Raw genomic sequence first — 70,759 nt, forward strand, 5'->3', positions numbered from 1 at the left:
TGAGGACTTACTAATTGCAGCTGACATCCTGTGACGGTGTCCAGTGAGTCAAGCCATGTACTCGAACCCGACGTGAAGTTGCCCGGTATTATCTCCACTTTGCACTGAGAAGTCAGACCAAGTCTCAAGGCTCACACGCGGCAGAGCCCAGATGGGAACGCAGTCAGCCTGGATGCAGAGTGCGCACCCCTAACCATCATTAACAAGGAATTTAAAAATGTTTTTCCTGAGTGTTTGTTATGAGGAAAGCCCTCTCGGAGGTCCTGAGGGCATTTCCACTGAGTGGATGAAACACGCTTCCTCCTGCAGCTGCTCCCGGGGGCAGAGGATGACAAAGGTCATCTGGAAAGGCGAGTGAGACAAGTCCAGATGTGACGTGCTGCAGGTGAAGGCGGAGTACATGTCCCTGGGGACACTCAGGGGGCCTGTGGTACAAGGGCGGAGAAGCCACATCCGCTGGGGAGACTCAGGAGGTCAGAAGGTGTTTCAGGGAGGCTGCTGGGATTGGGGATGGTTTAGAAAGACAGATGGGGATTGTGGCATGGTCCTGGGGGTGATGGAGGACCAGAGTGGAGCAGAGATGGGATGTCTCGATGCCTGAAAACTGCAGAAGGAAGGGTAAGAAAACCAGAGCTCCTGATTGCAAGACATGCTGAGAAGTGAGCATGGTAGATAGAGGAGTGGATAAAGAAGATGTATGTAGTACATATATACAATGGAATATTACTCAGCCACGAAAAAGACAACCGAATGCCATTTACAGCAGCATGGGTGGATATAGAGACGCTCAAACTAAGTGAAGTAAGCCAGAAAGAAAAAGACAAATACCATACGATATCACTTATTTGTGGAATCTAAAATACGGAACAGGAGTTCCACTGTGGCTCTGCAGAAACAAATCTGACTAGCATCCTTGAGCACACAGGTTCGATCTCTGGCCTCGCTGAGTGGGTAAAGGATCTGGCGTTGCCGTGAGCTGTGGTGTAGGGCACAGACATGGCTCAGATTCGGCATTGCTGTGGCTGTGACATAGGCTGGCGGCTACAGCTCTGATTCTACTCCTAGCCTGCGAACATCCATGTGCCTCCAGTGCAGCCCTAAAAAGATGATAGGTAGATAGATAGATAGATAGATAAAAAGTATGGAACACATGATCCCATCTGAAAAAACAAAGCAAAAAACAGAAACAGATCATGAGCAAGAAGAGCAGACTTGGGGTTCCCAGGATAGAGGGAGGGAGTGGGATAGATGGCCATTTGGGGGGTTTGGAGATGCAAACTATTATATTTGTAATGGATGGACACTGGGATCCTACAGCACAGGGAACTCTGTGCGATTGGGTCATTTTGTTGTACAACAGAACTTGACGAGACATTGCAAATCAACTATACTTGAATGATAATAAAAAGAAGTGAGCGTGGTAAAGACAGGGCACTGCATGGGTTCCTACTTCAGCTCTAGCACTTACTTCCCAGCTCTGCTGTCAAGGCAAATAACACGTGGAGTTCCCTGGTGGCCTAGCAGTTAAGGATCCGGCATTGTCACTGCTATGGCTCTGGTCGCTGCTATGTTGCAGGTTCGATCCCTGGCCTGGGAACTTACACATGCCATGGGCATGGCAAAAAAAAAAGAAAAAAAAGGACAAATAACATAGCCCCTCCCCCGTGTACCAGTTTCCTCATCTGAAAAGTGGGTATAATTCAGGCCCAGGGCCAAGGTGGGGTGGGTGAGACACTTGCCTTGAGAATAAATTTTAAGGCATTTCTCCTACCCTTCCCCTGCCAAAAGCTTGGAGATCAAGACAAATAATAATTTCATGCAACATTTTTAAAGAGTGAAAATTTAATGCAGGGAGTTGCCTTGTGGCACACTGGGTTAAGGACTTGGTGTTATTGCTGTGCCTCAGGTTGCTGCTGTGTCAGGTTCAATCCCTGGCCTGGGAACCTCCACATGCCATGGGCATGGCCAAAAAAAAAGTAATTAATTTTTAAAAATTAATGCAAAAAGTCCATGATGAACAAATTGTCAAAAATATAAGGAAGAGCCATACAGAACCATATTGGAGCCTAAGGCAAAAGGGAAAATCAGTAACACTGATCCTGGTTTCAGTAAAGATAAAGGCACTCAGTTTACCGGGTCCTGGCCCTGATAACAGCGCTAGGTGGCTGCAAGCATTTCAATAAGACAGTGCCTGTTGACTGGCATGGCCTCTGGCCAGGGAGTACCTCATAGGATCTGGGGGTCCTAGGCCGGTGGTTGGGGTGAGATGGAGCTATTCGAATACTTAATCTGTAACTTCACAACTGCGTGCCCCAGGCAAGAGCCATTTCTTCATCCCCAGGCTGTTGGGTGGCCTAGGATGAAGGATGCCCACTGCTTCCTGCAGTACCTGCATGCAAGGAGCAAGGATCCTTTGTGTTACTCAGCAAGCAGACACCAGCTGGGCTTTCTGGATGTTTCTGATGAATTCCTGTTGGTTGGCTTTTTCTTTTCTTTCTTTCTTTCTTTTTTTTTTTTTTTTTTTTTTTTTTTGCCTTTTAGGGCCTCACCTGCGGCATATGGAGGTTCCCAGGCTAGGGCTTGAATCAGAGCTACAGCTGCCAACCTACACCACAGCCATGGCAACACAGGATCCAAGCTGAGTCTGCGACCTACACCACAGCTCACGGCAATGCCAGATCCTCAACCCACTGAGCAAGGCCAGGGATTAAACCCATGTCCTCATGGATACGGTTGGATTTGTTTCTGCTGCACCATAACAGAAACTCCCTGTTGGTTGGCTTTTTTAAAAACCAGTTTTCATGTTATTAGACATTGGAATGAGAGATTTAGCTTTAGTCCATGGTCCCACGTGCCAAGTTCATGCCTTGCTTGTGTTCGCTGTGGCATTTGCTTCTACCACCCTCTGTGCTGCAACTCCTGACCTGACTGTGAGGGGTTCTGTGCCCCCACCCCACCCCACCCCCTGACTCCCGGAGTCCTGCTGCTCTGCCTGAAGTCCTGCTCGCTCCTGCCCCTTCTCTGACCCACCAGGATGGGTTCTGGGATGGGTTATCTGGAGCTGTTATCACTTGGATGCCAGGGCACCCTGACCTGGCCCTTCCTGCCTCTCCTGCTCCCCTTCTTCTCTGCTGCCTTCCCTGCCACCCAGTCTGCCCCTCCAGCAGAAACACTGCCTCGTGGGCACTGACAGCCCACCTTTGACCTCCTGTGGCACCTACCTGTGTGGTACAGGTGATGATGCTTTTCTCTGGTGCTTACAAAGAACCACTGTCATTCGGTGATCGTTGTCCTTAAGGTGCCCCCTTAAAAAAAAAAAACCCATCCCTCTCACTGCCACAGTCGGGAAATATCTGAGCCTTTTCTCATTGTGTGACCCGCAAGGGCATCTCAGAAAAGCGGTCTCCCTCCTGTGGAGAGAGCGAACATGGGCCCTCTCCTCCGTGACACCCGCTCCCAAAGGTAGACCGGTCTGGGCTAAAATCTGGGCTGCACTTGGTAGTGGTTGTGTAACCCTGAGCAAGTCATTGCCTGTCTCTAGCCTCTTGTTTCCCCACTGGCACAATGATGCAGACCTCGATGGTTTGCTGTGAGGATTAGACGGGAACTCAAGGGCTGCTTCCATGTTAATTATTGATATTAACGCCTTTGGTTAGACCGCACGTTGAGTGAATTTCACTCCCTGGGCAGGTACTATGTCTGCAGTCACGGTCTAGATTATACGAGGAGATACAAAGATAGTGCGTTATCCCTGCATGTGCCAGAGGTCGCATGGGGTGGGGGGAGGAGAAACATGAGCCGAAGAGTGTATTTCAGGAGAGAACTGTGAAGGTTCTGCCACAGGAGGTGTTCAAGCAAGAATTTGTTGAACGCATCAAAACAAGAGAAAAGGATGATATTCTAATTTAGGAGATGTTTCCATGGGGCAATCAGATGGGCTTCATGGAAGAGGCTGAATTTAAGCTGTCAATATGTCCACAAAGGTATTTACAAAATAATTTTTTTTTAGTAGGTGCCAGAGCATGGCAATATGTATGACAGGCAATAACCATACCTTCAAGGAGCTGACATTTTCACAGGGACGACAAATCATAGGAAATCCTTAGGAATAACTTATTATCACACGTGTGAAAAGTGGAGTTCCCGTCGTGGCACAGGGGTTAACGAATCTGACTAGGAACCATGAGGTTGTGGGTTCAATCCCTGGCCTCGCTCAGTGGGTTAAGGATCTGGCATTGCCGTGAGTGGTGGTGTAGGTCGCAGACTGGATCTGGTGTTGCTGTGGCTCTGGTGTAAGCCGGCGGCCACAGCTCCGATTCGACCCCTTGCCTGGGAACCTCCATACACCGCAAATTTGGCCCTCCAAAAGACACACACACACACACAAAAACAAGTGTGGAAAGTGTTAGGCAGAGATGCTGAGGGACCATCAACTCCTGGGAGACCGAAACAGTGCACTGGAGTCTTCTTTCTTTTCCATTCTGCTTACATAAGCCAGACTCAAGGACTGAAAGTTTTTAAATTTACAGAAAATTTTCATATTGATGTCTTTTTTGGATAGATGTCACTTGCAAGTAGTAGAACTGCCAAAAGGGGTAGAGTCAAAAGTCCCACCCCACTCTGCCATCGGAGGTGAGCGATGCCACATTGTCTCAGGTACCATCCCAGACACCCAGCTGTGGTCCAGCCACGCGGAATCCCAAAAGTGGGCTCCCACCACCTTCACTGATCCGCACGTAGCTTTCTTTATCTTAGGATTGTTCTAAACTCGTACACCATTTTTTGGCTGTGTGGTTCTACCGCAATTGGTTGACGTGTTGTTGTTTTTTTTCACTTAATAATGGTCTTTATTTTTTAAAGCAGTTTTAAGTGCACAGAAAAATGAGCAGACACTACCTCCCCAACTTCCTCCTCCAGTTTTTCCTATTATTAGCATTGATATTAAGATGGTACCTTTGTTACCATTGATGAGCCAATATTGATACATTATTATTAGCTGAAGTCCATAGTTGACATCGGGTTCACTCTGTATTTGTCATCCATTCTGTGGGTTTGGACAGATGTATAATGACGTGGAGCCACTATTACAATATCATGTAGGATAGAGTCACTTCCCTCAAAGCCCCCTGTGTTCTAATTCTTCATCCCTTCCTTCCTCCCTGAAAACATCTGGTGAAATGTAGTTTTATTCCAATCGGAGTTTTTGTAGCTCAGCTTTCAGAGTCTTTGTAACGTCCTTGCAACCGTCCTTTCCAGCCTTGCCTTCTGTGCCTGTACTCAGGCTGTCCTGCAGCCCTCCTGCTCTCTGAAACATACCAGGCGCCAAAACATACCCGGGTCCCCTGGCCCTCGCTCTGGGACTTCTCCTGCCGCAGGGTACATTTTTATGCCTTCTTATTGGAGCCTTTCACTGGCCAGTCTTGCCCCCTCGCTCCCCACCCCGGCTCCCCAGAATCGAGGTCCCCTCCTCTGTGTGGTTCTTAATGTGACTTTTTCATTCATGCTACAGATGTTTAGGGAGTGCCGTTCACCTGCCAAGCAGGGTGCTGCTGTTAAAGATCAGGCAGGGACTTGGCCATAAAGCCCAGCTCTCAGATGGTCAAAACTTCATTGAAGAAAATAAACCCCACGAATGCAATAAAAGATGCCAGCCTAGTGGCTCAGTGTTAAGAACCCGACTAGAGCCCATGAGGATGCAGGTTTGATCCCTGGCCTTGCTCAGTGGGTTAAGGATCCGGCATGGCTGTGAGCTGAGGTGTAGGTTGCAGATGCGTGGCGCAGAGCCTGCATTGCTGTAGCTGTGGTGTAGACCGGCAGCTGTAGCTCTGATTCGACCCCTGGCCTGGGAACGTGCATATGCCGCGAGTGCGGCCCTAAAAAGCAAAAAAAAAAAAAAAAAAAAAAATGCCAGCATGGTCATCAGGGAAGGGCTCTCAGAGGCGGAGACGGTTCAGAAGGGGTCAGGGGTGAGAATATTCAAGGCTGCAGAAAGAGCGTGTGATGCAAACCTGCAGAAACACGTACCACGGCTCACCTGGATGCCTCGCACTGATGGAAGCCAACAGTCCCTAGAGGGGCACGAGAACCTTTTTGTGCTCAGGGACCAGCCAGAGGTCAGGGACGCGGGGAGAACCAGGGGACCCGCCAGGCCTGTCTCACACACTCTCCGCCTCACTATCTCAGCTGGGTGCTGCTGGCTTTGTTTGCTGAAGCTTTTGAGCTCCCAATTACCTGAGAGAAGGCTATTGCCTCTTTAAAGAGTTCAATAGCCCCAGCTCTTTTTTTTTTCTTTTTCTTTTTTTTATAAATAGCTCGCATCCTTTCACCAGCTCTTAAGACTGGATTTTATAGCCCACTTCCCCAGAGGCAGACAGACCAAAAGACGCGTTACTTCCCTTGCAGTCGGCTTCCTACAATGGTGGGATATTCCCACTTCCTCTTTGCATTTTATGACCTCCTGGCTGGCTGATCCTGACGCGGTTACACGGGAAGGAGGTGAATTGTGCGGGGCTGCAGCTGCCTCGGAAGCCAGAGACGCAGGAAGGGGCTGCCAGGGCCGGGGAGGCTCAGGCCCCTCGGCCCCTCGGCCACACTGGCTCCTCTGGTTTCGGGGCTTTTCCCCAGCAGAACCCCCAGCACGGAGGCCTCAGCGGGATTGGTCCAGCGTGGGGTCTGCCACGGAGGGACAGAGAAGGGGGAGATAACCTTAGTTCATAGTCTCATAATTTAGTGGGGTGACGTGGCAAAATTAACCAGGAGTCACTTGTCACAAAGAAAGATTGCTCTCTCACTTTTAGGGCACATGCCTAGGTCTTGTTGCCTTTAATTTAGTTCTTAGAGAAGAATTCCACAGAAGGACGGCTGCGACGTCCTTGGAACAGATGGGGAAACTGAGGCAGAGACTAGCCAAGGTTGCACAGTCAATGGGGGATGGGTCCAGATTCTCCTCTAGCGTCAGGGACCAAGGGCAGGGGGTGGGCGGGAGAGGGAGTGGACCTTGGCGGGGATGGGTGGTGAGCTTTCCAGAGACTGTGAGAAGGCGCGGGCATCCTGGCAGGGGTTGTGGCATGAGAAAATGGAAAGCCCGTCATGGGACAGGGACCCTGGGCGGGACCAGGGCTTGGGGAGGCACAGACAGCCAGAGATGTCTCTGCAGGTCTCCTCCATTGACCGCCAGCCTCTCCTTCCCCACTGCCTCTGCTCTAGCTCCTGGCCTCTCACCCGGAAGAAGAGCGAGGCCGTGGTCAGGAGCTTGGGCTGTGGGTTCGAATCCCTCTTCTCTGCTGTGGGACTTTGGGCAGATGGCCAAACGTCTCTGATCTTCCTCCTCTCACATAGCATGATAACAGTAGGGCTCGGCTGAGCCTGGGGCTCGGCAATAAGAGCTGATATCACCCATGTGCGGAGTCCACAACAGGACAAAATGGAACCTATCTATGAAACAGAAACCAACTCAAAGACGTAGAGCATAGACTTGTGGTTGCCAAGAGGAGGGCGGAGGGAGCAGGATGGACGGGGAGTTTGGGGTTAGTAGATGCAAATGATTACACTTAGAATGGATAAGCAGTGAGGTCCTGCGTCTATAGCACAGGGAACGACCTTCAATATCCTGTGATAAACTGTAACGAAAAAGAATATATATGTATAACTGAGTCCATTTGTTGTACGGTAGAAATGAACACAACATTGTAAATCAATACCTCAATTATTGTTTTATTTTACTTTTTGCTTTTTAGGGCCACACGCTAAAAAGGTTCCCAGGCTAGGGGTTGAATCAGAGCTGCACCTGCCAGCCTGCACCACAGCCACAGCAGTGTTGGATCGGAGCCACATCTGCAGCCTACACCACGGCTCACGGCCACCCCAGCTCCTTAACCCACGGAGTGGGGCAGGGATCGAACCCGCGTCTTCATGGATCCTAGTCATGTGTGCGGGTCCGCTGATCTAGGAAGGGACCTTGGATAAATTTTTTTTATGAAGAGCTGATATAGTCCTTCCGGGATGGTCCCCCTCAGTCCGTGTTTATCTTTCTCGAATGCAGTTCTTCACTGGGCGTTTCCTTGCTCCGAAAACCCAGACTGGACACGCTCTTTTGGCTCTCAGGCCCCCCCAAGGTCTGATCCGAAACCCCCCCCACAGCCAGAGCATCTTCAGATGGTCCGACATGCTCAGGGGCTGGGGACAGAGAGTGTGAATTCCCTGGGTCACAGCGGAAAGGACGCTTGCGTGGGAGTCAAGAAAAGCCGGTGTTCAAATCCTGGCTCTTCCAGCCGTTCCGTGTGAGGGGCACCGGGTCTCCCAGAGTCTCAGCAGCCTTGCCTGGATGGAGGGTTCTGAGGGTCCAGGACCATGATGTGCTTCCATGACGTGGAGCATCCCGAGGGCTCCTTCAGCGTCTTTCCTTTACTTCGTTTCAACGAATAGTCTGTTCCCTTCACACCGTCTCCGGCATCCCCAGCAGAAATCACACCACACTCCCCTCCACCTCGACCATGCTGTGTCCCCACCCAGACTTCCTGAGGGTGGGTGGGCCCCAGGCCCTTCTGGCTCATCCCACATCCTGGCCTGACAAGCAGTCAATGCTCGGTAAGTATTGAATGAATTAATTATTGAAGAGAAGCCTTGAGCGCCGTGGTCAGGGTCCAGGAGGCAGATTGGACACATGTGCGATGAAGCTCAAAGGCCTCGGAAGGCAGGTCCACACAGGCCCCTAAGAGTGTGCTGGTGCATTAGAACCAGCGGGTGCGTCCCAGCCTCGGGTCCCCAGACAGTGTGTTTGCAAAGCGGAAGGGGGTCCCTTGTGTGGGTGGCTCTCCTTAGCTCCACCCTGGCCCTCCCGACTCAGGGGTCCTTCTTCCCCTTGGGAGATGAACCAGCATGTGACAGTGCACCTGCTGTGTCCTCTGTCCATGTCATTTTACAGCCATCGTCCCGCGCAATCTCAACGACAGTGTAAAGTGAGAACTGTGATCCCTGGTTTACAGACGGGAAAACCGAGGCAACGAAAAGACAACTAACGCGTCCAGATGTCCCAGTCAGTGGGTGGTGGAGCTGTGATCTGAACCCAAGGGCAGCCCCAAACCCGTGTTCTTTGAACTAACTGCCCCATCTTTGCTGTGTTGGCCAGGTTCGCCTGCTGGGGCTTTCAGACTGTACATCTGTCATTCTTTTCTTGGCACCCGCTTCCCAAGCTAGCAGGACCTCTTTGGAAAAGAGCAGACCAGCCCATCAGAGTTTGTTTCCAGCCTCAGACAAGCCCAAACCGCTCTACGTGCTGGGTGCTGGCAGCTCTTGGCTGCATGCTTCCGAGAGTCCCCGAAGGGGGTTGGAACTCAGGGCAAGTGGAAACTTCCCCCAATGTGGTGTTCAGAAATGGAATTTTTTTTTTTTTTTTTTTTCCGCTCTCTCTCTTTCCCAATTTTGAAACAGGAGGATCGGGGCTGCAGCATGGGCTCCAGATCCTCTGGGCTGCGTGATTTATTCGTCAGGTGGCTTCCGTAGGGACATTCCTCTGCAGAAATGTGCAGTGAGGGGAGTGGAGATGGAAGGAAACCCGGGGGCCTCGCGCCCCCCTCTGCCCCTCGTGCCTCGCCCAGGGGTGAACAATGCCCATTCTCCAGCTCTGCACCCCCACCCCACGCTGGGCGCTCACTTGCCAACCAGATAGCATCTGGGCAGCAGGAAACAATTAGCTGCCATTGTATTATGTAGGCTGGAGCCTGAGCAAGGGTTACCGACGGGGTGGGAGATTTGTAAGTTTATTAGCTCTCTCCTTCCCTTTTACACACAAGTGTACACTAGTCCCCTAGAGCCCTGCCTTGACTAAGCCAAGGGTAAGGTCAAGTCAATTTCCTTCCTTCCTTCTCCTTTGAGATGCTGGTTTTACCACCTCTTTGGGTGGCCGTTCGCTTAAACGTTCAAAGCCTCAGTTCCCTTATCTGTGAAATGGCACACGTGATCGTACCTTGTGAGTTTGCTGTGAGGCTCAGACGAGTGAATCCATGTTCCGTGTGTGGCACCTGGCCTGGCACATAAAAAGGACACGCTCAACAGAAGCCTTCACTCTTAGGGTTGTTGACTTAGCCAACGGTGCTTGTTCGCCTGCCATGTACCCTGGTTCGTGCTAGGTGTTAGGTGGGGTCCGGGTCTCCCAGTAACACCCAGCTAGCAGAAGGAGATGACCTGTTAAACAACCAATTACAACGAAGAATGGCCAGTGTGATGACAGCTGAAACGTGATGCTGGGATTTACTACATAGCAGGCAGTTTTTGAAAGTTACTGCTTATTTCATGTCATGGTCACAGCAGTCTCATGACTGGTACCATGCTTTTCAGAGCTTTTTGGACACAGGAACTGAAGTGCAGAGGAGTGAAGTCACCGCCCAAGGCCACCCAGCGGTTGGAGGTGGTGTGGGAAGCCAGGCAGGCTCTCCTGGGTATCAGAGGGGCACCTGGCCTGCCTGGGCAGGAGAGGCTGCGGGGAAGGAACGATGTCTCAGTTGACCCAGAGGGTCTCTTGGGACGGGAAGCCCACGCAGGAGTGAGCAGGTGCAGGGGGAAGAGCATCTGAGGCCCCTTCTGCTTGGGGCGCCCCCTGCTGGGAAGGGTCAGTGCTTGGCCTGGCTTCCTTTGTCTTTAAAATGGGAGCCCCACTTGGTCTGTAATGGTTTGAAGACTGAAGGAAAGGATGTGCCTTATGTCAAGTCCCCCACTGGCCAGGTGCAGAAGTGCTCAGTAAATTCATTCATTCATTCATTCATTTGTTCACCCGACCAACACGTTTGTAATTTAAAAAAAATTTTCCAGTCAAAGTATGGTTGATTTACAATGATGTGTTATTTTTTGCCATACGGCAAAGTGGTTCAGAGATATACATGTATTCTTTCCATAGTGGTTTATCATGGGCCGTTGCATACAGTTCTCTCTGTTATACTGTAGCATCTCGTTGTGTATCCCCTCCACACGTTATAGCTGACATCTGCTAACCCCAACCTCCCGCTCCATCCCTCCCCCAGTCCTCTCTGCCTTGACAACCACAAGTCTGTTCTCCTTGTCCTTGAGTCTGTTTCTGTTTCAAAGATGGGTTCGTTCATGTCATTTTTTAGATTCCACACATAAGTCATATGAGATGGCAGTTGTCTTTCTCTGTCTGGCTTCCTTCACTTAGTAGGATCATCTCTAAGTCCATCCATGTTGCCGCAAATGGCATTATTTCCTTCTTTTTTATGGCTGAGTAGTATTCCCTTGCGTATACATACTACATCTTCTTTATCCATTCATCTGTCTATGGACATTTAGTTGTTTCCATGTCTTGGCTGTTGTGAATACTGCTGTTAGGAACACAGGGGTGCGTGTATCTTTTTTTTTTTTTTTCCTTTTTAGAAGTCACATGTACAGCATATGAAAGTTCCCAGGCTAGGGGTCTAATCGGAGCTGTAGCTGCCAGCCTACGCCAGAGCCACAGCAACGTGGGATCCGAGCTGCGTCTGCAACCTACACCACAGCTCACAGCAACGCTGGATCCTTAACCCACTGAGCAAGGGCAGGGATCGAACCCGCAACCTCATGGTTCTTAGTCGGATTCGTTAACCACTGTGCCACGACGGGAACTCCCCAACCATTATATTTTATCAGGCACCTGCCATGAGCCAAGAATCATCCTGGGCATTGGGAATACAGTGCTGAAAAGGACACCCTCCTTGTCCTCATAGAGCTTACAGTCTAGAGGGCAACGCACACAATAAACATGTAAACAAAAATGTATGAACGTAAGAGCAGGTGGTGGGGACACATAAAATACACTAAAGGGAGGCGGGAGGTTGGAAAGGGGACTGTTTTGAACAAAGAGCTCTGATGAGGCCTTTCTGAAGAGGTGACAATTAGGCAAAGACCTGAATGAAGTGAGGAAATGAGTCATGCAAATGTCTGGGCAAAGGGCTTTCCAGATCAGGGACCAGCAAATGCAAAGGCCCTGAGGCAGAATGTGGTCTGTGAGATCAGGGTGTGACAGCTGAACCTCGAGGAAGCCCATGTGGCAGGAAGCAAGGGAGGAAGAGGAAGAGGAGTCAGAGGAGATACAGTCGCAGGGGCAGATATCTGAAGCCTACTGGGCCCCAGTGGGACTTTTTATTTTCTTTTTTTAAATTATTTTTGTAAGATTTTCATTTTTTCGGGGAGTCCCCGTTGTGGCTCAGTGGTTCATGAACCTGAATAGTATCCATGAGGATGCAGGTGGGATCCCTGGCCTCGCTCAGTGGGTTAAGGATCCGGCGTTGCTGTGAGCTGTGGTGTAGGTTGCAGATGCGGCTTGGATCCTGAGCTGCTGTGTCTGTGGTGTAGGTGGGCGGCTACAGCTCCGATTTGCCCCCTAGCCTGGGAACCTCTGTATGCTGAGGGTACGGCACTAAAAAGGCAAGAGGCAAAAAAAAAAAAAGATTTTTAATTTTTTCTATTATAGTTGATTTACAGTGTTCTGTCAATTTCTGCTATACAGCAAAGTGACCCAGTCATACATATATATATAGATATATATATATATATATCTATATATATATGCATGTACACATTCTTTTTCTCACATTATCCTCCATTATGTCCCATCAAAAGTGACTGGATACAGTTCCCGGTGCTGTGCAGCAGGATCTCATTGCTTATCCACTCCAAATGCAATAGTTTGCATCCACTAGCCCCAAACTCCCCGTTCCTCCCACTCCCTCCCCCTCCCCACCGTGGGACCTTTAGATACTGTTTTGTTTTATATTTAGTTGTTGTTATTGGTATTTTGTTGTTGTTTTTGTTTGTTTGTTGCCACATCCATGACATGTAGAAGTTCCTAGGTCAGGACTGAATCTGTGCCGCAGTTGTGAACTGTGCCATAGCTGCAGAAACACTGGATCCTTAACCCACGGAGCCACCAGGGAACTCCTTTTTTTCTTTTTCTTCCTTTTTTTTTTTTAAGATACTGTTTTAAAGGAAATGAGAAGCCACTGGGGAGGCTCAAGCTGACTTCTGATTTTGTGCTGGGTAGTAGGTACGGTCCCTGACTTCCAGTAATACCCAATCTAGTGATAAGAGATGATTCTTAAAAAACTAGTGACTGCAGAGCAGGGTGGGGAAATGACGGGCAAAGCATACTGTTAGGACGTGCCATGTGCCAGTCATGCTTGCCTTCCTTCACTGAATTTGCACAGCCCTCTCATGAGGCAGGTAGATTATTTTCGTCTTGTCTAGATGCAGAGGCCGAAGGGCAGAGGAGGGAAGTGACCGCCCGAGGTAAATTCCCTCCAGCTAGTGCACAGGAGCTGCAGGGGGACCAGTTAGGAAGCCGGTACAATCAGCCAGAGGAGAGAGGCTGCAGTGGTGGCTTGGGTGATGGTGGAGGTGGTGACAGTAGATCCGATTCTGAATGTGAGTCAATACGATTTGCTGCTAGATCAGGGGGCGGAGGGGGGGGGGGGGGGCATTGCGTGGAATAGAGAAAGCGCCCAAGATTTTTGGCTTGAGCTATTGGGTAAATTAAATATTTACCGAGATGGGGAAAGCAGCAGGAAGAGCAGGTTAGGAGAGAAAGTCAAGTTGTGTAAAAAGACACGTTTAGCGAACCAGGACACTGGCCCCTGAAGCCCCGTACCCGCCCTTCCCACACGCTTTTATCACAGTTGTGGGGCATCTGCAGTGAAAGCGGCGCAAAAGTGGTTTTCAGTCAAGTCCTTTTCACACCCCCGCCAACCCCGGGTTCCAGAGGGAGGGGCCCATCCCTGTGGGACCTTCTCACTTTGTTTTTACACCTCTCCCTGTGTTTTGGCAGCGTTGACCTGACAGAGGGCAGTTTCAGCTCAACTTGTGCTGGGGTCAAGGGGAGGTGCCCTGCCCTGAACCCCGAAGCATAGATGAGAGGCCTGGAGGCCTGGGGGGAGGGTGGAAGAGGGTTGGGGGCCCTCGGAGGCCGGAAGTGTCGAGTCCCCGCACTCCCGCAGCTGTCAGAGGAAGCCTGGGTGATGCTGAGGCTGTCGTGTTAGGAAGGAAAAGAGCACACACAAGAGGCAAATCTCTTCTCTGGGCCATTTGTCTGCTGGGAGGGCGTCCCTGGGGGCTGGCAGCCTCTTCCTGCTCATGCTCTGGGGGGTGGGCCGCTGAGTCCTTCAGACCTGCCCATCTGATTCATCTCAGTCCTGATTTATTTCTGCAGTTCCTGCAGATTTTTCTTTGACTTCCCTTTATGGTGTGTGTGTGTGTGTCTGTGTGTGTGCGCGCGTGCACGCACACATGTGCCTAAGGTACAGGTCCTGGAACGGCCTTGGAGGGAAGCCCATTTCTTTATCCCGAGGCGCAGACCTCTCATGTCTCACTGGGCTTGGTCTCAAACACAACTTCCTCAGACAGCCCTGCCCTGCCCACAGTCGAGCTCCCTGGATGTCTTTTTCCGGAAGAGATCCCTCTCTGAACTGACTCTGACCATCTATCCCAGATCGGTCCTCACCTGTGTATGTCCTTCGCTCTGCGATGTGGGTGCCATGATGGCATCTCAGGTCTGGGCTGGTCCCTGAACCCAGACCTGCACCTGCCTGTGTGTGGTCATTAGCTCCTGTGGGTGACCCTCGGCAGGGTTCTGGGGCAGGGCCGGTCAGCAGGCTCTGCCCTGCTCCTCTGCCATGAGACAACCCCAGGTTGTGGATTTTTTTGGAATGTGGAACCTCTGTTGCCCTTCTCGGGCCACGGGGGATGGAGGTGAACCCTCAGCTCAGGTGCCAGCATGCGTCCAGGACAGTGGGCATTTACAGAGTCTCCCCAGGACAGGAGGCTGCCCTGGACCTCCTTCCCCCAACCCCGACCCCTAGCCCGTAGCTCCCATGTCTCTCTCTGGATCTGGATCTCTCTGTCCGTCTCTCCCCACCCCGAGTCTGCGTGATTCTCTTGCGGTTCCAAGATCTCTCTCTTCTTCCCTCTCCCGTCACTCCCTCGCCCTCTGTGTTCCATCTCCTCTCACTGACCGAGGTCTTCCCTCGCGGTGGTAAATGCTAGATATGCTAGATGCAAGACCCTCGCCAACCCCTGGCAAAAGTCCCTGTGAGAAAACACCATTGTGCCCATTTCTCAGATGAGAAAACGTAGGCTTAGGGAGACTTGGTGACTCATCTGTTCACACAGCCGCTCCAATCCAGCCCGGATTGGAACCCAGGTCCTCCAATGTTTACATTCTGCTATGTCGTGATTCTGACAGAAAACAAACGCTATCCTGTGTTGACAGGGGACCTGAGGTCCACCGCTCCCTCGGGCGTCTAAGCAGGGAAAAGGGGGCTGTGGGGGGGGGGGGGGAATGAGGCTGCGCAGGTGCAAGGGGGTTGGGGTGGGCAGGCTGTGAGGTCACACTCTTCCATCGCCCTGTCCCAGGGGAGAAGTGGGCCCCTTGGGTCTCAGGCCAGGTGCTGTCTACAGCCCTGTTTGCTTAATTTTGAACCCTAAGAAACTGGGGGAAGAGAAACTGGGGGAAGTTAGAGCTGGAAGTGGAGCGGCAGCTCCAAACTGCCACCACCAGCTCATCTGTGACAGGTGTCAATGGAAGGCTAACTCCAGCAGGTCTTTTTCCAGAAGGAAGTTTTGAGGACAGCAGTAAAACTCCTCTCATTCAACTGAACAGCAATGTCAGCTCTCCAGACTTCAGCAGGATGGTGGAAAGGGCAGGATGGGCCAACCTAAGCCCTGACCTCCGAGACTGCATTTTCAAGAGGAGTTTTGGGCAGCCTTGGAAATAGCTACTCCTCAGCTCACCTGGCAAGTGGAAGTTATAACTAGAGAGGATGGGGGGAAAAAATGCACCTAATACGCTCCGTTCCTGGCCTCACCCAATGCGTGGGCTGGTGGTTGTTATTTACAAGGTGGCTTATTCATGGCCACTGAAGCTAGCAGAGGCAGGATGGAGACAGAATCTAACAAATGAGTTATTTATATCCACATCCCAGACCTCAGAAGGAAAATTCCCATACTTAGACATTCCTAGATGGCCTGTGACACAGGATATTTAAAGTAACAATGGGCCAAATTCCTGCTCACATTTTTGGCTGTGCTCCAGTCTGAAAGTCCACAAGAGAAAGACTTGGGCTATGTAGCTTTAGGGGGGTGGGAAGACTGTTTCTAATTCGGGACTTAAAGATCTGACTCCCCCCCCCTTCCTTCCTGGAATTACAAGGAAAATACGATTTTGATTTTAAAGACGACAATCCATGTAATTTACTTTGGAAGATTCTAGAACCTCTGTGGGGGGATAGTAAAGAAACTAATAGGATACACTTTGAAAACCCCCCAGAGGAGTTCCCGCTGTGGTGCAACAGGTTAAGGATCAGGTCTTGTCTCTGTGGTGGCTCCGGTTTGATCCTCGGCCCAGTGCAGTGAGTTAAGGCTCTGGCATCATTGCAGCTGTGGCGTAGGTCGCAGCTGCAGCTTGGATTCTATCCCTGGCCCCTGGAACTTCCATATGCCATGGGTGCAATCAAAAATTTTAAAAAAGGAAAAGAAAAAGCCTCAAACCCCTCGTACGTTTCTTTACTTGTGGGTGGAAACAGCCACTACCTCTGGGCACTGTAATAGCCAAACTCTGAATGCTGTAGATGATCATACAGAGCTGAATGGACACGGCTCTACAAGACAGTCACTGGCCCATTTAATTTTTGTGTGTGTGTCTTTTCTAGGGCCGCTCCCGCGGCATATGGAGGTTCCCAGGCTAGGGGTCTAATGGGAGCTGTCGCCACCGACCTACGCCACAGCCATAGCAACACGGGATCCGAGCCTTGTCTGCAACCTACACCGCAGCTCACGGTAATGCCGGATCCTAAAGCCACTGAGCGAGGACAGGGATCGAACCCGCAACCTCATGGTTCCTGGTTGGATTCGTTAACCACTGAGCCACAATGGGAACTCCAGTCACTGGCCCATTTAAGACATGACTTTGGGGCATTAGTTCCAACAAAAATCTCAGAAAGGGCTGAAAATGTGACTCGTCCTTGTATGTACACAGTTGAAGTCACTGCCAAGATGGCTTCTTACGGCCCCTCCTGCACCTTGACACTTCTAAACACCAGCCTTGCGGAGAAGTAGAAAATCTACCAGCTCTATCAGCGAGGATGCCTTTGGCTGCATAAAAATTACCCAGATGAAAACTGGGTTAAATGTGAGAAAGATTTATTCCCTTAGATAAAAGCAGTCTCCAGGCAGGATGACTTCAGGACTGGCTCAGCGGGCAGCTCAAGGATGTCACAAAGGACCCTGTTTTCTCCATGCCTTATCCTTGATCCTCAGACCACCTCCAGTGATGGTTCTAAGAAGGCGGCTCCTCCAGGGGCACAAGACACTGTAATGTGTTCCTTTCCTCTTTGTCATTTTAAGAATGAAGAAACTTTTCCCAGAAGCTGCCAGCAGATTTCTCCTCTCATCCTATTGGCTGTCACTGTATCACATGTCCAGGCACGAACCAATCACCAGCACAGGGACTAGGGCAACAGAATTTGATTCCACTCCTTAGGGCTTACCCTGAATTCTTTGGCAAAAGGGTAAACCCTCGGGGAGCAAACAGACACAGGGGATGGATATGAACCAAGCTGTCTGCCACACTAGCTATGAGAGCAAAAATGTTGAGACAACTTAATGGTCCATCACAGGGGATGGGTTCATGCATTAAAAAAAGAAACAAATGGGAGTTCCCGTTGTGGCGCAGTGGTTAACGAATCCGACTAGGAACCATGAGGTTGCAGGTTTGATCCCTGCCCTTGCTCAGTGGGTTAACGATCCGGCGTTGCTGTGAGCTGTGGTGTAGGTTGCAGACACAGCTCGGATCCCGAGTTGCTGTGGGTCTGGCATAGGCTGGCAGCTACAGCTCCGATTAGACCCCTAGCCTGGGAACCTCCATATGCCGCGGGAGCGGCCCAAGAAATAGCAAAAAGACAAAAAAAAATATAATAATAAATAAAAAAAAAAGAAAAAAATGATTGATAACCAATATGCTGAGCAGTCTCTAGACCCTGTAGGCCTAGAGGTGAATAAAACTGCCCTTGATGGGGGAGGAGGAGAGAGCAAATCCGTCAACGAACACATGTGTATATCACGGACATATGAAAATAAGCACAATGAAAGACCAGGAAAGCAAGAGACAGCCCAGGAACCCCTCTGAGGAGGTGACATTTCAGCTGAGAAATAAGAGGGCAGCCACACATGCATGGAGGAAGAGACGAGTGTTTTAGCAAGAGGCAGTACAAAGACTCAGGGGCAGGATGGAGCTTCCTGGAGGTGAGGCATGGGGTTAATGAGCTGAGGCTGTAAGGGCCTGGCTGCGCTTTGGTAAGGAATTTGATTTTTATTCTAAATTCATGGATCCTCCTGAATATCAATGGGAACTATATCCCATCTTTTGTGATAGAACATGATGGAAATTATAGGAGAAAACGAATGTATATATATATATGTGTGTGTGTGTGACTGGGTTACTATGCTGTACAGCAGAAATTGATACAACACTGAAAAGCAATTATACTTTAATAAAAATTAAAGAAAAATAAATTCAATGGGAAGAAATCGAAGATTAAAAAAAATATTTACTGGAAGTTCCTGTTGTGGCTCAGAGGTAACAAGCCCGACTTGCATCCATGAGGAGGCGGGTTCGATCCCTGGCCTCGCTCAGTGGGCTAAGGATCTGGTGTTGCCGTGAGCTGTGGTGTAGGTCACAGATGTGGCTCGGATCCTGTGTTGTGGCTGTGGCGAGGTCAGTAGCTGTAGCTCTGATTCGACCCTTAGCCTGGGAACCTCCATATGCTGTGGATGCGGCCCTCCAAAGCAAAATAAATAAGTAAATAAAATTTTAAAAATTACTTAAAAAGCTTTCTTATTTTAAAATAATTTTAGATATACTGGACGTACAAGGATAGAAGGGAGAATTCCCTGTACTCTGCCCTCATTTTCCCCTAATGCGAACATCTTACTTTATCACAGTGATTTACCAAACTAGGAAATGAACACTAGTGCAGTATGTGCAGAGTTTATTCAGATTCTGCCTGGAGCTCCCGTCGTGGCGCAGCGGAAACGAATCCGACTAGGAACCATGAGGTTGCGGGTTCCATCCCTGGCCTTGCTCAGTGGGTGAAGGATCCGGCCTTACCGTGAGCTGTAGTGTGGGTTGCAGATGTGGCTTAGATCTGGCGTGGCTGTGGTTCAGGGCAGCAGCTGTAGCTCCAATTAGACCCCTAGCCTGGGAACCTCCATATGCCGATGGTACGGTCCTGAAAAAACAATAAAATAAAATAAAATAAAATAAGAGTTCACCAGGCTTTCCACCAGGTCGCATGTCTCCTGTCTTTCCTAGGACATGACAGTCTCTCGCTCGTGCCTTCTCTTTTATGGGCTTGACATTTTGAAGAGTATGGATCAGGTATTTTGTAGAATCTCCCTCAACTGGGGTGTGTCTGCTGTCTTCTCACGATTTGACAGGCTATGTATTTGGGGGAAGCATAGGAGACATGACATGCCTTCTCCTTGCACGATTTCGGGGAGTATGTGACATCACTGCTGTGACTTATCCCTGGTGATGTGTGACGTAGACTCTTTGGCCAAGGTGGCATCTCCCAGGTTTTTCCGCTGCAGTTACTGCCTTTCCCTTTCCATGTTCTATTCTTTGTTTATTTTATTTATTTGCTTTTTTGTCTTTTTACGGCCGCACCCACAGCATATGGGGAGATTCCCAGGCGAGGGGTCCAACCAGAGCTACAGCTGCCGGCCTACACTGCAGTCACAGCAATACGGGATCGGAGCCACATCTGTGACCTGCCCCACAACTCACAGCAACGCCAGATCCTTAACCCACTGAGTGAGGCCAGGGATCGAACCCACAACCTCGTGGCTCCTAGTCGGACTCATTTCCGCTGCGCCAGGACGGGAACGCCCATGTTCTATTCTTTGGTAGAGAGTTGCCAAGTCCAGCGCGCCCTCCAGGGCAGGGAGGAGCTGGAGGATTTTAAGGGCAGGGACAAAAAAGCCTGTTGGATAAATAAATGGTGATCACTGAGCAACACCCGTCTCTGAGTAATGAGGACCAGGAGCTGCCGGCCCAGCGAAAGCTCTGGATCTGGGAGACAATTGCCTTTCACGTTCCTCCGGTTTATTTGCACGTCATCTTTAAGGCGAATGCCACACCATCTAAGATCTTGCCCCATGTCAGAGATGTACTTGGCAGTTCTTCCAGGGAAAGAGGAGCTTCCTGGGTCCCCCAGTGATGGCCCCATAGGGCTCCCCCGTGTGCAAGCCCAACACCCCCTTGTCCCATCACACACACACACTCACGGGCCCAGCGAGGCTCCTGTTTTGGACCAGTGGCCTCCTTGGGCAGTGCTAGAGGCGCTGTGTCTAGTGTGGTCCAGCTGAGGTTGGTGGCTAGGTGTGGAGAGCAGAGCGTACCAGAGAGGCGGTGGAAAGAAGAGGTGATGAGGTACAGAACAAGATGACATGACATGCAATGGCAGCTATTTTTGTTTGTTTGTTTGTTTTTTGCTTTTAGGGCTGCACCCGTGGCATATGGAGGGTCCCAGGCTAGGGCTTGAATCAGAGCTTCAGGTGCTGGCCTAGGCCACAGCCACAGCCACGCAGGATCCGGGCCACATCTGGGACCTCCACCACAGCTCACAGCAATGCGGTATCCTTAACCCACTGAGTGAGGACAGGGATCGAACCTGAGACCTCATGGTTGCTAGTCGGATTCATTTTGCTGCGCCACAATGGGAACTCCCAATGCCAGCTATTAAAAGAAGAGACTGAAGGAGTTCCCTGGCGGCCTAACTGTTCAGGATCCAGCATTGTCACTGCTTTGGCCTCGGGTCACTGCTGTGGTGCGGGTTCGATCCCTGGCCTGGTAACTTCCACATGCCATGGGCGTGACCAAAAAAAAAGAGAGAGTGGAGCAAGAGAGATACAGAGGAGGGTTCAGGTGTGTTGTTAGTGAAAAACAAGTATTTTGCAGAAACGCTTTTGTGCAGCATGAGCCCAAATACGGTTTTAAAGATGAGAGATAATCCCTAGCAAGAGTAGGCAGTCACTGTTAAGCGAATGAATGGTATATACCAAAATATTTAGCTGAAGCTGTGACTATAGTGGGGTAGGTTTCTTTTTTCTGTCGTTTTCTTTTTTTGAAACATTCACGTTATTTTTTAGAAAGATAATTTGGGAGGTTCCCATCGTCAAACCGCAGAAATGAACCCTGACTCGTATCCATGAGGACGCAGGTTCGATCCCTGGCCTCGCTCAGTGGGTTAAGGATCCAGTGTTGCCGTGAGCTGTGGTGAAGGTTGCAGATGTGGCTTGGATCTGGCATGGCTGTGGCTGGGGTGTGGGCTGCCGGCTACAGCTCTGGTTCGATCCCTAGCCTGGGAACCTCCATGTGCCACAGGCGTGGCCCTAAAAAGACAAAAAAAAAAAAAAAAAAAAGTACAACCGCAGCGTGAGGATGAAAGGAAATAATGGGTCACAAGCACTTGGTTGGCAGCAGGCCTGGCACGTGTGAATACTCAGGGATCAGCCACGAGACGCAGGAGCTGGCCCTGTTGTTCATATCCTTCTGCTTACGTGCTGGAACTGCTACATCCTGTCACATGGCCAGCTTTGGGACAGAAATAAAGTCTGGGGCCACTTGCCCTGCTCCTCTGACTTTCCTTTTGGTGTATCATTAATTAATGAACACGTTTAACAAATGTGTATTGACTGCCACTTACATCCAGATGCTGCGCTGGACGCTTTCCTAAGGGCGGGGTGTGTGTGGAAACACGGATCCCCCGTGCACAGGGCAGTGGGTGTGGCCAGGGCAGGACGCAGGCCCCTGCCTCTGGAGCGCTGTCCATCCCTGGCAAGGGACCTCCTGGTTGGCCTCAGTGGACAGTTTCTCTGTGCGCCGTGACGAAGGCCAGGCAGCCCTGAAGTCACGAATAAGAGGTCCCCGGACAAGAGCTCATCCTTTAGTGGGGAACACACAGGCTGGGAACAGACAGGTGCCAACAGGTGGTCCCAAGGCTGCATGTTGCAGGAGTGGCAGGAAGGAGCCCCGTGCTGATCCGAGAGAATCAGGGCGTGATGGAGGGGGAGGGGAAGCTGAGGGCATCATTGCTGTTGCTGTCACTTTGGGGGAATTTTTGGTAGGAGACACTCTACATTGGCTCAGAAGTGCTTGAAAACCACAGTTTCCTAGAGAGACAGAAAACCTGGCTCTTTTCCTTGGCTTTGCAGCTAAGCTGTTGTGGGACTTGGAAGAGCTGCTTTCTGGGTCCCACACGCGTATGCATACGATGGAGGCGGGTGGATTGGACCGGGGGTTCTTCACCTGCTGAGAGGGGCCCGTGCCCTTCCAAGAATCCGGAAAGTGCCTCGCAGACAAAAAGCACAGCACTCAGACATGTATCTCCAAGGTCACAGGGCTCCCTTTACACGCCCACAAATCCTAGGCTCAGAACCACTGGCCCCCCTGACGTCAGATGTCCATTCTGGGATTATGACTCTGGCACCTGTGCCTGAGGGACATGCCCACAGGCTGGGAATCCTTCCGAAGTCCTCTAGATGCGGGGTTGGGACACCTTGTTTGGGGTTCAACTGCCCAAGGAGGCCAATCAGACATAACAGCAGTGAGTGTCAGGAACGGAGAGCCAGGTAGAGGGTGTGACAAAGAGGAGAGGCCTGGGCTAAGGGACAGTGCTAACCGGTGCTTGGCCCAGGTAACTTGGGTGGTGAAGCCCGCTGTCGGGGTGGGGGGATGCTGTGAGAGAGGGAGGGCCCCTGCCCTGTGTGGAAAGTGCCGTTAGTTGCCTTTCGGGTCTTATCACTTGCTGCCATGGGCAATGGGGGGCCCAGAGATACCAGCACTTTGTTTTTTTTTTTTTTTTTTTTTTTTTTTGTGCCTGTGGCATGTGGACGGTCCCGGGCTAGGGATCGAACCTGCACCACGTGTGGCGACCATGCCAGATCCTTAACCTGCCCCACCCCAAGAGAACGCCTGCTTTTTATTTCGCAGAAGTTTCCAATCTGGGTTTAGAAACCTCTTCATTTTCAAATGACAGCCAAGACCTTCAGACACTGTGGCTCGAAGTCTGTGACTTCCTGCTTTCATGGTTCAGACCTTGAGGCTAAAGATGGAGAAACGGAGGCTCAGAGGAGAGGAAACCGACTTCTTCTAGTCTCTGCTCGCCCAAGAGCCAGCTTTTCATCTCTAAGATAGTTATCTGACCGTCAGCTGTTATTAGAAGGGGAGTGACCCTCCCAAGGTCACACTACGGAAGGCAGCAGAGTAGGGCCCTGGGCAGTGGACCCTAAGGGGAGGGGCCTGTGGAGGTGGCAGTCACTTCCCAGAGAGCCCCAAGGCCCTGGCTGTGTCCACCCTGGGAAATGGCTCCGCCCGGATGGACACTCGGTTCTCTAATCTGCTTAGATCCGGTTCCTCCAGAGCCTTAGTAATCCAGAGCTGGCTGGAGCACTGCCTGCAAACCCGCCCAGCTGTAGCCTAGGGGGCTGGGCGGAGCTCTGCTGGTAACAAGGGGGTTGCCAGCCCCTGGCCCTGCTGCCTTCTGCGTCCTCGCAGACTGCTGTGGTTCCCGGGGTGTGCCTTCTTTGTGCTTTGCCCCTGGAAGCTCAGACGGGGGCCTGCCCCCCTACCGCTGGGCGTGCATCCCTCACCCTGGCTACTGCCGCCCCGCCTGCCCGTGAATCCTCCAGACAGACCACCTTCTGAATTATCCGGGCCGTTTCCAGCTCCCCCTCTCCCCTGTACGATTCTTGCCTCTGGCCACCACAGCCCAAATAATTCCAGTCTGGGGAAGCAATTGCTCTTTTGATTGCAGAGGAAATGAGGAAGGCTGGCCAAGAGCAATGTCGGGAGGGTTGTTAAAATGTCGTGTGGTAACACAGACTCCTTCCTGAGATCGGGTTGAATGGGGCCTCCATATTTCACATGGGGTGTCGCGAAGTGGTGGTTAGACCCGGGTTCGAGTCTCATCGCTGGTAGCCTAGGGACTCTTGTTTAAAGATCAGCTGCTCTACTGACTTCTGTAGAAGCACGAGTGGGGACACAAAAGCCTCGCAGAGGGGATGTTTGGGTTGGGTCTGGAAGTTAGGACCTTGGCATGCAGTACGTCGGCTTTGGAGGAAGGTCCCCTTCTCACCGGCTGTGTGGCCTTGGGCAAGTGACGGACCCTCTCTGAGCCTCAGGGTTTCCCGTCTCTGAAATGAGACTGATGCTGTCAACATAATGGATTGTTGTTAAGATTGGAGACGGCAGGGCAGCATCTTTACTCAGAAGCGGTAGTTTTGTCCTGATTTCCTTGGGTCGCTTGGCCTCTGTGGCTCTGCGAAGACTTCCTAGAACCCAGCAGGTGTGTCAACTGCTGACCCCCGTTAGAACATGGCCCGGAGTTGGTCTCTCGCTTTGTGGAGGGTGGCTGACCCCTTCTGGGTCTGAAGCCATTCCCTCCCTCACCAGACCCAGTGGGAGGGGACAGGGGGATCCGTCAGGTCACCTAGTCTCTTCGGGTACAAGAAAGATAGGGGCCAGACCCACGGGAGAAGGTGGCTGAGGAAGGGAGCAGGGGGGGGGGTTCCAAATCTTGCGATAGTTAAATGTTCATGGTGGTGTCGGCATAGGAAGATCTTCTAATGACAGAAGGAAACAAGGGAGTTTTTCAATCATCTGCTGCTTAGCAGATACAGATGTATTCATAATTACCCCTTGCCTGGGGCCTCGAGGCCCAGGTGGGCTCCAGAAGGCCTGTGTGCCTGCCAGACGCGAGTCTTTCAGGAACACGGTGTAGACAATTGGAATGCCATTTATCGTGCAAAACACAATAAAACCCTGAGCTCTCTTCCTGTCTCAGAGACCCATAAATTATGAAAATTATACCTGCCCCAGGCCATGGACATATTGTTTTATTAAAGTTCCGATGAATAAACTTAAGGCTCTTAAAAAACGTCCCCCCGGCTTTCATCTGGGGCACATCTCCGGCGCGCAGCTCTCTGCCTGGGTGCCTTCGATGAGCTGGCAAACCAACTTCAGAAAGTAGGGCTTGTTTCAAGGCGCAGGGTCAACAGGCTGGAAGGGCCAGCTGGGCAGCGGCAGGAGTGGCTTGGGGCCTCCTGACCGGATGACAAAAGCTGCCCCAAGGGCCTTTTGTGGGATGAACTTCAGGCTTGGGATGCCCGCACAGGGGGCGTGTGACTCCGGGTGTGGAGAGGATTGAAATGCTTCCTCTTCTCCCTTTATTTTTAGAGTCAGTCCCTGGAGAGTCTTTTTAGCCCCATCCTGTGCTGCTTCTCCAAATCTCGTTGCTCAATCTCCAACTCGCCATTTGCCCATCTGCCCCTCAACCATGTCATGGGCTGTGACGCCTGCTTTGACCCTCAATTTCTGCATTTCTAAGAGTAACTGACAGTGGGATCTGCCACGTATGTTCTGTGCCCGGCAAGAAGGAACCATTCAACTTAAATGCGAGCCATTCTTAACACCTAAGCCATTTAACTGGGAGCAGAGAGGGAACAGGGCCGGTGGAGGAAAGGCAGCAAAGGCTGCCGTCTAACTTCTGCTCTGGACAATGACTTTTTAAAACCCCGGCCACGTTCTTGGACCTTCCGTTTCCTCAAGGGCGTTTGGCTGGGAGAGATGCACCGAATCTTCTATAGAGGTTTCTGTTATTTTTAATCTCCAAACACTAGAAATAAAATAAAACCAGGAGCAGGCCTATCAGGACACCCAAGACTTAATCAGAACCTGGTAGAGTGAATGGGACAGAGCCTGGTGAGAAGAAAACCACCTCTAAGGGCTGGTTCCTTACCCTCCGCCAAAGGAAGAACCCATCATGCAGAAGCGGGACAGACCACGTGGTCTGCTCAGGGAGGCCACAGCCTTTCCTCTAGAGCAGTTTCAGAGCAGACAGGACCACAAGGAGGGAGGGCATCCTTTGCGCTTTTTGGGGCAGGGACCAGGGATTCTTGCCATAGGGCTGGATGTGGAAGAGGAGCCCAAGGCTTTCAGAGATACAGAAGATGCCATAGCTGGGGACCGTGCAGAAACCAGGAGCTGGACCCAGGACTCTGGTTCTCAGCTCTCCCTCCAGGCCCTTCCCCCCAACCACTGCTGGTTGTCAGACCCCACTCATGGGTAAAGAAAAATATCTTTAATAATGGTTCACTTCCCTTTCTTTCGGCAAGCCAGAGGCATGTGTTTGCCTCTCCAAAGCGGAAGTCAAACTTCCCTGGTAATTGGCATATGCATCAAAAGTGAGGAAAACGCCCCCCATCCCACCCCATCATCTGAGAGGTGACTGAATGGTGGGGAGATTGTGCGGAGGACGGAAGGTGCATTAACAAGGCAGAGGCAAGTGGCAGAGACGGGAGTCTTCAGAGGGCAAAGGAATGGCTTCTGGGCGGTACCCACCCATCTAACGAAAATAAGGAAATTGTCGAGGGCTTTTTTGTGTTTGCCTTCTTCAAGCATGTATGTGTGCACATGCATGAAAAACTGCTTGTGGGGCACCCGGGCTGAAAGGAAAGAGCTGCAGAATTTTGGCAAGCCTTGGAGGTCAGCTGAACCCTCCCCGTTTTGCTGTCCACCTGTTACAAATACCCGCCTGCATAGGGGAAGGTTTGGCCAGAGGGTTCAGCAGCAGTGCCGGGCAGCAATTCGGCTTCATGAGAAAGTGAAATTTCTTCCACTGGTTCTCAGGTCATCCTAGAGGCAGGACAAGGGCCAAGAAGCCCTGTCCCCCTGCTCGTTTGTCCTGCCAGGGCTTGGCTACTCATTTCCATGTGGCTGCTCCTTCTCTGCCAAACGTGGCACCTCGCCGGGCGGGTTCGTCGGGGGTGTGAACACACAAACACACGAGACATGGCAGTCCTGTGTATATTTAACAATATATATTTATATATATTTTCTAGATCAGTACATTCAGTTTTTAACTTGCTTTTTCTTCACAAACAGAAGAACTCTTACAATAGTAAACTTTCTAAAATAAATACTATTAAAATAGAGCTTCAAAATAAATATTCTATACAAAGGAAACCTTCTGTGGGAATGTTTGTTGTGGGGTGAGAAGGGGGTTACAGTGAAGGGGGGACATGTGCCAGGCTGGGACCCTTGAAGGCTTTTCTGTTTTGTAACACGAAACCAAACTGCAGGGCAGTGAGCAGAGAAAAGTGACCCACGACAGAAAATGGCAGCCTAAGACTTGTCACCAACTGTCACAGCAAGCGAGGGCGTGAGAACGCTCACTGAAGCTATGACCCAGAAGGCCGGGGACGTCTGCAGGAAGCCCTCATGGCTCATCCAGTGCAAAGTCGTGCTGCCCGCATCCCCCCGGACGTCTCCGGGGGCAGCGCGATCACGAAGGTGACTTGATCTGGATGCTGGTCCCAACCCACTTTCCACACTTGGACTCCGCATAATCTAACTGGGCTTCCCTCGGGGTCCAACGGGGACATACCCAGACTCCAGAACGCTCAAAGAACCAAACCCATCACACGAAGGTCTTCCACCTCCGGCAGCTGTGCGGAGCCCGTATCAACAGCAGGGACCAGTCTTTACACCTCCCAGCTAGCGACCTCGAGCTGGAGGCACCTTGCCATCACCTGCAACGGCTTGGCTCTTCTACCCCCAGTTCCCAGGGTGCCGGCCGGGGGGGTGGGGCTGCAGAAACCCACGCTCGAAGGGGAAACAGGCGTGGCCCCTTAGGACAAGGGTCTCAGACTCAGGCTCATGTGGACCCCACCCCCAGTCCCAGGCAGAACCACCAGCCACTCCAGGCTGAACAGAAGTGGGAAGCAGCTGGCACTTTTCACAAGAGGTCAAGACGAGGCACACTCCAGCCAGGCAGGCCACTGGTGACAGGAAACCATCAGCCCGAAGCAGCCCCAGAAAGGGGGTGTGTTTCTGAGAGCTTGGTCCCTCGTGGCCCTTGATGGGCCCCTGGGGTCCACAGGCAAGCCAGTTTTCGTTTTCTTGTTTTCTTCTTTTGGCCAAGAAGCTGAGAGGAACCTGCCGTGGACTGCTATGCCACAGAGCTGGGGAGAACCGCGGCTGAGCACGCGCGCGACACCGAGAGTTCTGCAAATGTCCATCCAGCAGGCTCAACGCAAACCAAACAGAACAAGCCAAGACGGGGAAGGAAAACAAGAAAAGAAAACCAACCCCCCGAAAAATCCGTGTTTACAACTATATACACAAAAAGTCAGGGTTCAGGAGGCTATTTGCCAGGAAACGGGGTCTCTGTAGATAGACAGGGTGGGGGTAAGGATGTGTGTGTGTGTGTGTGTGTGTGTGTGTGTGTGTTTACACAGCTTATGTAAATCAATTCTCCACAGAATGGGCGTGTAGTACAAAGATCACCAAAGTGCAACTTGCCGCTGGGTCAAGTTTCCCATGGAGACATTCGAGGGAGGGGCTTTGGGAAAAGTTCTGAGGCCTCGCCAAGAGTGGACGTGTGTCCTCTTTTGGGGGGGTAACCTCTGCCCACCTATTCTGAGGAAAATATCTCCAGTCCCTTCATTAACATCTGATACATTCAATGAGGATAAGTGGTTGGCTGAATGTGTCTTTTTTTCCTACCATTCCCTCGGATTTGTGCAAGAATGTCCATACATCCATCACAGCCGGGGCCAGGAGCGCAACAGGATCAGCCTTAGAAAATGCAGGTGCAGTATTTCATATTCGCCTTTTACAAGCTAGCAAACGTTATATAAATAAAGCCTCAAATAATAAGACCCGCCCCCTCCTTTCCTCCGATCAATAAATACCTAGGGTTACAATTAACTTACGCTGAATCATAAGATGTCACAATCGGTCTTCAGGAAGGAGAAAAAGAAAAATCCTTGGGAAGCACTGGCTGCGGGACCCTCGCAGCTCTCTGCCTCCTCTCTCTCCTGGAGGCGGTTCTTTTCCTACAGAACCAACTGGAAACTGCTATAAGTACCATGTCTCTGGCACTTCCAGCATCCCCTGGGGTAGTTTTTCTGACCCAGGTCACTTTCTCTTGTGGTGGGGCAGAGAGAGGCAAAAAATTCCCACGCAAGGAGCAAAAGGCACCCCCCACACCCAGCAGCTGGGGGGCGGGGAGGGGGGACCAGACACACGATTAGCTTTTGCATGCAACAAGTACCTACCCACTGGACGAGCTGCACTTTCTGAGTCCTTTAGCACCTTGAGAGAAAGAGTTGCTACGTCTTTGGGGGCTGTTGGGAGGGGCTCGTGCGGCTGCGCGCGGAGGCAGGCTCCGTCCCAAGAAGCCCCTGGAAAATCTTTCCCTCAGCCACACTCTTCTGACAACCCCGCCAGGGCTTCCTAACACTAAAATAGACTCTTGTTTCCATCATCTGTCTATTTACAGTAAAGATACAGACACTGTACACAAAGCCTATGACAGCAAGCAGCAGCATCGGGACAGAAGAAACACCACACCCAGCTCGCCCCCACTGTCACTCCGCTGTGAAAATCCTTCTTGGTGGGGAGGGGGATTGTGCTCCTTGAGGTTGCTCGCCCCCCCAGATTTTGAAATCAGCCCTTCCTGGGGGTGGCCCAAAAGGAAGCAAATGTTTTATTATTATTATTTTTAAAACACCGTTAGCATCTGGTTTAATGATTCTATAAAAACATAACGACTGGATCCGGAGACCGCAGCCTCAGACTCATTGGCAAAATGGTATTTGGTCTTGCGTTCGCCCGCCCTGGGCTTCTCTACCCGTGAAGTTTCTGGAAAGGGTCTGGGCAGAGAGACCTGGGGACACATAGCGGGCAGGTGAGTCTGTGACTCTGTAAGAACCGAAGGACGGTGTTAGGAGTGGAACACCCTCCCCTTTCCCCCCGACCCCCGAGAGTTAGTGCGGAAGCTGGAAGGGAGAAAAATGTACGGTGCAGTAGTTCCTAAATCCATCCATGGCTCCGGGGAGGCAGAGCGAGGAACGAGGGGGGCTCCCAGGTGTGTATATACAACAGGGCTTCTCAGGGTCTATACCTTCCCCAAGACGTCGGGGCGAACCAGGGTGGAGGAGGGGTGGAGGCTGGTGGGGGGCATCAGGACTCCGAGGATCTTCTTCCAAGGTTCCCTGGCCACTCAGTTCCCAATGCTTCCCAGGCAGCCAGAAAGAATGCAAAAAAAGAGCGAGGAGAGAGGGCGGGCGGAGGGGGGCCTGGGAAGGCATTCGAGCAGCTGCAGCTTCCGGATGCGTCCACATCTGTGCTCCATCTTCTGAAAAAGAAAAGTCGCCCCCAAACCATACCACGCCTCTGCCACTGTCCGTTCCACGCAAAGTCCCCAGACCCTGAAAAACACCGCAAAGCGCTTCTTCAGCCTTTGGAGGGAGAGCGGGGGTGGGCGACGGCTGCTCTGTTTTTTCCGAAGCTTGGTGGGTGGGTGGGGAGATGGGATGGGCAGACCAGCCGGTCCGCCCCAGGATGCGAGAGCCTCTGATCCCCGCTGTGAGGGTCTTCCCAGGTGTCACGAGGGTACCGGGTTTCCAGGGGGAGCGCCGGGGCTTCGGCCCTGAGTGTCAGAAAGGCTTGTCGGGTCTGCTGGCCTTGGCGTCCCCGGCGGCCGCCTTGCAGATGACGCTGTTCGTGTGCTTGCAGCGGCACCCGGGGCGGCGCAGGCGGTCGTAGCCGCGCTGGGCCAGCTTCACGCAGCCGGTGGCGGGCAGGTAGCAGAGCAGGCAGGGCAGCACCAGGGAGAGGGCGCCCATGAAGGACCAGCGGGCGCAGCAGTTTGAGCGGGAGCAGGAGCACGGGTGGTCGGCGCAGGAGCCCTCGTCGTCCTCGTTGGTGCAGTGGTAGAAGACGCCCTGCACGAGGCACATGCAGGTGCCGTAGTTGACCAGGGTCTGCGCGGAGCACAGGCACTCCTGGTTGCAGACCCAGCAGGAGGGCAACGTCCGGGGCGACGAGCACTCCTTGCACTTGCACTTGCCGCAGGCCTCGCACAGCAAGAAGTGCTTGTCCAGCTCCGGGGGCACGGCCGGGCCCTTGAGGTCCAGCGGCTTGCAGTGGATCACCTTGGGCTGGATGCGCACGGCCCTCGGGGAGGCCTGGTCGGCCACGGGCGGTGGGGCCATGTGGTCCAAGAGGCGCTGGTCGGAGGACGTGCTGCTGCTGCTGCTCACGGAGCTGGGGCGCCCGCTGAAGGAAATCCAGTGGTGGGTGGCATCCTGGTCACAGCGGGCGGGCATCGGGGCCAGCTCCGGGGCTCCGCTCCGGGTCCGCTTGGGGCCAGTGGCGGGGGCCAAGCCAGGGCTGTCTATGTAGTCGTTCTCCACGTGGCTGGTCTTCATCTGGTCGATGGGGAGGATGGTGAGCGGGTGCTGGAGCCGGCTGTGGGCCATACGGCTGTCCAGAAGGGGCTGGACCATGACCGAGCTGGGAGTCAGGGCGACGCTCTGTGGGATTGGGGGCTCCATGGGGCCTGAGGTTCTGGGCTGTGCGGAGAAACAGGCTTCTAGGGGCCCTGGGGGGTGGGGCGGGGGAAGGAGGAGAGAACGGATTTCAGGCATCAGTATGTGGCTAGTTAATACCCCCGCGCCCCATCAGGTCCTTGGGAGCCCAGATGAAATGGGAACTGGGATTCCTCTGTGGACTCTGCAGCGTTAAGGCTTAGATGATGAATCATCACAGTAACAACAGCAGTACATGGTAGAAGTATCTTATTTAGCGCTTACTCTGTGCCCGAAACTCTCCCAAGCACCATGTTTATTAAGACATTGACTCTTCACGATAAATCTAAACCATAACCATGCATCAATTACCTTTTTCTAGTTGAAGGACGCTCATATTCAAAGTAATTTGTCCCAAGTCACACAAAACCATCAGTAGCAGAAGTAGGGCTCAGACCCCTTGTGGTCCTAGTTCATTGCTAAAATCCCGGTGAAACACGCTACTGATTTAAGAGGGAGCTTAAGCGACTCTGGAATGAGATCCAAGTTCAAATTCTCACCTCTGCCTAGCAGTGTGGCTGTGAATGAGGTTCTTTGACCTCCGTGCCTTAGTACTGCCATCTGTAAAATGGGTTCTTAGGAGGATTAAATGGGAAAATGCATATCCAGGATGTGGCATCTTGCCTGGTGTAGAACACACACTCTAATTTATCACTATCCCAGAGAGCAACAGTCTAGATTTCCGGAGCACTAATAAGCACTAATAAGTGCCAAAGCATGGTGCCAAGTGCTAGGGATGTGGTGACCACGACAGACAGTCCTTGGAGGCTCCCATGGAGTTTATCAGCTGGATAAACCAAAGCCTTTATTTCAGAGAGTCCGAAGAGAAAGAAGATGCCTCTACATCCAGGACAGTAACCTATCACCAGCACCTTTTTTTTTTTTTCTTTCTGGCTTTTTAGGGCCACACCCGCAGCATATGGAGGTTCCCAGGCTAGGGGTCAAATTGGAGCTGTAGCTACCAGCCTACGCCACAGCCACAGCAGTGCCAGACCCAGGCCGTGTCTGCGACCTAACACCACAGCTCATGGCAAGGCCGATCCTTCACCTGCTGAGCAAGGCTAGGGATCGAACCCACAACCTCACGGTTCCTAGTCATTCCTTTCCGCTGTGCCACGACGGGAACTCCTCATCAGCACTTCTACGTGCCGCAACCTCCAGTGGCTAATAACCCGAGTAGGTGCGCTGCTGACAACTTGGATGGGAAATCCTCTGAGAGGCACTCACATCACCCATTTCCAAGTGCTGAGCTGAACATTCAGCCTAAATGCTATTTACTAGAATAGCTAAGCCAACCCTGGATCAGTTTCTAATTTCACCGAGAGAGTACAATTTTAAGTTGGAATCCGGCCAGAGATTCAACTGCAGTGCCTGACACGGAACCCCAGGAAGTCACTTAAATCAAAGAGCGGAAACGGCTTGGTTCAAATTTAGAAAGTGCACATTGTTTTCTATTAGAAGTGCCATTTCCTCGCCTGCTGACCTTTGCGTTCAGAATTCGGCTGGAGATCAATTTAAAGAAATAGCAGCAGAGGCCAAGACCTCTGCCCAAGGGGACACGATTTGGAATCCCAGAGAAAGACTAGACTCTGGGAAGATTCCACTGGGCTTGGGGATGAGGCACGGCGTGGATAACTAGGGCGCAGAGACAAGAGGACGATAACCACCTTTGGGGAAAAAAGAAAAAAGACCCTTGGTTTAATGTGTTCCGGGGTGGGTTTTGGTAAATGCCTTTTCAAGATGCTAACGAGGGTCTACTTAGGTGAGCCTGCCTCTACTACTCATCTTGCCTCAGAGGTGATGCCTAAGAAGGGGATGTGGCTGGGATTCCAGCTCTAACGCCATATCCCTCCAGACTTGGGATGCAGCTGCTCATCCCAGTGTTCCAGTTACGTACAGGAGAGTAACACCTGGTCCCGGACCCCTCCATACTCATCAGTGTCTACAGGAAGGAACGAAGATTGGGGAAGAAAAGCTTTCTGGACAAACTCTGCATCATACATCCCCAGCTTAGAAACAACAGTTTGATCAGAAGTGGTTGAATGGTCAGGAAGGGAAGGGCTTAGAGGCGTCCCATCACTTTGAAAGAGGAGGCTTCCCCATGGTGGGGTTAGACTTTTGTATCTGGCAGGTCTGCCGTCAACAAGGAGTTATTTGCCAAGACAGCCTCCTTTGGGCACCCTGGGGTCAGGGCTAGATGGGGAATGCCAGTTAGGTGTGTATGGAGAGTTTTTCCCCAAGGATCAGGTTGGCTGCAGGGCCCGAGTTCAGGGACTGCTCTCTCAGCCCACTTATTTATTCCCGGCAGGGGTTCCAAAGCCTTGCTTCTGGAATAAATGGATTTGGGGGTCAAGAGAAGAGGGTTAGGAGCCCCAGGTCCCAGCCCTTTGCCTGGAGGAAAAGGTGTGATGAGGCAGTAGAATAGAAAACGCTGCCAGAGGCACAGGATGAGACGCTCTGGCGCCAGCCAAGAGGTGCCTCAGCCAGAACCCCCACCCCGAACAAAGACAACACCATTCCCTTATTTCAGAAGCTCAGGTCACCAACACTCAGGGTCCTGCCAACAACACGTCAGTGGCAGTTTGAAGGCTGTATGGCCCCATGTAACTGGGCTTTTGTCTCTCAGGACCAGGACTGGGAATTGCCATGCCACGGGCCAAGCATGGGTACTCCCTCCCCCAGGCGGATTATCCCCTCTCCTTCCCCCAGTTCTTTTCCTGGGGTCCTTTAGAACCTGGCACACTTTCTATGGGTGAAGCAAAAGGCATGGGCACTGCTCAGGGACTTTAATAGGCGCTGGCATCACAAAGCAGATTCGTGGACAAAGTCCATGGAAAAGTCCCACCAGGAAGCCAAGGTGGGAGCAGGGCCGGCAAGCAAGGGGGATATTGGCATGAGCAGGCGCACATCAGCCTCCAGAGGCAGCTGTCAACATCTGGGGGTATGCAGTCAGGGCCAGATGTGGGGGGAGCTTGCTCCATGATGACTCAGCTCTCTTGGGACATGCAGCATCCAAGATGGCCCCAGTAGGCATATCCTAAATGCTTCTTCCCCATCAGAGCCCTCACGCAGGGTTCCTTTGCTGGCTCTGCCTCCCAATGAGCCAGGACCCTCCATAGGAGGGTTGAATTCGTTTGGCTGACAAGAAAAACAACTTGCCGATCGCCTGTCTGATAACCCCCTCAGCACAGCTAAACGAAGTCTCCTAAACCCCCAGTCCCCTCCGTTGGTTTAGAAGATCCATCTCTACTCACGGAGACACACCCACCCTGCGGTCTGAGCAGCACTGCCCAACTTAAGTGCAGTGAACTCTGTACTCCCAGCTTCCCCTGCAAGGCAAGAAGAGATTTAGACTCTAAATAGGAAGACAGCAGGCTTTGCCTCATTTAGGCGGTGCGGGAAACGGATGGCCAATTTGGAAGACTGGACAGAGAAACAAAGCCAGCACTCCACTTAGGCCGAGAAGCACCTCTATCGAATGTGAGGTGGCAGCCTTATGGATTGGCATGAAGAAAAGAAACTTCCACTCCAACTTTCTAATAATAAGAATTAATCACTAGGGAAGCAGCGTGCATTTATGAAACAGGTTTTGGTGTCAAGGCTATGTGCTAATCCCTGAGTGATTTTCTCCTTCGATCTTTACCATCACCTTGGGAGGATAGCATTCCTTCTGCAGAGGAAGAAATGGAACAACAAAGGGTCACAGAGCAAGGTCAGCACAGGCTTTGAACTCAGATGGCCAAAGCTCCAGAGACTTCAGCCCTGCAGCCCAGGCTTGCAATAACTTCTGGGTATTCGTGGAAAAGCATGAAAGCACCATTCTTGTTCATAGCCATGAACTCTGTCAGTGTCCGTCATCCGGTCCCCCCCAGCCCCCGTCTGTCACCAGCCCTCGGGAACCTCATCAGGCCATCTTTGGGCTCTTAACCAAACCAACCGGGAAATGAAGCCAGACAAGGCTGTCATCAGACTGGCCCCCACTTAGGGGAATTTTCGGTGTGGAGCGTGCAGGCTAGGAGTTAGAAATCTGTCACTAAAGGAAGGCTCAGGACTCATGATAGCTTAACCTCCAGTTCAGCCTCTGTGGGCACCCCCTTCCGTCACCTCGTGCACCCCGTTTTACTAAGTGTTTTCATTTTTAGTTTTCTCACGGTTGAATGGATATCACCATAAAGCAGTCCCCAAAAGGAGGGGCAGGAATTCTCTCCTCCCACCTAGAAAGCTCAACTTCAGGGTCCCCAGGGCACAATCTTGGATGGGGCATCCTGGTCGAGGGCTGTGGGGACAGGAACGGGGAGCCAGGATGAGAGAAAGGCAGAAGAGAGTCCTAGCATACTCAATCGGCAGGGTGGTGAAAAACCCAGAACACGCAGCTTGGACCCTGAGCCTGACACTGCCTGTGTACCTGCAGGCGGGGAGGGGCTGTGAGCATCAGGACAGGAGACAGCTCAATGCAGCCTGGCTGCAAAGAATCAAGAGGCAGGGTAAGTGTCCGCTCCACCCACCCACCCCTTCCCCTGGGGACAGGAGTTGGGAAATATTAGGAAAACCTGACGGTTGTACTTTGAAAACAACAGGTCAGCTAATGCCAAACTGGCAAGAGGCTATGAATGAACGGGCAGTTTGCCCCGCCCCATTCAGTCCCAGCAGGTGCTTGCAGGGAAGGTTTTAACCCTTTAACAGCTCAGGCTGTCAGAGAGCCTGCCCACCACTCTCTACCGCTATCACTTGGGCTCTTTGGGACAGCATCCCAGTTAGGACATAAAGCACCAACCAAATAATGACGTGTTGCTTCAAAAGGACTTTCAAGCTGGGCGGCGGGGGTCGGGGGGGATGAGGAAAGCCAGGGACTTGCCTTCTACTAAAGAAAACCACCTCTGCATCTCTGATGATAACAAAGCCTTTGAGACAGCTGGAATTTTCCGAGAATCGTGGTTCCCCCTCACCCCCGCTCCAACCTCCCCACTGTAGCATCAGCCCTAAGGAGCTGACCTGCGGCCACAACCTGTCAGAGACCACGGAAGAAACCAGCTGTTTCTCCTCCCTTTGTCCCATCATCAGATGTCAGTTCCCAGCCCTCCTCTCTTCTTTATCTGCAACCAATGGGCCGAGCTACGAAAGACCCGGTGCAAGGGTGAGAGGGGGAAAGGTCCTGTGGTAGGTACTTCAGCTGTGGGCCATTCTGATCGGCTACAAATTCTGGCTTCCAAGTATTATCCTCTAATTACTGTCTGCTCAGATCTCCTTAAAGAGGGATTAGAAGTCAAGAGTGAGAAAAGAATGGGACTAGAAGAAGACTGTTAACTACTGGTACAGTTGGGGCACCAGTGGCCCACGTCAGAGTTTCAGGGGGAGGGGGGGCCAGAAACCTAAACCCCAGGGAAGGACCCTCTCTCCCTGACACCAAGATGATTTTATGTATCTCACCCCTGTCCCCTAAGCCTTGAACTCATAATAATAGATCTTGGCTTACTCCTGGGATGGGACGGGAAATGACCCCCCCTTCCCCCAACCAGAGAAAGGGGGGAACCACTTCTGCAAATGGCCACCTGCCCCAGAAGGGCCCCTTCCCTCCTCCGCGAGCTCCAGCACATCTGTGCTCCCTCCCCAGTGCCCTCGCTTCCTCCACGGTCTGTCCTTGGAAAGAACAATCGCGATCACACAGCTGAACGGGGGAGCCTCTTAAACCCAGCCACATGTCCCGGATACATCCCCAGCCGTGTCAGCTGTCCGGATCTGCTGGGTGGCCCCAGGTCCCTGAGAGCCAAGAATCCTCGCCTCTGGCATCCCACAGCACCCACATCTCCTGTGGAGGAAGGGGCTCCCTTACAGCCACACCTTCCTACGAGGGGTCAACAGGCAGCACAGCCCCAGCCCTGCACACTTGCTGGCTCCTCCGCTGGCCCTGGTCCCTCAGAAGCAGGTTCTCCTCCCTACTCTGCAGATGGGGAGCTTCAGGCCCAAAGAGGAGGACGTTTCCTAGCCATTCGTCTGCTCGGACCCAGCCGCTGTGTTGGTTTGGAAGAAGTCATAGTTTTCAGTGGCTTGTCCTGTATCACCTTCTTCCTCTGGCTCTTTGGGAAGAGCGAAAATATATTCCAATGAGTCACCGCTTCCCCTTCTGTCAGGTAGCTCCAGGTTGGCCGTGAGACAGAATCGTCTCGGCTCTTAACCATGGTCCCGGCGACCTCTCCAATCCAAAATGTTCCCTTTCTAGCCTTAGATCCAGTGGTTTTCCTCACAAGGGGACTTCCAGCTCAGTAGGGGCTAAGCGACAGACATTCTGGAGGCAGAACCCGTTTGAATGCCTTAACTTTCTAAGAACAGAGACCCTCTTCTCCAAAGGGAAAGAGGCTCCTTTCTGAGCCTCCTGGTACCAGCGGCTGAGCCCCACCCAAGAGGATGGGCTGGGGGAAGAAAAATGCTTGGGGGGGGGCCTCCAAACTGGGGGCTGGGAGAAGCCACACAAAGGGACTCATAGCATCAGGAGCTGGAAGGGAATTCCTCACCCCTGCTCCTGAGGGATGAAACCTCAGAGCCCCACACCTCAAGGGCCAATTCTGGAGGTTGGAATGGGTGTTTCTTCCTCCCTTAATGTGAAAATCACTGACTTTCGAAATTGGCACTGAAAGGCTGCCTTCGTTTGTTATTCGAGTCGGCCAAACCTCCAGGCAGAGGCTATGCCTGGTTTCCCAGAGTGGGGGAGCCTCCTCTCTCCAACTATTCTGGAAGGATGAGAAGAAAAATGACCTCGAGGAGCTCCACATGCCCCCAGCCCCTACCCCACTTTAACCAGGAATCACTCTGTTGCATGTGTTCTGTCTCTTCCCACCAAAACTTTAAGGAGAGGTCGCCGTTTCAGAAGGTAATCTGGAAAAGGTCACGGGGAGTGAGCACCAGCGCACTTCCTCTGCACAGAAAAAAAAAAAAAAAAAAGACTCTACAAAGGAAGATAACCAAGAGATGTCTTTCAAGTCCTCCTCCTTCGAGCTGACCAATATTTCTCCATCCAGGAGACTTCAGAAATCCACCACCCGAATGCCCCCTAGGCAGTACTGGCCACACAGCCCGGTTGGTCAGGATGTGCACTGTTCATATTAGGATTCATCGGGAGCTTTCCGGCAAGTGAGGACCCTCCTAAGGGTGGGGAAAGAGGCCAAGGGATTTCACGTTGGACACGTCTACAACTGGAGAAAAAGGGAAAGGGAGGGGGATCAATGCCCCCCCCCCACATCGAGAGGAGAAAAAGGAAATTTTCAGATGTTTATGCTCCATTTGGGTGAAGATCCAGGGAAGTCTAAACATTGTGAAATCCCCAGTGCAATATTGGGTAGGGCCTCAGGCAGACGGAGCTTATTAAGAGATTGATAAACGCACATTTCCTAAAATGCTCTAGGCCTGTGCCGGCCTCCCAGCTTTGGAATCCCCAAGAGGCTGTGGGGGGGGGGGGGGGGCGAAAAAAAAAAAAAAAAAAAAAAAAAAAAAAAAAAAAAAAAAAAAAAAAAAAAAAGCTAGTTGAATCCCAAGAGGCTGTGGGGGGGCGGTACTGGAGAGCCTGGTCAGCTAACCAGACAGACGACAGGCCCTTGCTCTCACCCCTCCCCAAACTGGAAAGTACCACGTCAGTCACTGGTTTGGAAGCAGGAAAGAGGGGGTTCGCACCGGGCCTGGGCATCCCACTGAACCCAGAAGGTTCCTTTAAGAGTGAATCAGGCTGGGGGGCTCCTGGAGACTGGATGCGCCAGAAGGCAGCCTTCTACCCTCATCCAGGCCTGGCAATATGGATACCTATCCAGCAGCTGCTGAATGAGGCAGCCAGCAGCCTTCCCCTCTTGCCCCCCAATCCAGCCCCTCCAGCCTGGCTCACTTCTCCCGTCCATCGCTCAGCCTATCAAGCCACGCAACCATTTTCCGCCTCTCTTGCCTCCTCTGCCCACAACCCCCCAGCCCCCAATCAAAGAGAATTGAGAAACTCAATTCTTGCACAAGAGCAGCTACTGTCTAAACGCTTTTTGATCATCTGCATGGAGAGGGAGCTGGGCACGGCCCTAGCCCATGATGGAGCCAAGCTGGCCAAACCTGCCCTCACTCCCCTTCATTGTCCCCCCACCCCGGGAGCCTTGGCGATTCAGAATTTTCAAAACGTACCGTCTCTCTCCTTCTCTCTTCTCAGGGATGTCAAGCCTGGTACCACCAAGAAAGGAGGGAAAGCGAGAGCCTTATCTCTCCTACGCACGCAACCTCTTCCTCCAGCTCCCACACGCCCGGCGTTATGTAAACGCACCTTCAGCCCCCACCACAGCCCCAGTGCGGCCCGGCGGCCTCGAGGCCTGGCACAGCTCGGTGCCCGGGGACAGGGAGACACGAGGAGGCCGAGAAGCCCCGGGCCCCGCAGAGGCCAGGGAAGGGAAAGGCAACTGCAACGCAGTTGCACAGCATAAAATGCGGCAGCAGAGCAAAGGTCAGACGGCGAGGAACCGCCTCGCCAAAGAGAAAGCGAGCAGAAATGCCCAGTCCTGGGCCAGCGCCGCGCTGACCATCGAGGGGGAGGCAGCAGGGAAGAAAACCCCAGTCCGTCACGGCTCCGAAGGGGAAAGAAAAACCTACGTCGAGCATAGGCCGCTGCGGCGGACTGGGGAGATCTACGGCAGAGCTGGCACCGTGGGCAGAGAGCCCGGGGTGGGCGAGCCGCCCAGGGCGAGGGCGCCCGCCGGACCCAAGAGGTGGTTCCTGATGGAGCCGAGAGCCTCCTGTTCCGGCGCCCGAGGCGGGTGGTGGCAGGAGCAAAGGGGGCAGGCCACAGGCAAACTCCTGGGACATGCACGGGGCTTCCGAGCCGTAGAGGGCGGGGAAGACGGGCTTGGCAATGCCTGGGGGTCGGGAACGCCGGTGCCAGGCTGTGAACACCCCCGGCGCCTTGCCGGCCCAGCCGAGGGCGTCAGGGAGTTGCGGCGCTCCGCAGCAGCTCCGGGAGGCGCAGGAAGAGGGAAGGAACACTGAGGCGCGCCCAGAAATAGCGCACCATTTGCCCCAGCCCGAGAGGGAGTCGCGTCCCGGCTCAGAGGGGGGCAGCTACACATCCCGAAACCGGCCAGAGACTTACTTTGAGGAGCCGCAGAGTCACAAGCATTGCTCCACCTCTGTGTAGATCCCCGAAGCCGAGCGAGTCAGACGCCGGTGTCCTCGCAGACGCCGGCCGGAGGAACCGGCACGGCTCCTTGCGCTCGGCAGCGCCAGCTCCGCGCTGTCAGCCCCTCTCGCTGCCTCGGCGGCGATGTTGCAACCACTGCCTGGGAAAATGGCTTTTTTATGAATGGGAGGGAAGGGAACTCTAGTGCGCACGCGCGCCGTTCACGATTCTATGAATGGGTGGGCACAAGAGACCCCGCGCGCGCATGCGCCGCGCTCCTTTTTTTATGAATGGGGGGCCGGAAAAGAACTTAACCCGTGATTGCTGGGGCTGGCTCTCGCTCTTCCAGGGCCGTCGTTCTTTTACAAAGAGGGGTGGAGGTTGTTGTTGCCTTTTTCTTTCTTTCTTTCTTTTTTTTTTTTTTCTTTTATGAATGGAGGGCGGCGGCGACTGCTGCAGCTGGCTCAGCTGCGCGGGCTGTACCTCCTCCCAGCCTGCGAAAGGAGGTAAAGGCCACCTTCACGCCACTGCGGGCCTGGGCTGGAACTGTCAGTGTTGCTGGGGGGCGGAGGGCACTGCGGCCTCCGGGTCCTGGGCTGAGAGCTGGGTGGGGGATGACACACCTAGATCTAGGGATCTCTACTCGCCACAGGCAGTCCGGAGGGCGGGGGAACGGGAAGACCCCTGCTGCGGGCTTTCTCTTTCTCGAAGATTAGCAGCGTCGAGGGGGAGGGGTCTTGAGGCTGTGTTTACCAAAAATGAAGAAAATGTCAAACATCCGTATCAAAGAAGGGCGGAGTGGGGGTTGCTGAGGGAATCTGGTTCCTTTCCTGAGGCTGAGTCTCCCTGGAGTAAATGCAGACCACCCCTCCCCCCATTTCTTGGGTGTGGACAGCGACTGGGCCGAGGCCTCTTCCGGCTCTAGTACCCCCCGGGGTGATACTGGCTGCTCAGCTAGAGACCTGGCTCTCGCCGGGCAGCGCCCTGTTTCCCCCGACCCCAGTATGCTGTCCGCAGTGTCCGAGCGTCCACCCGCCCTCTACTGCCCAGGCTAGTGCTCCCCTCTCACCCCCGTGCGTTTCCCAGCCCTCCCGGGTCCGTGGCCTCACGATCCTCTGTCTACCTAAGGCCACAGCCCTTTGCTGCTGTCGGCGCTTCTCCCCAACCTCCCGACTAGCGCCCCACCAGGGAAGTGGGAGCGGTCGAGAATTGGCCAGGTGGATGGGTGGAGCCGGCCGTACTGAAGATGCTGCTGGGGTGGCCGCGGGATTAAATAACAGCAGGGCTCCTGAGCCGCAGAGGAAATGGAATGGCCGGGATCTTTTCTTTGCAGTTGATGATGGGGCGGCGGGGGCGGGCGGGGGCGGGGAGCGCATCCACCCTGGCCTGTGAAAAGAAAAGCCCCCGCCATTAGGCCTGACTCCGGGAAGGCGGGGAGCCCTCGCAGCAGGCCCAGCTCCGCCCAGGAACGGAGGAGGCTGTAGCCTCGGGGGAGTCCCGGGTAGGGGGTAGCTTTGATGCGCGGTTAAGAGCTGGGCAGGGGCCTGAATCCCCTGGAAGGTTTGTCTTGCTGGTGTTTTCGCTTCCCTGGGAGGTTGGGAGGCTGTCTTTTTCTTACTACGCCACTTGGACTGCGCTTGGCTGTTGTCAATGGAGCTGATGAAAGGCTTCCAGCCCAGGCTTGAGGTCTGGCCTTCCGCTGGAGCTGGGACTGGGGCTCTGGAGACAGGCTGTGGAAGGGACATTTTGCAGACCTAGACCTGAACCCAAGGTCACCCAGCCCAGGCTAAAATGACTTCTAGCTACTCAAACGCACCTTTGAAGTGTGACTGACCTAACTCAGCACCTCGGGGCAGAGCAGGCCCTGCCCTGTGAAAAACCTCGGTTTTCCTTTCAGGGCTTAGACCTCACTCAAGGCCAAGAGAAAAACTCTGCTATGACAACAGAGCATTGTACAATTGCTCCAAGCTTCCCTTTACAGGTATCAAAACTCACTGTCATTATTCCTACTTGTCAGACGTAGAAATTGAGGTTAAGAGTTCTGCCCCTGAGAAATGAAAGATCGAGTCAATTGTAGTGCTGACTTTCTAGATCTTCACAACTCAGGGCTTTCTTCTTTGCTACTGCCTCGTCTCCTCATCACAAACCCCCAAAACCAGTTTCTTGCAAGTCATTCAAGGATGTTAAGCCAGGAAAGTTGAAGCAGTCATTTTCCAGCCAGTGGTTGCTCGTGGGCTTTGCTCAAACAATTAAAAGGACGGGAATAAAGACATCTTTTCTCAACTGTGGAAGAAAGTGAGGATGAGGTTGGAGACGTGGCTGTCCTGTTTCCTTTCTTAGAGAAATTAGCCAGGAGACAGTGTTCCTTCCAGTCCTGGTCTTTTGTCAGCTTTCTGGAAGGAGGACTGCGGAGACCCCAGCTCTGCTGGAAGGGTGGGACCACGAAGGAGGCCCCAGGCCTGAGCTGGGAGGAGTCTTGGATGATGTGGGAGCAGAGCATGACGGTCTGGGAGGCTGCTGGGGACCCCCATCCACTCCTACTTGGAATCTAAAGAGAGGAGAAGTTTGGGGATAACAGTTAAGAGAAATCTATTCATTCATTCATTCATTCATTCATTCATATATTCTCTGCTGGGGCCTGCCCTGACGCTGGGGACCCGATAGTGAGAGACTGACAGCCCTCCCTGCCCTGGTGAAGCTCGCAGTTGGGGAGGGGGGCAGACAGCCCACGCACTTTGCGTCTTTGAGAAGAGTTAGGAGGGACATGTAAGCGGGATCTGAGGATATATGGGAAGGTGGGGGAAGCACTGATTTCAGTTTGGGCCTCAGGCAGGTCTTTCTGAGAGGAAGCCTTGGTTATGCGTTGAGACTGGGGGGCTGAGCAGGAGTGACTGAAGGGGGTTGAGGAACCAGGCAGAGGGAGCCCCCCCCCTGGGAAGGCCGGGTGTCGGGAGAGCCTGCCGTGAAAGTACCTACGGGCGGCCTCTGTGCCACAACTTGGGGAGCAAGGTTGGCCTCGGCCTGGTGAGGAGGTCAGATGGTGCGCTCTTAAGGGTTTTAAATGGGGTCCGCACACTCTGAGGTGTGTTTTAACCCTTTCCGCAGCCCAGGGGCCTGTGTTGGGGGAAGGGGGACAGAGTGGAAGATGGTGGGAGAATGCAAAGCATGTGCGCCTTTGCAGCTTGGTGATGCACCTTCATTCTCTGGATCGAGTGGCCCCTGGGCTTGTGCTGGATTTTTTTTTTCGACTTCCTGTGACTTTGTTCATCCCAAAGCAGCTCAGTCTCTTCCCCAGGTATGACTGTCCTGCTGGAGGCAGAGCCTAACAGCCCTGCATTCCTGCCTGTGCTAATTGCAGTCCTTTCACCCCAATCCCAGCGTAAACATCTTACCAGATTGTGGCCAGGGAAGTCCAGCGGCTTCAGTTCTGGGCTTTGGCCTCTGATGAAGCCAGAGAGTGGGAGTGCGGGGAGCAGAGATTCTAATTCAAGGGCAGGCGTTTACAGTGGGCCATTCTTATGCTTGGCCTGTTTTCACATGTCATGTTGCTTTAAAAAGCTATGCTCAGGGGAGCTCCCGATGCTGCGAAGTGGAAACAAATCGGACTAGTATCCTGGAAGATGTGGGTTCGATCCCTGGCCTTGCTCAGTGGGTGGGGCATCCAGTGTTGCCATGAGCTGTGATGCAGGTCTCAGCCACAGCTCAGTTTGGGTGTGGCTGTGGTGTAGGCCAGCAGCTGCAGCTCCTATTTGACCCCTAGCCTGGGAACTTCCATGTGCCACCAGTACAGCCCTAAAAACCAAACAAAAAACCCCCCAAAAACCAAAAACCAAAACAAACCTGTGCTCAGGAAGTTCCTGGTGGCCTAGCTGATTAAGGATCCAGAGTTGTTGCTGGGTTTGATCCTGGGAATTTCTTTATGCCCTGGTGTGGCCAAAATAATTAATTAAAAAAAAAGAAACCTACGCCCTGGGTCTTATCTTCCCTCCTTCTCAGATAAGGAGTCTGAGGCTCTGTTTTAATTATTTATTAATTCCACAAAACATTATTATTCACTTCCTGGGCGTCAGGCAGGGTACCAGGTGTTGGGTTTACAGTGATAAAAGATGATATTTTTGCCCTTACAGAGCTGACAGTCAGTGGAGACCCTATTGTGTCCTCTCTAAAGTTCATCAGCAACCTCATGCATTTCTGTATTTAATTGAGCTTTCTCAACCTTGTAGCAAATATGAAGTTCTGGAATCAAGCACCCCCAACACAAATAGATAACCTGCCCCCACCTATGCAGAAACTCTGGACCTGGATTGTCTTGAGAGTCAGGAGGGGAGCTAGACACGAAATAAAGAATCAATCAAAGACTGATTTAATTTCACTTAACACCAGCGATGTCTTAGTACAGGGCAAACGAAGGGCCACAGCCCGGGGGCCCTGGAGAACTTTCCCTGCAGCTCGCATCTGCAGAAGGCACACTCAGCCAGGCAAGGGGCAGCTCCTTCCAGAAGCAGGAAGGAGGCTTGAGGAGTTCTCGTGGGGGCAGGGTGTGTGTGGGGGGGAAATGTGTCAGAGCCAAGGTTAAAACTCTCCTCTGGCACTAGCCCCTGGGCTTTGTGGCTCAGTGTGTTCAGGTGTTGTCAGGCTTTTGGCCCTGGAGAGCTAGAAAGACAGATGGGCAAACACTGACCCCAGACTGCTGGGGTTCCGTCCCACCTCTAGGAGCTCCACAGCCTTGGACAAGTTATCCACACTTTATGTGCCTTGGTTTCCTCCTCTGTAAAATGAAAGCTAATAGCAGTACTTACCAAAAAGGGCTGAGCAGAACTTGAATAGAGTAATGCACAGAAAGCACTTAAAACAGCTTCTGGCACATTCTAAGTGCTGAATACACGCTTTGATGATTATTCAACATACCCAGCCATTCTGATGCAGGGAACCACTTAGAATTTTAGGAGGACTCCATTTATCGGGGTGCATCAAAACCTCAAAGAGAAAAACTCTAAAATGCAAAGTTTTTTAAATCATGAAATAGTTCAAATAATAATGCTGTGCTGTCATTGCTACTTTACCTAGTACAGCTTTTGCAGAACAAAAGTTGTATTTTGGGGGGGTGGGGGGTGGGGGTTGGGGGGGCACACCTGCGGCATGTGGAAGTTCCCGGGCCAGGGACTGAACCCAAGCCACAGCAGTGACCTGAGCTGCTGCAGTGACAACGCCAGATCCTTAACCTGCTGCTCCAAAAGGAACTACGAAAAGTTGCATTTTTAACAATGTGGCTGGGCATCTTAAAGTGTTCACCAAAGAATTGATTTTATTTTATCTTATTTTATTTTATTTTGTTTTATTTTTATTACAGCTGATTTACAGTGACCTGTCAATGTACCGCAGTGACCTAATTATCATATACATACGTGCTTTTTCTCCCGTTATCCTCCATCATGTTCCATCACAAGTGATGGGTTGTAGTTCCCTGTGCTGTAGAGCAGGATCTCATTGCTTATCTACTCCAAATACAATAGTTTGCATCTACTAACCCCAAACTCCCAGTCCATCCCACTCCTTCCCCTCCCCCTTGGCAACCACACCTCTGTTCTCCATGGCCATGAGTCTGTTTCTGTTCTGTGGATATGTTCAATTGTGCCATATTTTAGATTCCATATATAAGTGATATCATACAGTATTTGTCTTTCTCTTTCTGACTTACTTCACTTAGTATGAGAGTCTCTTGTCCATCAATGTTGCCGCAAATGGCATTATTTTTTAATAGCTGAATAGTATTCCATTGTGTATATACGAACCACCTCTTCTTAATCCATTCATCTGCTGATGGACATTTGGGTTGTTTCCATGTCTTGGCTATTGTGAATCGTGCTGCAATGAACATAGGGGTCTGTGTATCTTTTTGAATTGTAGTTTTGTCCAGATAGATGCCCAGCAGTGGGATTGCTGGGTCATATGGGAGTTCTGTATTGAGTTTTCGCCTTTCTACTGTGTCCACAGTGGTTATACAAAGAGGTGCTTTTAGATGCTTGGATTTCAATGGTAGCAGATAGTGTGAGGTGATGCTGGGGATGGTAATTCTCTTACATTAATATGGGGGGAGCTTTAAACACCTTGAGACATGGCGTACTTCTTAATCTCTTCAACTCTCTATTGTGACAAAGGGGAAAGTCAGGGTATCTGCTTCAGGGGGTTATCGTGGGCCCTTAAAGGGCGTATTGTTGAAGCGATCTAGCTCCGGCCAAGTTCACTGCTTGTTTTGAGGTCCCCTAATTGCTCTGTGTAACAGGGAACTTTTACTGACTGTGGTTGGCTTAGGATGATCCAGGTCACCAGCTTCCTCGTCTCCATTCTTCCTCCAACACCCTTGGTTTTTACTCTTTGCTGAACCGGGCCCTGGAAGGTTCCATGAAAGGAGGTTTCCTGAAGACCTCTCGTAGTGTAGAGTGATTTCTCCAGAGATGTGTCTCTGAAGTCAGCTGTGCGTGGTGTCAGCGTTTGGCTACTGAATCATGATGTTTATGCTTGTATGGATATGACATGGTTCAAATTTGCGTGGGTTCAGATTCACATAAAATGAAGCATGCCGCTCATTTCCGATGTCAGCACTAACTCCAGAGCAACCACTGGGAGCAAGGAGTAGGAAGTGCAGAAGAAAAAGAAGGAAAGCAAGAGCAGCTCTCTTGGTCTTTGCTTGCAAATCACAGAGATTCCTGGTAATATTGCAAACTCAGAGGATACAGTGGGTCGTGAGCTCTGCCTTTGGGAGTAGGCAGATTCAGACTTTGGCCAAAGACTGCCACTCAATTGTGAATGGAGCTCTGGTGAGTTACTGATCTCAGTCTTATGTATCGAATGGGCAGGATGATTCTACTCCATGGGGTGATTCAGTAAATACCTCAGACATGTCCGTATCCTTTGTGCAGTGGAATGGGGTCACTGGGAGAAGGAAGGGATGTCTGGACTCTGGAGAGGTCAGCAACTTTCTGGAGGTTGAACTTGGCTTTCATGAGAAGGATGGGCGCGGCATCTTTCTTTCTGATGTAACAGTGAGCTTTGGGCCCCCTTTTCCCCTTGGCCTCCGTTCATGCCATGACATTTGGTCAATCGTTCATTTGTTTATTCATTCCATTGACATTTAAGCACCTTGTAGGTAGCAGGCCGTGTCCAGGCCCTGCTCTTGTACAACTTAGTCTCATGAGGGGAACAAATACTCAAAAGTAAACACCCAAATAATAACATGATGGCGAGTGTTGGTCAAATCCAGGAAGGGGATGATAAAAGGAGGTGACAGCGATTGGGAGAAGGACCTTTGGGGGAAGGCCGAGGCGCAGGAGCCTTGCACATGTCCAGGAAGGAGGGCCTGGTGAGTTCAAAGAGCGGGGCGGGCATGACCTGGCCTGTTCCGGGAACGTGACCCTTTGGGCCTGAGGCTGGAGAGGCTCATCTCTGATCTGGGACATTCTGGCCTCCTGCAGCTGACCTGCACCACACCAGGACTGGCCGGACTCCGGACTCTGGAGTCCATGGTCAAGTGCACCAGCCTCCTAGGGAAGGATTTACACCCATCCTGAGCCTGCTTACCACCTGCCAAAGAGCCCTTGGAAGGCACAGGCTCTTTCTCCAAACTAGTTTTTACAGAGCCATGTACAAAGCAATGCAACTGGACAGGATTCGTTTTTGCTTGAGTAATCCTTTCATTGATGTGTAACATTTTCGGGGAACCGTATGAAATTGCCCGTACTCAGGGACTTTTCATGTGGCGATTTCATGTGATTCGATATAAATATATTCAGAAAAGTGTACATATCAGAAGCGTATAACTGAATGAATTTTCACAAAGCACACACACCTGTGGAACTAGCATCCAGGTCAAGAAACAAAGCATTACCTGATTCTGGAAGCCCCACATACGCGCTTCCCATCCCAAACCACCACTGTAGCTCACTTTTACCCACAACAGTAATCCCTATTTTGGCTTTAGCAGCGTAGATTAATGCAGCCTATTTTAAAGTTCTTTCGTGCAAAGGGAATTATGCGGTAGCTACTTTCCTATTGGTGAGATCCATCCATGTTGTTGCATGTAGTTGTGTTTCCTTCTTCATTGCTGTATAATGTTCCATTTATGACTGAATTACAGTATGTTTATTTGTCCTACTCGATGGACATTTAGCCTGTTCCCAGCAATTGATTTTAAGAGTACTGCTTCTGTGAACATTCTTGTACATGGCTTTTGTTGACCACATGTTTTTATATCTGTGGATATAAACCGAGGGCTGGCTTAGTGTTCGTATTTGCAGTTACCCAAGTGGTTGTGTTAATTCATACTCTCTGCACTGCTTTATTCAATGCCTCCTTGCTGCCTAGCCCTTGGGCCAGGTTCACTGTGAAGAGTGAATATAGGGAGAGTAGCAGGGAGGGTCTAAGACGTGATTCGTAGGATGAATCTCAGTTTGTGTACTGATGAACTGCACAAGTCCTGGAGCAGCTAGGCCTGGGTACCCTTGTTACTCAGCTCCTCCATTTACCCACTGCCTGCGACCTTGAAAAATCACCTGATGTCATTAAGCTTCAGGTCCTTCTTCTACATTATCGTGTAAGTATAGTACCTCTTAATTCACAGGATCTTTCACCCATTCTTTTACTCGAGAAATGTTTGAGGAAGGCCTACTGTGTATTGGGCTCTCTTCTGGGCACTGAGAATTCAAGAATGAACAAGACAAAGGAGACTTTGGGATGTATGTTCTAGTTAGGGCAGACGGATAATAGTGGAACAAGCAGAAAATTAAGATCATGGGGGTACATGCTTTGGAGGCAATAAAACAGGATGCTATGATGGCATGTCAGCAGGAGGGTGGTAGGGGAGTCAGGGAGCTGGTGCCTGAGCTGAGACCTAAATGACCAGCAGGAGGCAGCCATGCGCGGATCTAAGGGCCGAGGGACGAGAACCCCAGACAGAAGGGCTAGCTGGGGCATAGGCCATGAAGGAGGAACAAGTTTGGTATCTGTGAATTACAGAAAGAGGGTTGATGCCGCAGGAGTTAACTGATTGAGGGGAAGGGCCGTTTGACAGAAGGCAGCAAAGTGAGTTCCCGTAGGGCCTCAAAGATCACGGTAAGGCGTTTGCATTTTATTTGAATATCAGTGGAGGGTTTTAAGCCCGGGACCATCATGAGCTAATTTACGGGAAGATTAAAAGAGATGCTGCATATATATGTATAGAAAGAATTTAGCACAGAATCTGCCATAGAGTGAGGTTAAGGAAAGTTGGGTGCTTCTGCTGTCACTGTGGTTTACTGATGTTCTTAAGGCAGCCTGACGTTTTCTTTCTTGTTGAGGATGAGGGAGCCGAGGCCTAGAGCCATTACCATCCACCTGTAAAGTCAATCGGATGGGAGAACAGGATGTAGATTTTAAGAGTCAGTGGAAATGCTTTTGAGCTAATTCCCAAATGGGAATTTTGAGGCAGAAGGTTTTCTCTGTGGTTGGCAATTGTCTGGAGCCAACCACACTCAGCTCCTTCAACCTCACTTTGCAAAAATGCCCAGAGTTCAGGGACTTGGGTGCCACTGCCTGTGGCCCCGGCCACCATTTAGGGCCCTGGGAAAGGCTTGTGGTTGGCTGTTCTGTCCATCTGCTTTGGCTCTGAGTCTGATGGGCCAAGGATGGGGAGCCACTCTCTGTTCTCTACCTGGAGTGCCCGCCAGGTGTACTGAGATGCCATCCCTGCCCTGGTTGAAATCTCTCCTACCACGTTCTTGCCATCTGTTCATAAAAGACTTTTTTTTCTTCTGTTGTTTAAGGGTCACACCCGCAGCATATGGAAGTTCCCAGCAAGGGGTCAGATTGGCGCTCCTGCTGAGGGCCTATGGCACAGCCACTGCAACTCCAGGTCCAAGCCGTGTCTATGACCTATACTGCAACTCACAGCAACGCTGGATCCTTAACCCAATGAGTGGAGCCAGGGATTGAACCTACATCCTCATGGATACCAGTTGGGTTCTTAACCTGCTGAGCCACAGCAGGAACTCCCCATAAAAGGGTTTTGTTAATTCTGACACAGAGAAATGGCAAGTAGATAATCTGTGAATGAATGAATGCAAATTGTGTCGCGAAACCGGGCAGAGCTTCTTAGGGTATGCGACACTTGTTTTTGGACAAAGCACCCTTCTCTTAGTAAAGATGTTTCATTCCTTCATTCATCAATTTTTCCTGAGTTTTGCTGGATGCCAGGTGCCAGGCACTGTACAGCAATGAACAAAAAGGGTGCCATTCTTGCCCACACGGAGCTTCTAGTTTAGTGGGACACATATTGATCACATAAAGGCACAAATATAAATAGATAATGATGACAGTGATAAGTGCTCTGCAGGAGTGTATTAATGGCCTAACGGTCTATAAAGAAGCAGGGCTTTAGGAAAGTTCCTTTATGAAGTGACACGAATTCAGCCCAAAAATATGAGTGGTGTGAAGTTCCCCTAGTCGGAAATGAATCCGACTAGGAACCATGAGGTTGCAAGTTCAACCCCTGGCCTTGCTTGTTGCATTAAGGATCTGGTGTTGCCGTGAGCTGTGGTGTAGGTCACAGACGTGGCCCAGATCCTGTATTGCTGTGGCTGTGGTGTAGACTGGCAGCTGTAGCTCTGATTGGACCCCTAGCCTGGGAACCTCCATATGTCACAGGTGCAGCCCTAAAAAGCAAAACAAAACAAAATAAACAAAAAGATGAGTGGTGATGAGGCTTAGAGGATAGAATATGTATTCCAGGCAAAAGAATGACACATGCAAAGGTCCTGAGGTGGCAAGGAATAGGTACGATGAATCTGAGAACATGAGAGAAGCCCACTGTGACTAAAAGACTGAACGTGAGGTAGACTCTGGTCCCAGAAAAAGCTGGAGAAATGGCAGAGAAGACAGAATTCAAAAGCCTTTGGAAGCTATGTTAAGGCAGTTTGAGCTTTCTCAAGGACTGTGGGATGCTCTTAAAGGCCTTGAAGCTGTAGAGCTGTAGGTGTGTGTGTGTGTGTGTGTGTGTGTGTGTGTGTGTGTGTGTGTGTGAGATTCTGGCCACAGTGTAGGGGTGTGTGTGTGTGTGTGTGTGTGTGAGATTCTGGCCACAGTGTGGAAAGTGAGTTAAATGGAGCCAGAATGAGTTCTCATAAGTGCTCTTCCCTCCATGGCCTTTCAGTCCTAGAGGTGATAACACAGCCCTGTTTTCCACAGTTCTAGGGCGTTGCGGTATCCCTTACACTCTGCCCACATGTTTGCAAATAGTTCCTTTATCAAACTCTTGCCAGATGTGTTCTGCTTAACTTGATGAAGGAATCATACATGGATAAAGCAGAAGGAAACTTTAGTAGCTCCTTAACCTAGATCTTTTCTTTGCTTGTAACAAGCCCGTATTACTGGATTTTGTTTTCTAGCCATTCTGACAAGATTTTTTTTTTTTTTTTTTTTTTTTTTAAATTTGGTGGCCACCTCACAGCCTGTGGTTCCCAGGCCAGATCCTTTAATGCACTGTGCTGGGCCAGGGATCAAAGCAGTGTTCCATCACTGCAGATCCCATTGCTCCACAGTGGGAACTCCAAGCTTTGGCTTTTTAGTGCAGAGCAAAACATTTCAATTAGCGTGTATTTATGTAAGAGCTGAAACTTACTGAATTTTAGATTTCTCTCTGTCTTATTATGTGCCATTTGTCCTGGATATGTGGTGTTTGTTTTTTGAAGGCAGCTTTTTTAGTTTTAAATCTATAACAAAAAGGAGAGGAAGATAGAGCTCCCATATACCCCCTGTCCCGACTCATGCGTAGTTTCTTCTGTATCCTGGTTTGTTTGTCTGTCTTTGCTATGCCCACAGCACATGGAAGTTCCCAGGCCAGGGACTGAACCTGCACCACAGCAGTGACCCAACCTCTGCAGTGACAATGCCACATCCTTAACCTGCTGGGCCACAAGAGAGCTCCCCCTGTGTCCTGGTTTTTATTGTTTTATATATATACATAATGATTTTTTTTATTATAGCTGATTTACAGTGTTCTGTCAATTTTCTACTGTACAGCATGGTGACCCAGTTACACGTACATGTATACATTCTTTTTTCTCCCGTTTTCATGCTTCATTGTAAGTGACTAGATAGAGTTCCCAGTGCTACACAGCAGTATTGTTATTTTTCTTTCTCCTCTCTTGTCTTCCTGTGGATTGAATTTTTAGAATCAGTGAATTGGTTGCCTTTGAAGTTACAGTCTTTCTGTGTGTTCTTTTAGTTAGCACCCTAGATATGTTAAATTTAATCACAATTTTCATACCCTTAAACAAAACAATAAAAAAGTCTTTAAACAACTTTAACATAAACCCTTAAGCCTCCACCTTCCCCCCTTTCTTCCCCCTTCTACCCCCACTTAGTTCAGTGTTTTCACTTTACCTTTTTTTTCAGGACAGGTGAGACATCATTGTTTGTTTATACTGTCAAATGTTATTCATTGGTGGCTTACAGGATCACCAATCTCTTTGTTCAGTGTCTATTTTTATAACAGTATCCATCTGAGGAGTTCCCTGGTGGCCTAGTGGTTAAGGATTGGGTCTTGTCACTGTTGTGGCTCAGGTCATGGCTATGGTGCAGAGCTGATCCCCAGCCCAGGAACTTCTGCATAACCACAGGGACAGCACCCCTCCCTCCGCCGCCAAAAAGAATAACCATCTGAGATTTCCTTCCTTCTGCCTGAAATTCATCCTTTAGAATTTCCTTCAGTGAGGATCTATTGGTAGTAAATTCTTAGTTTTTGTTGACTTGAAAATTATTTTCTTTCACTTGCATATTTAAATTCTTGAATGAAATTCTCATTGCCAGTTATTTTATCTCAGCACATTGAAGATACCCTTCTAGTTTCCATTGTGGCTGCTGAGAAGTCTGAGTTCGGTCTAATTGTAATTTCTTTGTTATTGATTTGTATTTGTTCCAGGTCCTCTGCAATTTCACTGTGATGTAAGTACACGTGAATGTATTTTTCTTCATCCTTCTTGGGATTTCTGGATCCAGAGTTTGGTGTTTTACAACAATTTGGAAAAATGCCCAGGAGGGCCAGCACTAGGGTGTAGCCAGTGAGGTGCCTAGGACACCAAGTTTGAGAAGGTACTCATTCTTGAGTTTGGGCAAATGTAGGATTGGCCCTGCAAATGAGGGTCTAAAATAAATATTATGTCCTAGGTCCCTCGCTTACCTCTCTCTAGTCCTGGTATTGACTCTGTAAATACTTCCTTATTCTTTATTTTCTTCTGTATGATTAAATACATATTTAATCATCTTCCCCTCTTCCTCCTTCCTCATCTTCTTCTTCCACTACTTTTTAATAGCCAGACCTACAGCATAATGGAAGTTCCTGAGCCACGGATTGAATCCAAAACTCAGCTGTGACAACACCAGAATCTTAATTGATTGGGCTGGGCCAGGGATTGAAACTGCACCTCTGCAGCGACCCAAGCCCCTGCAGTCAGATTCTTAACCCACTGAACCACAGTGGGAACTCCTAGACCATCTTCTTCTATCCTTCATTGTTACATATGTAGTTCTTTGTATTCTTTATCTTTCTGTATCCTTGGATCACTTTCTAGACTTCTTTAGATTCATCTTCCAGTAAATGAATTCTCCCTTTAACAGCATCTAATCTGCTATGTAATATATTCTAGTCCCCTGCCACACACACATTGGCTTAGTTACTTTTTATAGTCTTTTAGTCTTTTGCTCCTAACTCATATATTTAAGGCTCACATTTATCGTACTTGATAAAAAAAAAATTTTAGTTATTCCTGTGGCATGCGGAAGTTCCCAGACCAGGGACTGAACCCACACCACAGCAGTGACCCAAGCTACTGCAGTAAAAAATTAGATCCTTAATCTGCTGTGCCATAAGAGAATTCTAATAATGTCTATAGCTCATATTCTTGTGGGTCTAATTATGCTGTTTATTGTTTTTACTGGTTCTCACTTATGGTACCTTTTTTTCTCATATGTTTTATGATTTTTAACTTTAGGCACAGTTTCTTGGAACTTTGTGGGCATTCTCTGAGGCATGGGTTGAAATTGCATTCCTTCAGAGAGGATTTGTATCTGTTCTTACCAGTTACTGGAGTTTAATTCCTGCCTAGAGCTTCTTAAATTAAATTTTCTGCTTGAATTTTTTTAAATTACATAGAGTACAAGTAATATGAATTTAGTAGAATTCATATTATAAATTAATGTGAAGGCTGGTTTACAGTTATGACTTTTCAGGGAGACTTCATGTTTCTTCTGTCATACAATGTCAGCGTTAGTCAAACAAATTTCTTAGCAGCGCCGTCTGTGCCAAGGATTTATTTCTCACTGACCCTTACACAGAGGCTGTGATTCTCTGTGGACCCTTTTGAGTGGTGACCACCCGAAGGATGGTTTTAGAACAGGGAAGTTAAGAAGAAAGCTGTTTGTTTTTTATTTGTTGTTTTTGCTTAGCCTCAGTGTCTTCATCTGTAACACAGGTTGGTGGGGTTGACCTTCAAGGATTCTGTGGTTCTAGACCTCTTGAGGTATAAGGATTGGCCAAAATAAAATACAATCAAATAAAGATCCTTTCTCTGAATATAGTTCCACTCTAAGGTACAGGGGTCAGGATTTCAATATAGGGATGTGGAGGTGGGGACACAATTCAGTCCTACAGAAAGCAGTCGTCAGGCACTGAGAAGTGAAACAGGAGGATGACCGAAGAATAGTCTCTGGGGGGGTTCGGGGGAGGTGCTGAGAGGGGTAGTTGAGGGACAGAGTGGAGGGAGGGGCACCTGGATGAACTGTGGGGCCTCCTGAGGACTCCCTGCAAAAAAGCCATTCCGTTAAGCAGCGGGGGCAGCTTTGACGGGTTGCATGGATGCTGCCATAGGAAGCGGGTGGAGGGAGCAAAGCCAAGCAGCAGGCTTTTCGGTTTCACTTCCAGGCCCTGTAGATGCTCCACATAGGTACGTATTGAGTGGATACAGGAATTTCCTCTCCTCCTTCCTGTGATGTTCCATGGTCCTGGGATTCAGTTTCCCTTTGGAAACTGAGGGGAGGCTGTGGTCCAGCACCTTGGCCCTAAACTCATACTTCTCGTTTGACTGGATCTTGAGGTCAAGCCAGGGGGAAGAGGACATCTTTTCTCCTAGGAAGAGAGAAGGGAGCCTGGGGTGATGCGAGATTGGGGAAACGTCGGGAGTCATTTTGTGATTTTCTTACTTGGGCTCCAGAAATGAAGAGGTTATTCATTCATTGACTGCAAAAAAGGTTTTTTGTTTGTTTGTTTGTTTGTTTGTTTGTTTGTTTGTTTGTCTTTTTGCCTTTTCTAGGGCCACTCCTGCAGCATATGGAGGTTCCCAGGCCGGGGTCAAATCGGAGCTGTAGCCATTGGCCTACGCCAGAGCCATAGCAACGCAGGATCTGAGCTGCATCTGCAACCTACACCACAGCTCACGGCAACGCCAGATCCTTAACCGCACAGAGCAAGGCCAGGGATCGAACCCGCAACCTCATGGTTCCTAGTCGGATTCGTTAACCACTGAGCCATGATGGGAACTCCAAAAAAAGGTTTTAATAAAATCACCTACTCTGGATTGGGCCCTATATGAGGCAGGAGGGACACATTGGTGAAGCAAGAATCAGAGGTGGCTTGCCTGCTGATGTGACGCCACGTTCTGTGATGAGCATTCGATGTCCTTCCTGCTCTTGGGGACAGTATGTGACAGGGACTGTTGGTGTGGATTTGGCTTTTTTTTGCAGACAGGGGAATGGCTCTCTGTAGCTTAGGATGGTTTGTTAACTCCCTGTGGGTCACAGACCTACAAGTTAGCAATGTACTCACTGCCCAGGGGCACTTTTTCCTGCTCTAGCTTTACCCAGGTCTCTGGGGCTTCTCCCAGCATACAGTAGGTGGTTGGCGTAGGGTCCTGCATGAGTCAGGCCGAGCTGGGGATAAGCAGTACCAGTTCCTGCTGTTCCATCCGGTCCTTGGCCTGAGAAAGGACGCGGCATGAAGGGACGGATGTGGGCTTGGATAACAAAGCTGAGTCCCTGCCGGCGAAAGTCCTGTGTACCCTCCTTCTCCCAACCACCACCTAAAGCCCGGCTCAGCCACTGTCCTTGTCACACTCACATCCCTCCCAGCCCCACTGACAACAGCTGGGATTGTGTCTCAAACCAAAAACGTGTTTCCTTCCTTCTCGGCAACTTCCTCAGGCAACCTGAGAACACAGGCAGATTCTGAAATCCTCTTCCCCAGGGCCAGGGATTTCCCCCGGGATTCCAGAGAACAGGAGAAACAGGGGTTCTGTGAGCTCCTGTTGCGTGGGATCACAAGGAAGCCATCCAGGTCCAGTGACACTTCCTTCCATTTGGAGGTGAGGAGGGAGGTGCTTGACCAGTGAGTCCGTGGTCTAGGGACTGAATGCTGGGCGTGGGTGGAAAACTCAGGATGTAGACCCATCTTTGGAGAATCACCCCAGTCTGATCTAACCCGCAGTCAGAAGACTTGAGTCCACAGACCATACATTATATATACGTGTATATTGATATGTACATAAACTACTACTGTTTTAGTAGTAGCAACTTACCTGCCCATCTGTAGGGCACTCATGAAATCAACAAGGGTTGCTCTCTACAAAAGAAATCTAAGTTGTGGAGCTCCTGTCTGGCTCAGCAGTTAACGAACCCGACTAGTATCCATGAGGACGTGGGTTTGAGCCCTGGCCTCGCTCAGTGGTTTAAGGATCCGGCTTTGCCATGAGCTGTAGTGTAGGTTGCAGATGTGGCTCAGATCTGGCGTGGCTATGGCTGTGGCTGCCAGCTACAGCTCCGATTCGACCCCTAGCCTGGGAACCTCCATAAGCCACAGGCAAGGCCCTAAAAAGACAAAAAAAGGAAAAAAAGAAAGAAAAGAAAGAAATGTAAGTTGCCATTAAATAGTGTATGGTGGACCTTTTGGGTGCAGATATTGGAAGGTGTTCAAGACTGTTCAGTGAAGAAGCAAGCCACAGACCAGTGTGTGCACGTGTATGTGTTTTGATAACCATGGATGATTTCTGGAAAGACTCATGAGAACTGCTCACTGGTTACTTCTGAAGAGTAGGAATGGAGTTGGGGGTGGGGAATGAGACTTGTGCTCTTCACTTTATACCCTTTTACACGTTAAAAAGAGGTTTTTTTTGATGAGCATGTCTTGCTTTTAGAATACATTGAGAAGGATGAAAGCAAAATAGAAGAAAGACCTAAGAAGGTTCACAAACCAAAGACACCAGAACAATTTCAGATTGAATCCAGGAGTCCTGAGGGCAGGAGGAACACCAACGTGGGGCCCCAGATGGCCTTGCCCTTAGCCACTGCATGCAGTTCTATCCTTTGACCAACCAAGGGTGGACACAGAGGTAGGGACTGGCAGGAAGTCACTATTTGCCAGGTTGATTTAGTGACAGAATGTCTAGAACAAGAGGAAGGCCAGAGTTCAACTTTAAGAACTGTTATTGGGGTCGCTCATAACCATAGCTAACATATATTGAGTACTTACCTTGAATTAAAGCAATGTACAAATTCCTTTACTTAGCATTGTCTAATTGAATTTCACAATGAGCTAGCAAGGTTAATATCCCAGTTTTGTAGATGAGGATACTGAAGCTCAGAGGGGCCCAATCACCTGCCCAAATACATACAGTTAATAATTGGTAAGGCTGGGATTAAACGAGGTCTGTCTGTTTGCAGAAGGCAGCTCTTTTATCATCAGAATAGTTTTACATGTTGAATTCTTGGGTACAAGAACAGGACATCCTTACATCTGTGCTATCAAGAAGCAGCCAGGGAGTTCCTGTCGTGGCGCAGTGGTTAACAAATCCGACTAGGAACCATGAGGTTGCCGGTTCGATCCCTGCCCTTGCTCAGTGGGTTAACGATCCGGCGTTGCCGTGAGCTGTGATGTAGGTCACAGACGCGGCTCGGATCCCGCGTTGCTGTAGCTCTGGCGTAGGCTGGCGGCTACAGCTCCGATTAGACCCCTAGCCTGGGAACCTCCCATATGCCGCAGCAGCGGCCCAAGAAATGGCAAAAAGACCAAAAGAAAAAAAAAAAAAAAAAAAGAAGCAGCCAGGCTAGCTGGAGACGACCACGCTAACCTATGTAGACTGTCCAGTGATTTATATAAGGTATCCATGTGGATTTAGTTGTGCTGCAAAGATGATATGCAGTATTTAGATTTGAAACTTGGGGAGATCAGCAAGGTCTGAAGTTGTCAATGAGGCATCTTGGAGGAGAAGAGATTTAAAATAGGTCTGGAAGGATGGATGGGATTAAGAGCCAGGCGGGGAGGACATTCCACAGAAGAAAATGTGCAAATTGTGCAAAAGTCTGCTGTGTTGTTTCCGAAACAGGGAAGCATCTTGCCTAATCAGAGTGAAAGTTGTACATGTGTGATAAGTGAGCTGGTATGCGAAGGGAGGGAAAACAGAATATTAGAAGTCATTCTGAAGGTTAAAAACTGGGAGAGGAGCCATGACCTAATGTAGAAGGAAATTAAAAGCCCCCAAAGGTGTTTTGGGCAGTGAAAAGAGACACTCTGAGAAGTGATGCTACAGAGGGGTTAATCTGGTACAGCTGTCAGAGTCACAGAGGGAAAGAGGGAGCCAGGTGAAAGCCTAGAGGGGGACCTCGAGGGGGTACCAGCCTGAGGACTGAAAAAGGAAGGCCAGTGTGAAAGCTGCTTATATAGGGAGAGGAGGCAACAGGACTTGATGATTGAAAAGAAACAGACTATGAAGGAGCAGGTCTGAGCCAAACAATTTCTGGGCTTCAAATCCAGGTGTCCAATGAAGGGAACGCCTCTATCTGGAAGAAGGACTTGGGGGAGGGTTTTGCTTTGCTCTTGGAGGTGGAGTAGGAGGAAATGATGAGTTTTGTTTTCATTCCAAACTTTTTTTTCCCCTAAGGCTATTAGACAGCTTAGGGCTTTTTCTCACTTCATTTTCTTGGTGGTATAATGCATAGGACTTCCTCTGTCTGGACCAGTTCATTCATTCAGCAGCTGTTTATTAAGCCATCTTATGGTTTGCTCCTTGGGAACACAGCAGTCAGTGGGGCAGACCTGGTCCCCATCTTCATGGAAGGCAGATATTGAATAAGAAATTACAAGGGTTCTTTCTGTGCTCCCAGGATCAAGGTGGCATTTCCATGGACCAACCCCATTCTGTATCAGCAAAATCTGGAACATGCACCAAGCGGTAAGGGCATTTGCCAAATGTTTTATTATCGTTGTATCTTGTAATAAAAAATCACAACCATTCATTTATTCTTTTGCTCTACAAATAACTACTGAGTGGCACTGTGGCTCTCTATCTTCAGCCTTTATCCTCACAAACTAGTGAAGGACCTAGATAAGCAAACAGGTAATGATAACACAATGTAATAAGTGTAGTGAGAGGGTAAGGGCCAGATGTTGTGGAAGCAACTAGGAGGAGGATCTGTCTGGCCTTGGAGAGACAAGTGGCAAGGAAGAATAATGACAAGAATAATGAAATGTTTGCTGGATAAGGGCAGGGGATATGGGTAGGGGTATGTATTTCATGAGAAAGGAATGTTTAGTTCAAAGACCTGGACACTGGAGAGGCCCTTTTGGGGAATGATTTACAACCTAGAATTTTATACCCAGCAAAACTACCAATTGAAATGTGAAGAAAGCCTACAAGGAAGGGCATGTTCAGATATAAAAGATATCAAAAAGTTGGAGTTCCTCTTGTGGCTCAGTGGGTTAAGTCTGTTGAGGACGTGGGTTCAATGCCAGGCCCTACCCAGTGGGTCAAGGATCAAGCATTGCCGCAAGCTGTGGCAGAGGTCACAGATGTGGCTCAAATCTTGTGTCCCTGTGGCTGTAGACCAGCATCTACGGCTCTGATCTGACTCCTAGCCCGGGAACTTCCATATGCTGCAGGTGCAGCTGTAAACAGAAGAAAACAAATACCCCAAAATTTACCTCCTGTGTATTTTTTTCCAGGAAGCTAGTGGAGGACCTGCCCCAACAAAACCAAGGAGTAAATCAACAGAGAAGACAACATGCAAATAACTGTGTGGTGCTCAGGTAGGCAAGGGCTGCACCAAAAAGGGTTCTAGAGGGATAGGTGAGGAATTCAGCTTTCATTATAATGACACAATAACTTAAAGTAATAATAGGATGATATTGTAAAATAGTGCTTTTTTTCCCCTCAAACTTGGAATTCTAGGAACCCTCTTGAGCAACACTGTGATTGGCTTCAATCAGAAACAGTAGTTTCCATCTGTTCTTCATATTTTGTGTTTGAAAAGGATTCTGCTGAGGGTTTTTTTTTTTTTTTTTTTTTTTTTTTTGCCTTTTCTAGGGCCGCTCCTGTGGCATATGGAGGTTCCCAGGCTAGGGGTCTAATCGGAGCTGTAGTCGCTGGCCTACACCAGGGCCACAGCAACGCGAGATCCGAGCCCCATCTGCGACCTACACCACAGCTCACAGCCAATGCCAGATCCTTAACCCACTGAGCAAGGTTAGGGATCAAAGCCACAACCTCATGGTTCCTAGTCGGATTTGTTAACCCCTGCGCCACGACGGGAACTCCGGATTCTGCTGAGTTTTAAAGCCTTAAGCAGTCATTGCACTAGAAATAGCCTAAAAGTGTGTGTAATTACTTCTTAATCAAACTTGTGCAATTTGACGCGGCCCCCAGAAGCAAGAGGTTGTAGACATTTAAGACCTATGTAGGTGGCCATAGCGCCATGCAGCTTCCTGATGCAGTGCACTGTGGGAGAAGGGAGAGGGGTATAGGGAGGTGATAAGGGCCAGCTAACAAATTCCAACAGGACTGATGCTGGTCATTCATCCTTCCGCAGCAGAGGAGATTCTCCTAGAAGCACATTTCTATTAGAGCAGATCTGTTTACCGGTTAAATGCTGAAGCTGCCTTCCCCAGTGACTTTTAAACTGCCAAGAAATAAAATTAAAAAACGCAAACATGGGGTGGGAGAAACACAGCATGACCAGAGCTGCTCAGCAGGGTATGTATGAGTGTATGAGAGAGAGTGTGTGTGTGTGTGTGTGTGTGTGTGTGTGTGTGTGTGTTCCACGCGCACTCGTGTGTGTCTGTTCCCGGGGCCCAGAAGAAATTTATGGCAGTGTTATATTTTAGCAATTCATAGTTGAAGCCAGAGCAGGCATCCAGGTGTTCCCTAAATCTAAAGCCAAAGAGAACTTTTATTTATGAATTCAGCAGACAGGCTTTTGTTTTCTTACTCATATGTGCGTTTCCAGTTCGGATGATAAAAGAGCCAAGCACAGAAACCAAGCAGCACGTTGCGGTGTTTACCCGTTTTGCGGGCCATAAAAAAGGGCGTTCCCCAGTTCTCCATCAGTGGGGAGAAACCCTTCCCACCCTCTCCTGGACCACTTCTTTCCCAACCCCTCAGCGAGTGAATTTTAAATACCACTCTACAGTTGTTGGCTGGTGACCTGGAAAATTCCTTTTGCTTTGTTACGCTGTTAATGGCCCATCAGTTTAAACCTCCTACCCCAGAAACTTTCTTTCTCATAACTAGACGGAGGAAGGAGGAAGCAGAAGTTAAAAAAAACCAAAAAAACAAAAACGTGAAAGAAAAGATCTCTATTTCTAAGGGCTTTGGGAAGATTCAAAGATGGCCAGCCCCTGCTGAACAGAAGGAAGAAATTTCATCTGCCTTGACCTGTCTGTAGAGCAGCCAGCACAAGGGCAGGTGTAAGGAGGCCTCATGGAATGGCTTTAGATGCAGGTGATAATTTTTGAATGCAGTAATAGCTCAGCCATGTGGGCTTTTAATAGACACAGGTCTTCTGGGAGACTTAATTTGGGAGGCCAAGATTCAGACTTTTGTTTGAGCCTGGTAAGCTAGTAAATGTGTGAACTAAGCTCTATCACCTTCCTTAGTCTCATTTTAAAGATACTGTTAATAGCTGCCTTTGATCTTATTATTGTTAGTTACAAAGCCAACAATTAACCTGGACTGTGTGTGCCAGGTACAGGGCTCAGGACACTTCCTGCATCATCTCATTTAATTCTCACTGAATACCTCTGTGAGCTAAATACTCTTATTATTCCCATTTTTTTTTTTTTTCCTTTTTTGGCCACTCCCACAGCATAGGAATTTCCTGGGCCGGGGATCAAATTTGAGCCGAAGCTATGACCCGTGCCACAGCTGTGCCAAGGCAGGATCCTTAACCCACTGCTCCTGGCTGGGGATCTAACCCACATGGAACTGGCAGCGATAACGCCAGATCCTTCACCTGCTGCGCCACAGCAGGAACTCCTTATCATCCCCCCTCCCCCCACCTGTTTTTTTTTTTACTTTTTTTGGCCGCCCAGCAACATATGGAGTTCTCAGGCCAGGGATCAGATTCAAGCTGCAGTTGTGACCCACCCTACAGCTGCAGTAGCATGGGATCCTTTAACCCACTGTGCCGGGCTGGGGATTGAACCTGCGTCCTGGTGATACAGAGATTCTGCTGATCCCCTTGCACCGTAGTGGGAACTGCATTATTCCCATTTTAAAGAAGAGAAAACTGAGGCTTCGTGAGGGTGGTAGGGCTAAGACTCCCACCTGGTTCTCTGTCTTCCTAGCTCATGCTCTTAACCGTGACCTTCTGCTATTTATAAACTACAAAGAACTAAGAAAACATAGCCAAGAGGAAACATTTAGAGCGGTGATGGCATTCTTCCCTCGAACGTGACAGTTGGTCATGCAGGCTTGAATTTGCTGAGTTATCACTGGAGGGGACAGCTCTGCACAAAAGCAGATCCCTGCCTCTGGCCTTTCAGGTTTCTAGAATGAGATTCTGATCAAGATCTCTCTTCAGGTCTTGGTCTATGAGATTCCACTTCTCAGCTTCCAGAACAACACATAGGGAGCCCACAGGGACATCAGAGCCTGTGAACCCCAATGTCACTCCTGTCACCCACCTCCACCTCCAAGTCACCCGTGCAGCAATTTTTCCCTCTCAAATGACCTTTGTTCTCTCTTCTATCCGTTGGAGCTGGCCGGGCTCAAGTCCATCTTCTGTAACCTGGAAATGCTGTGGGACCCTCCCTGATTGGAGGGGAGGCAGCTGGCCAGGCAAGAGACTGCCCTCCAATGACACACGGAGGACAAAGCAACTGTGGAAGAGCAATGGGACCCTTATCACCGGCTGGAAAGCCCTGCAGAGATGGCATCGCTGGGGGTCAGTGACTCCAGACAGAATCCCTAAGGTCCACGGTGGGCTTTTATGGTCCCCCTTTAAAATTTATCTTTATTGCATATAAATAGAAATAACAGTATCTTCAAAAATTAATTCATGATTGTTAGTCAACAATTTAAATAATATGGAGATTAACAGAGAAAGTAGAAGTGTGTGTGTGTGTGTGTGTGTGTGTGTGTGTGGTGCTTACATAAATATCAGTGAGAAGATCCTGTTCTATCTCGTGTATCATAGGCATATTTCTAGTCTACCCATAGAGCTCTCTTTTCCTTTTTAACGGCAGCATAATATTCCACTGGAAGAATGGATTGACTTCCTTTTCTTTCTTTCTTTCTTTCTTTCTTTTTTTCCCCCTAATCTCTGCTTTAACAGATCTTTTACTCCCCTTGGAACCTGTCTGCTCCCACTAGCATGCCCTCGTCTGGGTCTTGCCTCGGGAAGCTGCACAGATGGCAGGGTGGTCAAAAGGCGCAAAGGGCAGGGGTCGGTGGGCGCCATATGGGGGAGTGTGGGGATGAGTGTCTTCTAGCCCAGCCCTACTGGAGGACACAAGATGTTCTGTCCCCTCCTTGCCCTGCCAAATGGTTCCTCTGTCTGGCTAAGGCAAAGCTGCACGTTTTAGAGGAATCATCTTAGAAAACGTTCGAGAGGAGCAACTTGGAGAAACAGAAAAGGCTGTTTTCTTAGAGTCACCCTCTATCGTTTGGGACCTCTGCTCCGGGCAGGTACACCTTAGGGCTGTCGGGATGACCGAGATCATCCAGGCCAGTCGCCTGGCTCTACCCAAGAGGCATGGGCTGTGCCAGCTTAGAGGACCTCATGCTCTTCTCTCTTGATGGCAACTTTGTGGTTAACGACCCCAGTAGTTAAAAATGTGCTTTTTCCCTGGAAGGGCCCTCTAGCTCACAAAATTCAGGCAAGATCATTTACTAGCTACGTGCATTTAACCCAATTTGGCGTCCTTCCTGGATCTCAGTTTCCTCATCTGTAGAATGGGGCTAATAGTCCCTAATCAAACTGGGCAGAGCTGTGGGGCTAACAAAATATGTATACAGCATATTTACTGTGTTACATGCTAGATGCTAAGCACTCAGTGATGGGAATGATTACACCCTCTCACTGTGCTTTAAACCCAGACTGTTGAAATCATCTGTGGAGTTCCCATCGTGGCTCAGGGGAAGTGAATCCAACTAGTACCCATGAGGACGCAGGTTCGATCCCTGGCCTCACTCAGTGGGTTAAGGAGGCAGCGTTGCCGCGAGCTGTGATGTACGTCGCAGACGCAGCTCATATCCCGAGTTGCTGTGGCTGTGGTGTGGGTGCCTGCTACAGCTCTGATTTGACCCTGAGCCTGGGAAGCTCCCTATGTGGCAGCTCTGGCCCTAAAAAAAAAAGAAAAAGAAAAAGAAAAGAAAAAAATCATCTAGCTCACTGGCTCTTAGCTCTGGATGCACACTAAACTCACCTGGGGAGACTTTAAAAAAAAAAAAAAAAAAAAAAGCCAGTGAGTCTGAATCTGCTGGTCTGAGCTGGGATTAGGGAGGGTGTCTATGTTTTTGAAAAATCTCCCTGGAGAATTCTCATTTGTACCAGGGTTGAGAATGACTGAATCTAGGCGGGGGCTCTCGTTTTCCAGGTGTGGAGGGTGAGGCCTAGCATGGGGAAGGCTTGCCCAGGTCACACAGCCAGACCAGGACCCCGCGTCCCTCTTATCCTGGCTGCCAACCTCCAAGACTCTCTTCGGGAAGGAACTCTGTCCCCTGGGTGCCCTTCATGCGGACTTGGGGATGGGCAAAGGCGCTGCCCAACTTCCAGCCCCTTTCCTGAGAGTATCTGCTGGACCCCCCAACTAATCCTTCCCAGGGCTGGCACCTTTTCACCCTCGGGTTCCAGTCAGATGCGCACCAGCTCAGAGAGCTGTCCTTACAGAAAGCTGCTCTTCTGGACTATGACCCTTCAGGAGTTCTCTTGTGGCCCAGCCTGTTAAGGAGCCAGTGCCACTGCAGGGGCTTGGATTGCTGCTGTGGCGCAGGTTCAATCTCCAGCCTGGCGAACTTCCATGTGCCAAGGGCGCAGCCCAAAAAATAAATAAAAATAAATAGAATATGACCCTTAATCAGAGCACTTAGAGCGTGTGAAATAATCGTCTTGGTCGGTTTGTTCCTTCCTTCCTTTATTCCAGAATCTAGACCCCCTGGGGACAGGGACCCGTTCTGTCTAGTTCCTGCTGTACCCTCAAAGGGTGACCAGCGCTTAGTGAGAAATACTCATGAAATGACTGAATGAACGAAATCCCAGGAGAGCAGCTGAGTCTATTTTATTTTTTCGGTCCTAGCCATCTGATTCTCATTACTCCTACAGCTCGGGAAGCCTCTTTCTGCTTTGGCGTTTTATAAACCTCGTGTGCGTACGTCGACGTTTTAACCATAAATCCAGAGCTTTTCAGGGGTGGAAAAATTCGAGGCCAAGGGATGGGGGGAGGGGGATAAGATCGACCCGGAGGTCCGGAGCCCGGGCGGCGCTGCCCCAGGGTTAGGGGGGCGGGGGTCGGGGGTGAGGGGAACCGTCGGTCGGTCGGGCGCCCCTCCGCTCCCAGCCTGCCCCTCAGCGGGGGATGGCCCGGGGCTGTCACATCCAGCAGAGGGATGCGCCGCCGCCGCCTGCCCCTCGCGTCCCTTGATGCGGAGGAGGGGCGAGGAGGGGGAGGAATGCCGCGGGGGAGGGGTCGCGGCCCCGGGGCGGCGCGGGCAGCCGCCCCCGCATTCCGGCCGCGCGCCCCGGGAGGTGGCGCCTTGGGGAGGCTGTATTATTATTACTATTTTTTGAGCCGCGGGGGAGCAGGGTGGGGGAGGGGGGCCCGTGCGTGTCCCTTTAAGAGCCAGAGCGCGGCCCCCGCCTCGCAGGCGCCCGGAGCCTCACAAAAGAACAGGATGTTGTTGATTTGTCACCAAACCACAGAGAGGAAATGATTGTAAATTTCCTTTAAACATCCCCACCGCGCTCCGGCCGCCCCCGCTTCCGCCTCCGCCGCCCCCGCCCGGCCGGGCGCAGCGGGGCCTCGGCGCTCCCGCGGGGCGCCCGCTCCCCGGCCTCCCGGCCGCCCCGGCCAGGCCGCAGGCCCGGGCCGGCTCCCGGGCGCCGGCGGGAGGAGCCCCCGCCCCGCCGCGCCCCCGATCGCGTTCCAGTTGCTTTCTTTTGATTATTTTTTCAGCCGCTGCCGCAGAGAAAGGGCCTCCGCTCGTGTGCAGCCGCGCGCGCCGCCCTTGTCTCCTCGGCCTTTCCCTCCCCGAGCGGATGAGACCCGCCCGGGCGCCCCGGGCTCTGCCCAGAGGGGGCCTGGGTGCGCCCCCGGCCCGTTTAGCCCCAGGACTCCCTGCACTGCCTCCGATCAGGAGCTCCAGGATCGGGAGTGGAGAGTAGGGGCTGGGGAGACTGAGGCCCAGGAAGGTTAGGCTACAGCAGAAAGTCACCAGCCTTCCTGGAACCCCCTGGGGACTCTTGGGACACCCTACCTCGGTTTGGTCCACTCACTCCGAGCTTATGTTTATAACCCCCTAGCCACACTGCCGCCCGAACATCCTAGAAGCCCCGAGTCATCAAAGGTGGCAGTTTCCATTGAACGTCCAGTGTCACAGTTACTTAAGGTTATTTCCTGAGCCGCATCCCCCACCATTTCCCGTTGGACACCTCTCTTTTCGGGAGCTGCTTGGGTCTCAGTTACACCTGTGCTTTTCTGCACCCTTACTTCGCCCACCCCTGCCCCTGTTATTGGTTAAGATTTCTGGAAGCCTCTGGTGGAGTCAGATTTGCTCCCAACCTGTGGCCCGGAGCGACGTGGTGAAGGCTGGTCTGTGGTCTAGGCCAAGGCTGCGTCCGCTCTACAGAGGGTTCTTTTGGAGCAGTCAGTGCTTCTGATTCTGGCACAGGCTGCCCTGGGCTTCTTGGCTTGAATATTCAAAGCAGCAGCTAATGTCTCAGGCATGGTGTTCAGCTCATTCTCTCATTTCCCTTGCAGTGGTCCCATGAGCTTGGCATTGCTCTTCTCTTTATACAGATGAGGAAACTGAGGTTCAGAGAGATCAAGGAACTGGCCCAGGTCACAGAGAAAGGTGCAAGCGATGGGACTCGAGTCACTACCCTCTGGTTCCTGGTGGTTTCCCTCTTTGGTGCCTTAAGGTTGATCATTTGCTTTGGGGGGGACTGGGAGTAAAAGATTACAGGAACCCGAGTGGCTGGCACCTTAGGTTGCAGTCTTCCATCCTGGGGCCATATGAGATCCTGAGTGCCTTGGAGGAAGCGGGGAGCCTGGCGTGGAGTCTGAACGCTTTCCACTCTACTCGAATGGGAAATTGAAATCCTTTTAAGAAAGGAACTTGATGCTGGATGCCTAAAGCTGAATGGGTGCCAAGCCCCCCCCACTCCCTGCCCCCACGTCATTTCTAGACCCTGGATTCTAAGCTCAGAGTGGGGGAGGTGGATGGGGGTTGGGGGAGGGTGGCTTGTATTTGCCTCTGGGCATCATCAGTGTCCTGCAGAATGCTTCAAGTCATTGCGTGCCTGCTCTGTACCGTGCAGGGTGCCAGGGGCTGTATCTGGGCTTTCTCATTTGCTCCTAAGAAGGATCCTAAGTGATGAAAAGTTGGTTCCCAGATAAGTTGGCACCTAGGAATGGTGGAGCTGGAGTTTCCATTCTTCCCCACGGGGTCCCCGGGTCTGTGTTAAGAGGAAGTCATCCAGGCACCCCGAAAATGGGGCTATAGTGCTTGCCTTCCGCTGGTGCCGGTGGATTGTGAGAAAGGAGTGCAGTGGCCTTTGGCTCCTTCCTGCTGCAGCTGTCCGCAGTTCCTCAACACTGAGCACATTTGTTGATGGATTTCCAGAGCGGCTGCGGTATCTCCACCTGTCCTTTTTGCTTTTATAGATTGCCAGTCACTGGGGCATCCGGATTTGGATCACGGGGGAGGGAGAGCCATCTGCTTCATTGTTTCCAGTCTCCAGATGAGGAGGAGAGAGTACCAGCTTGCCGAGTCCTTGGTCTGAGCAGGCTGGCTCAAGGTAGAACAAGACACCAGGAGTTAGGGCTCCCAGGGTCCCCACCGCTCCGTTCTAGAGACGCAGGGACCGGAAGGCAGGTCATCTCATGTTTCTTGGCTCCTTGCTGTGAAGCACTCTGGCCTATGAGGCCATCATCAGAAGAACAGCTTCTGTTTATTCACTCAGTTAATATTTATTAAATGCCCATTCTGGAGTTCCTGTCGTGGCTCAGTGGTTAACGAATCTGACTAGGAACCATGAGGTTGCGGGTTCGATCCCTGGCCTCACTCAGTGGGTTAAGGATCCGGTGTTGCCGTGCGCTGTGGTGTAGGTTGAAGATGCAGCTTGGATCCCGCGCTGCTGTGGCTCTGGGGTAGGCTGGCGGCTGCAGCTCCGATTAGACCCCTAGCCTGGGAACCTCCCTATGCTGCAGGAGCGGCCCTAGAAAAGGCAAAAAGACAAAAAAAAAAAAAAATGCCCATTCTATGCCAGGCACTTCTATCAGAGGTGCTGGAGATACGGCAGTCACAAATCAAAAGCCTTGCCTTCTTGGAGTTTATCTTTTAGGAGAAAGAGACAAAAACATTTGTGTGTGTATGTGTGTGTATGTGTGTGCGTGTGTTTTATTAATAAATGTACTTATAAACAAATACATTTAAATTATGTGTGTGTGTGTATAGATTTGACTTTTTATGCGGGGGTTAGAAGTTCTGACCCCCACTCAGTTGCAAATCCAAGTACCGCTATCTCAGCCTCAAAAACCAAGGCTTTGGTAAATGACTCATCCAAGGACAGGAAGCTGAACCAGTATGGGTAGAATCAAGACTCAGGCCCTTAGTTCTTTGAATTCCACATGTGTGGTCACTAATTGAACACGAATGTTCCCGTACAATTAATTCATTTAAAGATCTAGAAAATGAAAATACAGATACTATATTTATAGGAAAAAAAATCGGCGTATAAATGCACCTGCTCAGTTCAAACCGTGTTTTTCAAACTGTGTGCATGAACTGTCAGGTAGTCCTTTGAGCTATAGCCTAAAATGAAGCCTGGGGCCGGGGGGTGGGGGAGGGAATTGCAGGGTGTGTGTATGAGAGGAGGGACCAATATTGTATTTTATTTAAGTTGGTCAGGAAGGGAAGGACGGAGCCATGCGGCTTTCCTTTCCAGAAGTTTGCTTTAGCGTTTGGGACGGCGACCGGCGACCGTGCTGGCCAGGAGATGTTGCATAGCGCAGTGTGTCATGTGCTAAGCGCTTTACATTATACTTTTAACCCTGTTATCGCTGTATTTGATTGGAAGAAGCCAAGGTTCAGAGAGGTTAAGTAATTTGCCCAAGATCACACAGCTGGCAGGTAGTGGAGCTGCAATTCAAAGGCTCCTCTCAACCATCACATCGCTTGCCCCTCGGGGACTCTCCTTAGCGAGCTGGTGTTTGATTCATGAGCTGGTGCTGAGGATTTCTTGGGGTGTAAGCTCAGGTTCTGGCTCCTAGCTCCTGGCTCCATGGTTCTGGGGGAAGAGCTCGGAGCCTGAAGTTCCTTTTTATGAGTGGAGGAAGGGAATCTGTTTGATGCTGGAAAACCCCATGTGGTGTTTATGGCAGGAGGGGGAGAAACACCTTCAGATTAGTGTAAACAAGAGAAACGGGATCCCTCCACCTCCCTCCGTGGTTTTAATTTCCCCATGATGGGCCCGACCCAGCATGTCGTATTATACAGCGATAATGAAAACCCTTGGATGAGTGAGCCGAGATTTACAGGGCAAACAGGAGCCAGAGGAGAAAGCGGTAGTCCTCTGCCTTGTTTGCAGGCAGATATCCAAATTGCCACTTGCTGGCTTTTTCTTCCTGACACTATCGGCTACTCTGCT

General features: G+C 50.7%; 1 protein-coding gene across 2 annotated transcripts; it reads right to left on the bottom strand.

Moving 5' to 3' along the window:
- On the bottom strand, nt 26,890-40,836 carry SPRY4 (sprouty RTK signaling antagonist 4). Of its 2 annotated transcripts, none has more exons than XM_003124009.4 (2): nt 40,574-40,836; nt 26,890-31,484 (listed from the first exon to the last, which is right to left on the bottom strand). In XM_003124009.4, exon 2 carries the CDS (start codon nt 31,435-31,437, stop codon nt 30,538-30,540), a length of 900 nt encoding a protein of 299 aa, XP_003124057.2. In that variant the 5' UTR covers nt 31,438-31,484; nt 40,574-40,836; the 3' UTR covers nt 26,890-30,537. The 2 variants fall into 2 exon arrangements, with proteins under 2 accessions (XP_003124057.2, XP_013843063.2); XM_013987609.2 differs by lacking the exon at nt 40,574-40,836 and adding an exon at nt 39,619-40,378.

The sequence above is a fragment of the Sus scrofa genome, chromosome 2 (genome assembly GCF_000003025.6).
Source record: "Sus scrofa isolate TJ Tabasco breed Duroc chromosome 2, Sscrofa11.1, whole genome shotgun sequence".
Classification (NCBI taxonomy): domain Eukaryota; kingdom Metazoa; phylum Chordata; class Mammalia; order Artiodactyla; family Suidae; genus Sus; species Sus scrofa.

What these genes read in the sequence shown, in the direction of transcription:
- SPRY4 (XM_003124009.4), bottom strand. Translation starts at nt 31,437, where the DNA reads ATGGAGCCCCCAATCCCACAGAGCGTCGCCCTGACTCCCAGCTCGGTC.